Genomic DNA, 70033 nt, shown 5'->3' with positions numbered 1-70033 from the left:
TATTTGCAAATGAGGATATGGAGTGGGGGGCACTGGATTAGGGTGGGCCCTAATCCAATGTGACTGGTGTCCTTATAAGAAGAGGAAAATTTGAACAGACAGAGGGAAGATGGCCATGTGATGCCAGAGGCAGAGAATTAGAGTTAGGGTGCTATGAGCCAAGGAGTGTGTGGGGACACCAGAAGCTGGAAAAAACAAGGAAGGATCCTCCCCTAGTTGGCAGCATGGCCCTGCCAATGCCCTGATTTCAAACTTCCAGCCTCCAGAACAGTGAGAGAATAAATTTATATTGTTATAAATCACCTAATTTGTGATACTTGATTACCACTGCCCTAGGAAACTAATACAGATGGAGCGGAGTAGTTTGTAAAATAGGGAGGGGAAAAGATTTCTTGACACCATCTACACATTTGCTGGGGATATGTCAGACTAACTCCTTTTAGGACACCAGAAGGCTGTGTTGGATCATGGGGAAGGGATGGGAAGAAGACAGGCAGATAGTGCTATAGGACACTAGCTACCACAAGGGTGATAAGAATGGGTATCCTCTGGACTTCTAGGGGTACAGGATATCTGGGAGCAGACCAGGGTGAGCTGGGAGCAGAGGTGCAAGGGACCAGAAGAAACAAGGCTTCAGAAGAGCAGCTCTCTCATCAGTTTTACCCAGGGAGTAATTTTGGGTACAGGCCACACTCCTGGGTTCCCCTAAGGCACAAATTTCTACTCTTCTCACACCAACAACTCTTTTTTGAGATGGGGTCTTGCCCTGTCACCTAGGCCGGAGTGCAGTGGTGCCATCATAGCTCACTGCAGCCTTGAACTCCACAACTCAAGGGATCCTCCCACCTCAGCCTCTTGAGTAGTTGGGACTACAAGCATGCGCTACCACGCCCAGCTAATTTTTTTATTTTTTATTTTTGTAGAGACTGGGTCTCTCTATGTTGTCCAGGCTGGTCTCAAACCCCTGAGCTCAAGTGGTCCTTCTACCTTGGCCTCCCAAAGTGTTGGGACTACAGGCGTGAGCCATGCAATGGGCCTATACTTTTTAGATTCCATACAAAGGAATACTATTCTGGACATTTCATATAAATGAATAATTTAATATATGACCTTTTGTGTCTGGTTTTGTTAATGGATGGTACCATGTAGTTCCTGGCTCTTGGTGTCCCAAACAAAGAACTGGACGTGACACAGATAGCATAGCAAAGCAGCAAAAATTTGTTATGCTTAGTAACACTCCCAGAGAGGAGAGAGCAGGCTGACCAGCGAGTCCCAGTTTGTTACATTTCATGGCCTTTTATATGTTTTTTTTTTCTTCCACTTGCTCAACCTTACTTTATCTCTTGACCAAATTGCTTATCTTTACTTTTATTTTTTTGTGACCAAATTGCTACTGCAAGTCCTTATTTTTCTTATCTTGCATGTTTCAACTCATTGCTTACTCCCTTATGTACATACTGCTTATTCCCTTATTTTGTGTATTCTACTTCTGCTATTTTGCATGTTTTGCTTTTGCTACTGATTAAGCTAGCTTACGTCCAAGGATCCGCTTCACCCCCAGCTTACTCTGCTATTCTCCTGCCTCAGTTTCTTCCAACTTGCACAATGTTTTCAAGTTTCATCTATGTTGTAGCTTGTATCAGAATTTCATTCGTGTCCAAGTAATATTCTGTTGTATGGATATACCATATTTTATTATCCATTCATCAATTGATGGACATTTGGGTTAGTTTTCACCCTATTATGAATAAAGCTGATATGAATATTTGTGTACATGTTTTTGTGTAGATACATGTTTTCAGTTCTCTTGGGTCTATAACTAGGAGTAGAACTGCTGGGTTATATGGTATCTCTGTGTTTAATATTTTGAGGAATTGCCAAACTGTTTTCCAGAGTGGCTGCATCATTCTGTAATTCTACCAGCAATATAGAAAGGTTCCAATTTCCCCACGTCCTGTCAACACTTGTTATTGTCTTTACTTTTTTAAATTTTAGCCAGCCTGGTGGTTGTTAAGTAGTATCTCATTGTGGATTTCATTTGTATTTCCCTAATGACTAATGATGTTGAACATCTTTTTATCAGTATATTGGCTATTTGTAAGCCCCTTTGGAGAAATGTCTATTCAAATCCTTCACCCAGTTGTAGCTGGGCATGGTCGCGGGCACCTGTAATCCCACCTACTTGAGAGACTGAGACAGGAGAATTGCTTGAACCTGGGAGGCAGAAGCTGCAGTGAGCCGAGATCACCCCACTGCACTCCAGCCTGGGTGATGAAAAAAAAAAAAAAAGTGGCTGGGCACAATGGCTCACGCCTGTAATCCCAGCACTTTGGGAGGCCGAAGTGAGTGGATCGCCAGAGGTCAGGAGTTCAAGACCACCCTGGCCAACATAGTGAAACCCCGTCTCTACTAAATATACAAAAAATTAGCTGGGCATGGTGGTGGGCACCTGTAATCCCAGCTGCAAGGGAGGCTGAGGCAGGAGAACTGCTTGAACCTGGGAGGTGGAGGTTGCAGTGAGCCGAGATTGTGCCATTGTACTCCAGCCTGGGCAACAAGAGCAAAACTCCATCTCAAAAAAAAAAAAAAATTCTGTGCTTATTTTCAAATCAGGTTATATGTCTTTTTATTTTTCAGTTGTAGAAGTTCTTTATATATTCTGGATACAACTCCCTTATCAGATACATGATTTGCAAATACTTCTCCCATTCGATAGGTCCCCTTGCTTTTAAATGTTATCGTGACTAAGTATAAAATTCTAGTTTGCTAGTTATTTACTTTTTTTTTTTTTTGAAACAGGGTTTTCGCCCTGTTGCCCAGGCTGAATTGTAGTTGTGTGATCTCAGCTCACTGCAACCTCTGCCTCCCAGGTTCAAGCAATCCTCCCACCTCAGCCTCCCAGGTAGCTGGGACTATAGGCATGCTCCACCATGCCTGGCTAATTTTTTTTTTTTTTGGTAGAGAAGGGGTTTCATCATGTTGCCCAGGCTGTTCTCAAACTCCTGGGCTCAAACAAGCTGCCTGCTTCAGCCTCCCAAAGTGCTGGGATTACAGGTGTGAGCTCCCATGCCCGACCTGTTATTTACTCTTATACATTGAAAAATATTATTCCTTTGTCATCTAGCTTCCTTGATGATAGAAGTTGAGGGTTTCATGTCATTCATTGCTTCTGGACAATTCTCAGCCACTATCTCTTAGAATATTGCCTCTCCCTATTCTATTTTCTCCTTTCAGTACTTCAATTGGATGCATGTTCATCTTACTCAGTCTGGTCTTCATGTCTCTTAATATTTCCTTCATATTTTCCAAGTTGTTGTCCCTCTCTGCTTCATTCTGTGTAACTTTTTAGATCTTGTGGGGGAGGCAGTTTGGCTTGTTTTCATTTTTGTATTTTTTTTAGTTCACTAATTCTGTCTTCCATCCTATCTAATCTGCTGTTTAACTTGCTCATTGAGTTTTTAATTTTGATTATCATGGCTTTCAGTTTTAGATATTCTATTGATTTATTTTTTCAAATGTCTCTCATCTGTTTTGATAGTATATGGCCCCTTTGTCATGTTTTCAGTTTATTTTTATTTTTCTGTAAATATTTTTTAAATTCTTATTTTTTACTTTATACCTAATAATTCTGTTATAGAAAAATAGAAAGGATATTATGCAGCTGTTGCTTGGGTATGCTGGCATTTGCTCATGTAGGCTTGTTGCTGCGTGATTTATTTTTTGCGTTTGAGCTTTACTTGTCCAAACTTTTTGTGTGGGAATCATACGTAGCCTGGGTTAACTGTAGCTCCTCTAGAGAAGCTTTGTGCAAAGCTTCTTCAAGGAACTAACAATCTACCGCTAATGTTTGTTCATGTTTGATCTTGTGTTTGCCCAGACCAGGCACAGTATGCATTCTGTTTGCAAATACACCTGAAGCCCAGGATTGCAAATTCTCAGTGGAAATGTTTTTTCAGGTCCAGAATTATGACTGAAGCAGATACATTTTCCCTTTCTCCTCCTCCTTTTGCTGATGGCCAGATTTCTCCTGGTCCACTCCTCCTTGAGAGCAAAGCGCTTGAGGGCCCCAGCTTTATGCCAGGCTTTGGTTATCAACGTTACTCAACAGCCGCCCCCCTCCCCCAACCCGCAGCCACAGCTTCAGGGTTCTCATTTCTTTGCTTTGTTTGTTTGTTTGTTGTCCCTGTAGCTTTCCCTTCCTCCTCCGCCCTCAAGCTCTGCTATGCATTTAAAGGAATGTTTGTCATGCTTTAGGTGTTTGGTATTGGGAATACTGTCTGATTATCTAGTTCCTATACTGCCTGAAATTGAATCCAGGGGGAAATAGTACAGATACACAAGCAGATAATTTCTAGTGTTCTCAGCCCCCCTGGAGCCCGTTATGGATCCATGTGCTTCAGAAGATAAGTTAACCAGACAAGATCAGGCGTTCAGGGTGGTATGGCTGTAGACAGAAGATGAGTTAATCAGATAATGGAATTCCTATGCTATTAGATAATTGATGTATGACCTTTCTGGGTAAATTAGAACCTTGACCCAATCAGAATGCATTAGTTGTGTTTTTTTTTATGTTTTAAAATTTTTATTTATTGAGACAGGGTCTCAGTGTTGCCCGGTCAGGTCTTGAACTTCTGAGCTCAAGTGATTCTCCAGCCTTGGCCTCCCAAAGTGTTGGGATTACAGGTGTGCGTCACCACACCCAGCTGTACTTATTTATTTATTTATTTATTTATTTATTTTATGTACTTACTTACTTTTAGAGACAGGGTAGGTATCTCTCTTTTGCCCAGGCTGGAGTGCAGTGGTGCAATCATAACTTGCTGCACCCTCAACCTCCTGGGCTCAAGTGATCCTCCTGAGTCAGTGCCCTGCCCCACTCCCAGTAGCTGGAACTACAGGTACGTACCACTGTGCCCAGCTAATTAAATTTTTTGTTTGTAGAGACAGGGTCTCGCTTGGTTGCACAAGCTGGTCTCAAACTCCTAGCCTCAAGTGTTCCTCCCACTTCAGCCTCCCAAAGCACTGGGATTACAGGTGTGAACCGCTACAGCAGCCTAGATAGAATGCATGATTTTTAAGAGGGATTATATAGGTTGGCTGTGTCGCCACCCAAGTCTTATCTTGAATTGTAGTTCCCATAATCCCCATGTGTCCTGGGATGGACCTGGTGGGAGGTAACTGAATCATGGGGCAGTTACGCCCATGCTGCTGTTCTCGAGATAGTGAGTGAGTTCTCATGAGATCTGATGGTTTTCTTACGGGCTTCTCCCGCCCTTTGCTCTGCACTTCTTGCTGCCACCATGTGAAGAAGGATGTGTTTGCTTCCCCTTCCACCATGATTGTAAGTTTCCTGAGGCATCCGCAGCCATGAAGAACTGTGAGTCAATTAAACCTCTTTATAAATTACCCAGTCTCCAGCCATTCTTTACAGCTCTTTATAGCGGTGTGAGAATGACTAACAAGGGGTTTGAAGATGGGTAATCAGTACCAAATCTTGCAAATGGCCAGGAGGAGGGATGTTAGTGACAAAGGTTTGTTTTTCTGAGACCCTTCAATCAATAACCCTCATGCTTAATTTTCCTACATGGAGCTTTAGGGGAAGCCATGAGGAATATGGTTTCTGACACATAGTAAGTGTTCAGTAAATATTTGCTGACCAGATATAGTGGAAGTGCCTTATCTTCTGGTCTGTTTGGTCTCAGCTGCAGAAGCGAGATGATGAAGGGAACGTCATCGTTTGGGAAGCATCACAATAAGATACACAAGTTGTGCCACCACTATGGCTCTAAGGCCTACCACCTCCAGAAGACGACCTGTGGCAAATGTGGCTACCCTGCCAAACACAAGAGGAAGTATAACTGGGTGCCAAGGCTAAACAGTGAAATACCACCAGGACTGGTTGAATGAGACACCTAAAAATTGTTTGCCGCAGATTGAGGCCAGATTCTGAAAAGGAACAACACCTAAACCCAAGAGGGCAGCTGTTGCAGCATCCAGTTCATCTTAAGAATTTCAATGATTAGTCATGTGATAAATGTTCTAGTTTAAAAAAAAAATAAATAAATAGTTGCTGACCGAATGTTGAATGCATAACTGAGTCATTGTGTCACAAGACAACTCCCTAATTTTCTGCAGTAAGCTTCCCTCTCTGTTAATGTGACAATCCCCAACCCACAGTTAGAGAATAAGTTTGTAAAAACATTAATATTATGCCTTTGGGAGGCTGAGGTGGGCAGATTGCTTGAGCCTAGGAGTTTGAGACCAGCCTGGGCAACATGGCAAAGGCAAAACCCTGTCTCTATTAAAAAAAAATACAAAAATTAGCCAGGCATGGTGGTGTGTACCTATAGTCCCAGCTACTCAGGAGGCTGAGGTGGGAAAATAACCTGAGCCCAGGAAGTCCAGGCTACAGTGAGCCATGATTGTGCCACTGTCCTCCAGCCTGGGTGACAGGAGTGAGACCCTGACACACACACACACACACACACACACACACACAAACCAAAAGCCAAAACAAAATATTGATACAAATGAGAGTGCATGAGTATGTTGGGGTGATGTATGACAGCCATTTCAGATTAATTGAAGAAAGCTTCCTGTGCAAAGCGGACTTGGAGTTGAATGGTGAAGGGTGGGCTGCTCCAACACTTACATACGAATTGGGAACAGTAATATCTATGGGGTACTTACTATGCCCCAGCACTATACTAAGTTCTCTCCGTCTGTCAGAGCATTTAATCCACCCAACAACCCTTAGAGGTGGGCACTATTATGATCCTATTTTGCAGATGAGGGATCCAGACACATAGAAATTAAGTAACTTGCTACTAAGTGATGGAGCTGGAATTCAAACCCAGGCAGTGTAGCTGCGTGTTTGTGTGCCCCGTTATCATGCCATATGGTTCTGCTTCGGCCTCTGTTCCTATATACAAAGCTACATTTTGTTCCACGGAGCACCATGTCATGGGAAGCCTCTGAGCCTTGCTTGTACTGTTCTCAGAACTTGAAATGACCCCTTCTTTGTCTGTTGAGCTCTTATTCATCTTTTCTGCCTCCACTGAGATTTTTGGTGCCTCCAGAATTTGACTCTAGTTTGGGCAAGGGCAACAAGGACAAAGAGGAAGGAAAGAATCTATAATTAGAAAAGATCAGTAGACTCTGATTTTTATTATATAAAGGGAACAAAGAGACATCCAGGTTGGCTACTGGCCTGTGGCTCCAGGGGACCAAGATGCAACCTCTTGTGTGTGGACAGAGACGGGGATTGATTAAGGCATGGTTAGGAGTTTTAGGAAATGCTATTTGCATCCTAGTTCCCAGCTTGTATCTAATTAGGACTGTTTTATCCAGAAAAGAAACAGAAATGGTGGCAGGAAGCACGCTCTAGTCTATTCAATATAGTGCGGGCAGCAATACAAAACCTGCCCGCCCAAACATACTTTGTGTGAAATCCCCACCCGTTGGGATTAAGTGTTGTCCTATAAGGCACATTTTAAAGCCATGTACTGAGCTCCTATTCTGTGCCAGGCACCATCTAAGAGCGTTCCATGTTTTGTCTCATTTAATTTTTGCAGTAATCCTAAAAAAAGTTCCATCATAGTTATTAGCCATTTTACAAATGAGGAAACTGGCCTCTGAGAAAAAGAACTCACCTAGAATAACAGAGCCCCCCAAAATGGTAGAATCAGGACAAGTCCAAGTTAGGATGCTAGAATCTGTGCTTTTAACTATTTCTCACACTCCCTCTCATTGTTACGCCTCCTGTGTGTGTATATACCCTTGCCCCCTGCCTCTTGAGAGTGGAAGAGAGCCCTCATGGGGAAAAGTCCTTCCTCTTAGCAGTAAGTAATTGCTTTACTAGTAAAGTCTAGAGCCAGGGAAGTAATGCAAATGCTGGGATAATACTGTTTGTCCCAGGAGGAGGGGAAGATCTTAGCAGGCACCTTGACCTGCAAGGGTTGAGCAGCAGTTTAGGGCAGCCTCCAGGGTAGCCAGACCTCCCAACTCGGGGAGGAAGTGAGCGGGCCAGTTCTACCACTGGCCAGAGCAGTGCTCTCCCCGTGGGGCTGACTCAGCTGGAAACCACCCTGGGCCGCCCATAACGGGAAGGAGGGGTCTTGTCCTCACCTTTACCCTGCAACTGAGACATCGAGGCAGGGAGAGGCTGGGTGGACACAGGAACTAGAATCCCTGCTTGTGGGGTGGGGGCGGGAGCTGGGGCGGGTGGGCTCCTTTGCCAGGGATTGTGATTTGGGGCTACCAAGTATGCCCCGTCCCATAGCCAAGAACAGTCTCCCAGTCATCTCAGAAGCTACCCTCAGGTCCTAGCTGGAGGGTCTGTGGGTGCCTCTGGGGTCTTGTAGATTGTTCTCCGAGTGGAGGGGCCTCCAAAAGGGGTGGTCCCAGAACTCAGGGAGGCAACCACTCCCCCTTCCTGAAGGTGGCCACATCACGACCTGTGGCTGCTGCTGGTGGGACCCAGGGCTCCCTGAGGAGGAGCGCCAAGTACCCCCAACACTGGACAGAATTGTAAACCCCCTTAGGATGGTAGAGCCCAGTTCAGTTCCCCCGGGGCCTGAGAGGAGTCTTTGTGCAGTCTGACTGCCATATGCAGGTGCCTTCCTGTACCCTGTAGGGACCTATAGGTGCAACAGGGAAATAGGTGAAAGGTGCCTCTCCAGGTAGGTCTCCACCCTCACCCATGAGATCAGCAACCTGGGCTAAGCAGGGCAGGCCAAGTGACTGAGTCTTCCCAAAAGCTGGGAAAGGAATAAGTCTTGCTCTGGTCACAAGCAGGTCAAGGACTGAATGGTGAGCTGAAAGGCTTATTGGAAGCAGTGTCTCTTTGGGACAAGTGGAGTTTCTATTCTGATGAATTTTGCTTATAATAACTTGTAAAGATGGTGTTGAGGTTGGTGTTTTATATTAGGTCACTCAAGGTGGGGACGGGGTGGGCATCAGTCCTGGTCTGGGCCATCATACCTGGATGTCATGCCACCACGTGGACATTAGATGACAAGCATGTTGAGAATGGATTTCTAGCCCCATCCACCCCAACCTCCTGTCTTGCACAATCTGTGGGCTCCAAAGGGCTCCAAAGCTCAGTAAATAGTTTTTAAGTGAAAACTTTTGGCTAAATTTTGGACTTAAAAAAAGTGATCCTGGCCAGGTGCTGTGGCTCACGCCTATAATCCCAACCACTTTCTGAGGCTGAGACAGGTGGATCACTTGAGGTCAGGAGTTCGAGACCAGCCTGGCCAACATGGTGAAACCCCATCTCTCCTAAAAATACAAAAATTAGTTGGGTGTGGTGGCGGATGCCAGTAATCCCAGCTACTTGGGAGGCTGAGGCAGGACAATCGTTCGAACCCAAGAGGCAGAGGTTGCAGTGAGCCGAGATCACGCCACTGTACTCCAGCCTGTGACAGAGCAAGACTCTGTCTCAAAAAAAAAGTGGTCCTAACCATGCCCCCTACTTGTGTCGAGGTGTACCCAAGTCCCACACACCATGCTGCTTCATCCCTGGACTTTTTTTCCTGTGCTGTTCTGTTTTCTCTACTTGGAATGGTTGCACCTCCTTCGTGGTCCTAACTCCTCCTCATCCTTTAAGTTTTGGTCTAGACACATGGCACTTGACACTTTGCCAATGCTCTGAGTCTTAGTTCAGTGTCCCTCCTCTGTGCTCCCATAATTCCTTCCTGGATTAGCATATATTACATGGGATTTGTAATCACCTGTTTCCTAGCGTTGGTCCTTCATTAGATTAAAAGCCTTGAGGGCAGTGACTGGGTCTCGTTCATGCCCATGCCCCTGTGCCTAACACATAGTGGATGCTCACTAGATATTTATGGGATGAATGTGTTAGGGACACTGCTTCTTCTATTTCCTCCTCAGTAGCTGACCTAGAGTTCAACCATCTGGTGAGTGAGACATAAGATTTACCTCTTGTAGAGAGAGGTGTATTTTATAAAAGCCTTCAAGCCCAAAGAAATAATATCTGAAGATGAAAGCCAGCTGGGTACAGTAGCTCACACCTTATTTAATCAGACAAGGTGTTGTGATTGTATGTATATATGTATGTATGCATGTAAGTCTATCTGTATTAACAGTGTGCTTGAGGCTGAGGACGGCATATAGGCAGTCTGGTGGTTGCATGTGTGTGTGTGTTTCACACCTACATGCACACTTGTGTCCCCTCACGTCTTCAGGTCTGTCATGGAAGTGAGGAGGGGAGAAAGGGAGAGAATAAACTCTTAACAGAGTACCTGTTCTAAATCAGACACTTGATGATTTTTAGCTTGTTTAATCTTCACAACAACCCTGTAGTGTAATTTTGCCATCCCAGTTTTACAGATGAAGAAACTGAGATTCGGGGATGTTATGTAATTTGCCAAAGGACCACTTGTGGTCCTGACAGTAGTGTTTAATTTATGTCTGCTCTGTCATTTCCTGATTGACCCCTAACTCAATGCTGAGGGTTTGGCATCCAGGACAGGACACAGAAGAAAATCACTGATTAAGCCCAGTTCAAAGAAATGGTTAAACATTCGGGCTCGGGTCAGACTGATCAAATCCTACTTCTGCCCCTTTGTCATGTGGCCTTGGCATTAGGAAGGTGCCCTTTGTGTGTCAGTGCCTTTAAAAAAAAATGCCACAAATTTACCTTCCAGTAAATTGTTAGGTCCAAACAACTGAATAAGTATTTATGTCCAAACAACTGAATAAGTATTTATGTCCTTGGCTATTTAAAAAGATAATGCACATAAGGCCGGGCGCGGTGGCTCAAGCCTGTAATCCCAGCACTTTGGGAGGCCGAAACGGGCGGATCACGAAGTCAGGAGATCGAGACCATCCTGGCTAACTCGGTGAAACCCCGTCTCTACTAAAAAATACAAAAAACTAGCCGGGCGAGGTGGCGGGCGCCTGTAGTCCCAGCTACTTGGGAGGCTGAGGCAGGAGAATGGTGTGAACCCGGGAGGCGGAGCTTGCAGTGAGCCGAGATCTGGCCACTGCACTCCAGCCTGGGCGACAGAGCAAGACTCCGTCTCAAAAAAAAAAAAAAAAAAAAAAAAGATAATGCACATAATTAGAAAAAAAAATTGTTTCTTGCTTAAATTACCAGTTACTTACTAATGGGATAGCTATGCCTATTGGGTACTGTACTACTTCCCCAATGTTGGAATCAGATTGACCACCACCACATTGACACCCTATTCCATGCCAATTTTCAGGCTGAAAAATCCAGTTTGCAAAGATATTATGTCATTAGGAGGAATGTAGCGCCATCTACTGTAGAAATGGTGAACTACCATAAGCTAGCACAATAGTTCCCTTGGTGCCCCATCTCGGCTCACTGCAACCTCCGCCTCCCAGGTTCAAGCGATTCTCCTGCTTCACCCTCCCGAGTAGCTGGGATTACAGGCACCTGCCACCATACCTGGCTAATTTCTTTTCTGTATTTTTAGTAGAGACAGGGTTTCACCATGTTGGCCAGGCTGGTCTCGAACTCCTGACCTCAAGTGATCCACCCGCTTTGGCCTCCCAAAGTGCTGGGATTACAGGCGTGAGCCCCCACACCTGGACTTTCCCTGATATTTTTCAGATATCATGTGGAATCTCTGTGAATCCATTGTGGAGACTTGGAACGCCTTAGTGAACAGTTTGGGAATTGTGGTATTAGGGGCTAAGGTCAGTTGGGCAATTTACCTATCCTATCAGCACATGGCTGGTATACCTAGCTGATGGGATTTGTGAGGAGGTTTAAATGAGAAGGTTTTTATAAAGCCCCCACACATGGCACTTGGTGCTGTACATTAGAAACATCTGGAGGAGCTAATAAACCCACAGATGTCTGGAACTCCACCCACGGATTCAATGTAATTAGTTGAGGAGAGGCCCAGATAGCAGAGTTAGTTAAGAACCCCAGGAGATTTTAGTGTGCAGCAAGGTTGAGAATCACTGACCTACCACAAAGTAAATAGGATATTGCGAAAATAAAAGTAATATTTTTATTATGGTTAGGCAGAAAGAATGCAAACCCCATATCCAAAGGCCTGGGTTCTAGAACTTCTTTCCCATTTACTGGCTGTGCACTCTTGGGCAAGCCACTTACTGTCTCTTAACCTTTATTCTTCCATGTACAAGGAGGATAATCATTTGTGTCTCGTCTTAAGTCACAGGATTATGATGACATGTGAAATTAGTGTAAAACTGTTTCCCCCTGCCGAGACGGATTCTTGCTCTGTCCGCCCAGGCTGGAGTGCAGTGGCCCGATCTCAGCTCACTGCAACCTCCACCTCCCGAGTTCAAGCAATTCTTCTGCCTCAGCCTCCTGAGTAGCTGGGATTACAGACACCCGCCAAGTCAGGTTAATTTTTATATTTTTAGTAGAGACGGGGTTTCACCATGGTAGCCAGGCTGGTCTCGAACTCCTGACCTCATGATCTGCCTGTTTTGACCTCCCAAAGTGCTGAGATTACAGGCGTGCGCCACCAAGCCCAGGTGAAACTGTTCTTTAAAATGGTTAGCACTATACCAATGTAAGGCAATGTTGAGGAGTAGATGCTGCCTCTTTCCTCAAACAGAGATCCACAAAGGCTTCTGAAAACCCAAGACACTTGAAGACCATTGTCCTCTAGCAGTCTGAGCGCCATGGAGAGACCCACAGCCGTGAAGACAAAGGGGTGGCACGGTTCTGCCAGTGCCCCATTCCAGTGAATGAAGGCAAAGAGCCTGCCTGAGCAAGGAGTCACTGCAGTACTGGAGAGTCCCAGAAGGGGGCAGTCTTGTCTCAGCACCCCCGACATGGATTCAAGTGCAGCCATCCAAGCCAATTTGCTTTGAAAAAGTTTACATGACTGTTTACAGATTTAACTTATTTTTATTAGCCACTGTATCATGGTACACAAAGTAATTACAAACTCAAGATTAAAATTAGGGCCGTGTTGTAAAAACTAAAAAAATTAAAGCTTTTTTTTTTTGAGATGGAGTCTTGCTCTGTCGCCCAGGCTGGAGTGCAATGGCACAATCTCGGCTCACTGCAACCTCCGCCTCCCGGGTTCAAGCGATTCTCCTGCCCCAGCCTCCTGAGTAGCTGGGATTACAGCCGCGCCTGTCACCACACCCGGCTAATGTTTTTTTGTTTTTTGTTTTACAGGGAGTCTCGCTCTGTCGCCCAGGCTGGAGTGCAGTGGCGTGATCTCGGCTCACTGCAAGCTCCGCCTCCCGGGTTCACGCCATTCTCCTGGCTCAGCCTCCCGAGTAGCTGGGACTACAGGCACCCGCCACCATGCCCGGCTAATTGTATTTTTTAGTAGAGACGAGGTTTCACCGTGTTAGCCAGGATGGTCTGGATCTCCTGACCTCGTGATCCGCCTGCCTCGGCCTCCCAAAGTGCTGGGATTACAGGCGTGAGCCACCGCGCCCAGCCTAATTTTTGTATTTTTTTTTAGTAGAGACAGGGTTTCACCATATTGGTCAGGCTGGTCTAGAACTCGTGACCTCAGTTGATCCGCCCGCCTCGGCCTCCCAAAGTGCTGTGATTACAGGCCTGAGCCACTGCGCCTAGCCTAAAGCTAAGTTTTAATTTGCTTAAGGTTCTTTGGTAAGAGAGTTTAGCAAAAAAAATTTCTCTAGATTTCTTCTTTTTAAGCACCATTTTTACTTTGATTATGACATCTGTATTCATACTAGGTTTATATTTCATCCATGCAAGTTAGGTGTGCACATGTAATGAAAACAATAACAATGCAATCATTCCAATAGTTAGGAGATAAAATACTAGTTTTAGTGAATTAACAATAATACTTCATCCTTTCACTCTGAACACAGCCCGAGGTCAAATGAAAGCAAGTCGCAGGCTGCCAGAGCTCATCTTTGCAGAATGTGTATGAAAATGCTCAGGGTGGCTGTTTGGCTTCAACTATCATAGTAATAATAGCTTTATGAAGCAACTGCTATGTGCCAGGTGTTTACTTAATATTAATAAACTGCTGTTCCTCATAGCATGTTAACAGAAGTCACTATCATCCTCATTTTCCAGAGGAAGAAACAACCCAGAATGCCTGTCCATGGTCACATAGCTAATATGGAAGGAACTAAGGGTTTCAGCCAGGCTTCTGTCTGCCAAGCTCATGGACATTCACCACATCACTCAGCTAGTCCCAATAACTTTCGCCAAGGGACTCTCTGGGGTCTACTCCAAAGCCTCAGGCGGGACTATGGAGGAATATCTTTTCCCACAGCTCCCTGCTCCATCCCACATGATCTGTCCTACAGCATGATGAACCTGAGGTCCGGGGGGTATCTGCCACCTACTCTCAGAAGTGGAATTAGGGCATGGCTGGAATTAGAATATGAATCCAAGGAATGGAGTAAGGGGCATTAGAGTTGGATTTCCAGCCTGTTTGTTGCTGGACTTAATGGGAACTATGTTTATAAACCATGTGGGCTCTTCCTGAATCTAGAAGAAAGGACAGCTGATGGGCCTGTGTAGTTGCTGGGCCTCTGCATTCAACCAAGGCTTTCTGTGGCACCTGTGAAGAGGTTGTTGAAGATCCTGGATGGGATTAATCTTTGTAATAATGCAACTCTTTATGGTTGGGCACCGTGGCTCAGGCCTGTAATCCCAGCACTTTGGGAGACTGAGGCGGGTGGATCACAAGGTCAGGAGTTCCAAGACCAGCCTGGCCAATATGGTGAAACCCCGTCTCTACTAAAAAGACAAAAATTAGCTGGGCATGGTGGCAGGTGCCTGTAGTCCCAGCGACTCGGGAGGCTGAGGCAGAAGAATCACTTGAACCTGGGAGGTGGAGGTTGCAGTGAGCCGAGATTGTGCCACTGCACTCCAGCCTGGGTGACAGAGCAAGACTCTGTCTCAAAATAATAATAATAATAATAATAATAATAATAATAATAATGCAACCCTTTATAAGCACCCTTTTCACTTAGTGTTGCCCTGCATCTTCTAAATCATCAACAGCAATTAGTAATACACATGGTACAAATTAAAGCTGTTCACCAAATTTTTCCTCCTCTCTGCCTTCTGGCCATTTGATAGGATTGTATTCCTTGGTCCATGTGATTGTATTCCCTGGTCACTTGTGATTGGGTGTGGCCATGGACTACAGTAGTTGTGGCCAATGGGATTAAGTGGAAGTGATGGTATTACTGCTGGCCGGGAGCATTTTATTGACTTTGTGAGACCTTCAGAGCTCTCGTCCCCTCTGCCACAGCTAAAGGCACGGTTCCAGATAGTGATTGCTCCATCAGCCTGGGTTTTAGAGTAGCCCCATCTGACCCACAATGGACATGCAGAGTAAATGAGAAATAAATTTTTGTTATTTATGCCAGTGAGAGTTAGGTTTTTGCTGTTCTTACTGCAACATAACCTAGGCTATCCAACTGGTAGAGTGGATTTACTAGCTACCTGGCACTGTGCTCTGAGTTAAGGTGGAGTAAATGAATCATTTAAGGAGCAGTAGGTATGGTAGAAAGAGAATGGATTGGCCGAGCTCAGTGGCTCATGCCTGTAATCCCAGCACTTTGGGAGGCCGAGGTGGGTAGATCACTTGAGGTCAGGAGTTCCAGACCAGACTGGCCAACATGGTGAAACCCCATCTCTACTAAAAATACGAAAATTAGCTGGGTGTGGTGGTAGGTGCCTGTAATCCCAGCTACTCAGGAGGCTGAGGCAGGAGAATCACTTCAACCTGGGAGGCAGAGGTTGCAGTGAGCCGAGATGGCGCCATCGCACTCCAGTCTAGGCAACAAGAGTGAAACTTCGTCTCAAAAAAGAAAGAAAGAAAGAAAGAAAGAGAATGGATTTTGGAGATAAAAATTTAAAATTAAATAGCAGCTCTACCACTGGCTATATATGTATGATTTGAAGCAAATTTTATAACCACATCTATCAGAATGGTGAAAAGAAAAAAAAAAAACTGACCATACCAAATGCTGAGAAGGGCACAGAGAACTGGAACTGGGGATGCAAAATAGTATGGCTAATTTGCAAAAACAATTTAGCACTTCCTTATAAAATTAAAGATACAACATAGCATATGCCCTATCAATTCTACTCTGATTTAACCAAGATAAGTGAAAACTTCATTGACATGAAAACCTGTATGTGAATGTCTTGGTGGTTTTATTTATAATTGCCCAAAACTGAAAACACCCCAAGTGTCCTTGAACTGGCAAGTGGATAAACAGCCTGTGGTACGTCCATGTAATGAACCACCACTCAGCAATCAAAAGGAAGGCACTGTGGATAGAGAAAACCGTATGGGTGAACTGCAAGTGCATTATGCTAAGTGAAAGCAGGCAGGCACAAAGAGCTCCATATTGTATGATTCCATTTATAGGACAATCTGGAAAAGAACAAATTATAGGAGCTCGGGGTGCCAAGGATTAGGGGTATTGGGTTGGGGGAAGGATGGCAGAACAGTTGATGACAAAGGAGGAGTGTAAAGTAATGGGAACTGTTTCATGCCTTGCTTGTGTCGGTGGTTACACAACTTTATATCGTCAAAACTCAGAACCACCAAAAAGTGAATTTTACTGTTTGTAAATAAAAAATTTTAAGGGAATTAAAAGCCAGATATAAAAGGCCACATATTGTTGGATTCCATTTATATGAAAAGTCCAGAATAGACAAATCCATAGAGACAAAAAGTAGATTACTGGTTGCCAGGGGATGGGGGAAGGGAAGAATAGGGAGTGACTGTTAATTAGGTATAGGGTTTCTTTTTTTGGTGATGAGAATGTTCTGGAATTAGATGGTGGTGATAGTGAATAAACTAAAATCCACTGAATTGTACACTTTAAATGGTGAATTTTATGGTATGTGAATTATAGCTCAGTTTTTGTAAGTGTATTTTATTATTATTATTATTGAGATGGAGCCTCCCCACATTACCCAGGCTGGTCTTGACCTCCTGGGCTCAAGTGACCCTCCCACCTTCAGCCTTCCAAAGTGCTGGGATTATAGGGGTGAGCCACCACGCCCAGCTGTATGTGAATTTTTAAAAACCGGCTGGGCATAGTGGCTGTAATCTCAGCACTTTGGGAGGCCAAGACCATCATTTGAGGTCAGGAGTTTGAGATTGGCCTGGCCAACATGGCGAAACCCCATCTCTACTAAAAATACAAAAATTAGCTGGGCATAGTGGTGTGTACCTGTAGTCCTAGCTACTTGGGAGGCTGAGGCATGAGAATCACTTGAACCTGCGAGATGGAGGTTGCAATGAGCCAAGATCACACCACTGTACTCCAGCCTGGGTGACACAGAGAGACTTTTGTCTCAAACAAACAAAAAACAGACCAGGCACAGTGGCTTATGCCTGTAATCCCAGCATTTTGGGAGGCTGAGGCAGGTGGATCACTTGAGGTCAGGAGTTCGAGACCAGCCTGACCAACATGGGTGAAACTCCATCTCTACAAAAAATACAAAAAATTAGCCAGGCATGGTGGCATACACCTGTAATCCCAGCTACTTGGGAGGCAAAGTCAGGAGAATCACTTGAACCTGGGAGGCAGAGGTTGCATTGAGCTAGTATTATGCCGCTGCATTGCATATGCGTATGCCACTGCATTATAGGGGTGAGCCACCACACCCAGCTGTATGTGACACAGCCTGGGTGACAGAGCCAGACTCCGTCTAAAAAAAAAGAAAATTAAATTAAATAAATGCAAGAATAAAAAACCTTTCTTGGCCAATTTCCTCAGCTGTAAAATTAATATTCCTATTCCATAGGATCATAGTTTGGGGTGGATGTAATGTGGTAAATGGTATAACACAGTGTTCATTGTGGATACATAGTGAATGGCTCGCTATGTCCCAGGATTCCAGTGCTGGCTTAGTTGCTCTGTGTGGCCTTGGAAAACCACTTCACTTCACTGAGCCTCACGTTTCTGACTTGTAAAATGAAAGAGTTGGAATAGGTAAACTCTCACATCCCTCCCAATCTGGCAAGGACCTCTGTAGTACTCCTTGATGATGAAAACACTAAACATTATGACTTGGCTGGTTGCAGTACCTAAAATCCCAGCACTTTGGGAGGCCGACGCAGGTGGATCATGAGGTCAGGAGTTCGAGACCAGCCTGGCCAACATGGTGAAACCCTGTCTCCCCTAAAAATACAAAAATTAGCTGGGCCTGGTGGGGGGCGCCTGTAATCCCAGCTACTCAGGAGGCTAAGGCAGGAGAATCGTATGAACCCGGGAGGCAGAGTTGCAGTGAGCCGAGATCGTGCCATTGCACTCCAGCCTGAGTGACAGAGCAAGACTGTGTCTCAAAAAAAAAAAAAAAAAAAAAAAAGAATGACTTGTGTTTGTGCAGTTGTTGACATGTTTCAAAGCACTTTTAGGTAACTTACTTCACTGATTACCTCACCTAGCATTTAATATATTCTACTGCAATGACAATCTTCGGGAAAAGAGGTGTAAATCACTAGGAAACTGAGGCCGAGATGTGACAGGGTCAGGGCCAGGGCAGGGGAAGCTGACACACTTGTGCAGAGGGGCCCTGCAGAGAGAGCTGCTGCAGAATCCTCCATCTGCTCATGAGGCCTCCTTCCTCCCACCCGCCAATGCCAGGATAGGTGCCAGGCCTGGCTCCCATGCCAGCACTTAGGGACACAGTGGCATAGTAGCTATGCATGCAGTGGGCTTGTCACACATATCCCAACCCAGACCCTCCCCTGCTGGCTCAGGATGCTAGGGGCCACACACACCTGCTCTGTTGCAGGTCAGTGGTGACAGAAGCTTTCTAAACATCTTCCTAAATCTGCTCTCAGCCTGAGGAGAATTCTTTTTGATATTGTTGGCTGGAAATTAAACAGGACAGTATCTCACAGCATGTCAAGACTACAGGCCAGGTGCAGTGGCTCACGCCTGTAATCCCAGCACTTTGGGAGGCCAAGGTAGGCAGATTGCTTGACCCCAGGAGTTCAAGACCAGCCTGGGCAACATAGTGGGACTGTGTCTCTACAAAAAAAAAAAAAAGTTTTTTAAATTGCTGGGAATGGTGGTGTGTCCCTGTAGCCCCAGCTACTTGTGAGACTGAGGTAGGAGGATCACTTGAGCCCAGGAGGTTGAGGCTGCAGTGAGCTGTGTTCGTGCCATTGCATGCCAGCCTGGGCAATAGATGGAGATTCTGTCTCAAAATAAAACAAAAACAAAAACAAAAAAGACTGTAGATATGAAGTCCTTTTCTCTTTTTTCAGTGTATGCAGGGAGAGGAAGCCCTAGGGCATCCATTCTACCTCTCTGTCTCTCTCACACACACACCACACACACATACACACACATACACCACACACACACACACACACACACACACACACACACACTTTCAGCCCTGCTTGGAAGGTAGGGCAGGATTATGTCAAGGGTTCCACAGCCCTGATGTGGGATAAAGTGAAAAACCACATGGGACTTGTAATGGAAGGGTGACAAGGAGCAGTGAAGAGTGCTTCTTGTGCTCCCAGCGAGATCTCACATGGCCTGGGGTCATCAGGCCCACCTCTGTACCTTCAAGGGGGTAGAGGTGTTGCCTGCCCTCCCCGCTTCACAGGTGGCTCTGGGCTGAGCTGCAGAGGCACCTGAGTGGGGCGGGGGATGGGGGAAGGCAGTGCTGTGGATACAGCTCCTGGCTGCAGGTAATTAATTAGATGGGGCTGGAGGCCTAGGGCGGGAGGGCCTGGGGATCAGCCAAGAGACCCAGGTGTCCAGGCAGGAAACCCTGGGCACCCACTCACACTCACAGCCACCCTGAGGACTGAGGGGTGGAAACAGGAGCACAGGGAATTCCTCTCCAGGCATTGGCTCCTGGGAGTGAGTAGGTCAGGCAGGAGGGAGATAGAACAGCTGTGGGAACCAATAAGGTCTCAAGGCCTGGAAGTAGGGTGGGGAGGTGTCACTTCCAGATGTGCCCTTGGACGGATCAGGCAAGTGGCAGGCTATTACTGGGGATAGAGGGAGGCTTGGGGGAGTGAGGTAGGCCTGTGACTACCTGCCATGTGGCTGAGACCCTACCCTTCTCCTCCCTCCCTCCCACATTGAGAAGGAAGCCCCGGTCCACCTCCCTGGCCCCTGCCCTCTGTTCTAAAACACAGCAGCCTGCTTGCACCCTATGACCTGCCAAGAGGCAGGGACTTAGGCTACAGGGAGGGAGGGTGGGGCTCTTTTTGAACTTGGGGCCCAATTGCCCTCCTGAACATGGACCAGAACAACTTCTGACCCATTTGCACCCTTCAGACTGAAAATCACCCACAGCAGCACCTCCAGGCCAGGCAATGCAGGGACCAGGATGGGGGCCTGCCCTGGTGCCACGCATGAGCACCAGCACCCTGCATCCCTCTGCTTTCAAGCCCTGGGCTGGAGGCAGGAGTGGGCTGGGGTGAAAGCCAGGGTTTGTTGTGGTTCTGATAATGTCAGGGCCTCTCAGGCAAGAGAAATGTGCAGTCTGCACATTGCTTACATTTTTCTTATGAGGCCAGGCTAGGAAATGGTTGAAAATGAAAGCGAGGGAGGGTAAGCACACTATCCTTAAAGACACACTCTTGGTGCCCCCTGTTTCCCTGGGGGTGAGGGAAAGGGCGTCTTGGTGGGGATCCAGTGCATTCTTGGTGGGGACCCAGTGAAGTCTTGGTGGGGATCCAGTGCAGAAGCAGCTGTGGGCATGGGTGGGAGGAATTGCCATGGTCTCGGCCTAGATGTTTCCTGGATCAGACACCTCCACCACTGCACTGGCTCTTTATGACCTCAACTTCATCCTCACTGGAGATTGAAAAGCATGCATAGCTGGATGAAACACAGCCAGGCTTTCGGATTACAGTGGTCCTCCTTATCCTCAGAGCATACATTGCAAGACCTCCAGTGGATGCCTGAAACCTCAGATAGTATTGAACCCTACATATACTGTGTTATTTCCATCTAATATCCGGGACGGCTTCTAAGTGACTAAAGCAGATAGCAATAGCGTGGATACGCTGAGCAAAGGGATAATTACACCTCCCTGGCAGGTGCAGTGGGATGGCATGAGATTTCATCCTACTACTCAGAATGGCATACAATTTAATTTTTAAAAATTAAATTAAATTTTCTTTTTAGAGATAATGTCTCACTATGTTGCCCAGGCTGGTGTCGAACTCCTGGACTCGAGTGGTCCTCCTTCCTCAGCCTCCCAAAGTGCTGGGATTACCAGAGTGAACCACCATGCCCAGTAATGGCTTGCAACATAAAGCTTATGACTTTTCTTTTTTTTCTGAAATTTTCCATTTAATATTTTTGAATCTCAGTTGACCGTGGGTAACTGAACCTCAGAAAGTGAAACTGAGGATAAGTGAGGACTTCTGTATTTCAGCCCTAGAGGCAGGGGCTGCTGGGATGAGGAGGGGTGAGGGAGAAGAGTCATAGCACCGGTGCCTGGGTCCCTGCTTGCTCTCATGAACCCCCATCCCCCTGACATGGGTGGCTGGCAGGGGTGGGAAGACAGACCCAGGTTTGGGGCTCTACCTCCTGCATGGCTCTTCCCAGCTGCACCTTCTCCACTGACTTCACCCAGCTCCTCAATGTCCGTCCGGCCAGGAGTCGGGACAGCCGCTGGCAATCCACTTCTTTCATTCCCCAAATCCTATCCTCTTCTGGCCTAAAACACCTCCAGTCACTTGTTCTTTTCTTCTGCCCTTCATTCTCTTTTCCACCCTTTTCTTTACCCCGGGGTCTCTAAGTGTTACCTTGGGGTCCCTAAATGTAGAATGGAGAGGAGGGACCCCTGGAAGTCAAAACAGACTCTCAGGAACTGAGGTTGTATAAAAGTTCCCTAGGGACCTTGACTGCTCCCTCCTTCTCAGATGCACATGGGCCTTTGCTCTTCTGTCTCCTCTGAATGTCTGAATGGGAAGTTCCCAGTTACCCCTTCACTCCACCCAGTGAGGTTTCTCCCTATTGCTCCTGCTCTGGCAATGCTGAACACCCATCTGCTTCCTCTTCTCCTTCCCCCCACTCTCCCACGCTTGCTGGCGTCTCCATTCACAGTGACTGTGCCTCACCGGCCAGAAGCTGTTCTGTGGCTTCTGCACCAGCAGATTCTCTTCTTAACTGGTATTCCATACTGTGTGTCTGTGCTCTTCGGAACATGATTCCATTTTCTACCTGCCTCTATTTTTTGCTTGAGAGTGTGTGTGTGTGTGTGTGTGTGTGTGTGTGTGTTTGTGTGCTGGAGTTTCTACAGGGTGTCCTTTCTTTTTTTTTTTTTTTTTTTTTTTTTTTTTTTTGAGACGGAGTCTTGCTCTGTTGCCCAGGCTGGACTGCAGTGGCCGGATCTCAGCTCACTGCAAGCTCCGCCTCCCGGGTTTACGCCATTCTCCTGCCTCAGCCTCCCGAGTAGCTGGGACTACAGGCGCTCACCACCTCGCCCGGCTAGATTTTTGTATTTTTTAGTAGAGACGGGGTTTCACCGTGTTAGCCAGGATGGTCTCGATCTCCTGACCTCGTGATCCGCCCGTCTCGGCCTCCCAAAGTGCTGGGATTACAGGCTTGAGCCACCGCGCCCGACCAGGGTGTCCTTTCAAATAAACAGACACTGAGGTTCCAGAGTAGGACTGCTGGATTTGGGGTAGAAGAAAGCCTTTGTTTGGGCAATGCCCCTGAAGGTTTCATTTGGCTCCTGGTAGCTGATATCAGCACAGGGTGGGCTCAAAGCTCAGGTGAAGTAGATTACACTGGCAAAAGGTCTGGGCCTGGGCAACAGGTGGACTGGCCTCTAGCTCTAGCTCAGAGACAATCACAGGATCCTCTCTCAAGCTTTCTGTGACTTGGTTTCCTCATCTGTCATGTGGAGATAATGTCACCTGCTGACCCACCCCCTAGGCTGTGCAGTGGAGAGAATGCTCCATCCAGGACGGCCTGCTCACTGCTCCCAGAAACCTCCCAGCTCACTCCCCTCCAGCACTCTGCCCATATTCCCTCCTTGGACTGTTCTCTCTAGGCCCTCTCCCTTCCTAAATCCTAGCTCTTCTTCAAACACAGTCCAATCCTTTCTCCTCTATAAAACCTTCCCTGACTACTCCAGTTGGTAGTGTTGGGTTTCTTCTTTCAACTTCTATAACACTCAGAGTTGGCACTACTCAATGAGCATGTAATTCTTATGTGAGGATTTCTCAACCTCAGCACTATTGGCATTTTGAGCTAGATCATTCTTTGTTGTAGGGTGTCACCCAGTGCATTGTAGGATGTTCAGCAGCACCATTAGATGCCGGTAGCACCCCTCCAGTTGTGACAACCAAAAATGTCTTCAGACACGGCCAAATAAATCCTGGGGGAAAAATGACCCCAGCTGAGAATCATTACTTTATATTGTTACTTAGTTATTTAGCTTTTTGTTTGTTTTTGAGATGGCGTCTCACTCTGTCACCCAGGCTGGAGTGCAGTGGTACAATCTTGGCTCACTGCAGCCTCCACCTCCCGGGTTCAAGTGATTCTCCTGCCTCAGCCTCCTGAGTAGCTGGGACTACAGGCGCCTGCCACAATGCCTTTTTTTTTTTTTTTTTTTTTAATTTATAGTACAGACAGGGTTTCACTATGTTGGCCAGGCTGGTCTCGAACTGCTAACCTCAAGTGATCTTCCCTCTTCGGCTTCCTAAAGTGTTGGAATTACAGGTGTGAGCCACCACACCCAGCCTGTTATTTAGCTTTTAATGTTTCATTTGCCTGGCCAGATTTCTTTGTATGCCCTCATGTGTCTAGCACACTATACATGTCATGCCCCAAGATTATCTGTTGAACAAATCAAAATACTCTTTTCAAGCATTAAAAGTGCAAGTAGAAAATTAGCTGGGCATGGTGGTGCACACCTGTAGTCCTAGCAACTCAGGAGGCTGAGGCAGAGGCGACTGGTTGAGCCCAGGAGTTTGAGGCTGCAGTGAGCTATGATCGTGCCTCTGAACTCCATCCAGCCTCAGTGACAGAGCGAGGTCATATCTGAAAAGAGAAAAAAAAAAAAAAAAGGCCAGGCGTGGTGGCTCACACTTGTAATCCCAGCACTTTGGGAGGTCAAGCTAGGTGGATCACCTGAGGTAGGAAGTTTGAGACCAGCCTGACCAACGTAGAGAAACCCTGTCTCTACTAAAAATAAAAAATTAGCCAGGTGTGGTGGCTTATGCCTGTAATCCCAGCTACTCACGAGGCTGAAGCAGGAGAATCACTTGAACCCGGGAAGCAGAGGTTGTGATAAGCCAAGATGGTGCCATTGCACTCCAGCCTGGGCAACAAGAGCAAAGCTCTACTAAAAAAAAAATGCAAGTAGAAGTTATCACAGCTACCTTAGGCCTAAGTTATACTATATGAGATGGAGACATTCATATTTGTTTCTAAAACATTAGCTCACTGTCTTCCCATAATCAGATTGTGGGGAACAATTGTTAGCAAGGAATTTTGCTATGTCTACTGCAGAAATTCTGTTACAATAAGTGTAACATACAACAAAAATATTTCCAAGCTAAAACCCACCTATTTCAAGTGATATTTACTCAGATTGAACTCTGAATCACAAAATAATTGGAACCATCCTTGGAAGTCCACTGCAATGGGCTATGATTTGTTTTAGATTCTCTGCTAATGTGTTACGTTCAGTACACTGGAAGAGGAGAGTTAGTAAGAAGGTATTTAAAAGAATGATTAGTGTGTCTACCTGCCCAGGAAATCTCTCTTGTTTTCTCTCCGGTTTGGGCTATCTCCCTCCTTTTGACCGTAAGAGCCCTTTGTGCCCTCTTTTGGCACTGCCTGGGCAGTAGAAGTTGTTAGAAAAGACTCAAGAGTTGGAGTAAACAGGCCGGGGGTCTTACCTGGCCTCCACCAATCATCGTTGTCTGACTGTGGAAAAGCTCCTTAAGCTTCCTGAGCTTCAGTTTCCTTGCCTGAGAAATAGACACAAATAATGAAATACAGTGAGGATTAATGAGGAAAGTATGCCAAGTGCCTCTCCTCGTGTCTGACACATACCTACTCAATTGACATTGGTCTTCTTTCTACCATTAGTGTTGGTCTCATAGCTATCCTTGCTTTTTCCATCCCCCTCATTCTTTGCACTCCTCTAACACCTAGCACAGTGCCTTGCCCATAGTGGGAGCTCCATACAGGAGCATTTTTGATAAAAGGACTCAGCTCTTGACTCCAGGAAGTCTGGAAGGTGAGGGAATGTAGACAGACTAGCACTTGGACTGACCTGACCATCACCCGCTCAATCTTGTAGCCCATGTTAATTGATTTTTTTTTTTGACGGACAGGGTCTCACTCTGTCGCCCAGGCTGGAGTGCAGTGGTGCAGTCTCAGCTCACTACAGCCTCAACCTCCTGGCCTCAAGTGATCCTGCCGCCTCAGGCTCCTGAGTAGCTGGGACCACAGGGTGTGCCACCATGCCCAGCAAATTTTCGTATTTTTTGTAGAGATGGGGTTTTGCTGTGTTGCCCAGGCTGGTCTTGAACTCCTGAGCTCAAGTGATTCTCCCACCTTGGCCTCACACAGTGCTGGGATTACAGGCTTGAGCCACCATGCCCGGCCAGGATTCTAATCCTATAAGTATATTTGACTCGTATATATTTTTTCCAGCCAGAAGGAACTTTCTACATTATTTAATCCAATAATCTCGTTTCTCAGATTAGGAAACTGAGACCCAGTAAGGATACATAGCTCCTTCATGTACAAAAGATTAAAACAGTCTATTGTCCTCATGCCTTTAGAAGATTAAATAGTTTGCTTTAGTTCCAATTTTTTGTTTTTGTTTTTGTTTTTTTTTAGACAGAGTCTCATTCTGTCACCCAGGCTGCAGTGCAGTGGTGCCATCTTGGCTCACTGCTGCCTCCACTTCCCATGTTCAAGCAATCCTCCACCTTAGCCTCCTGAGTAGCTGGGATTACAGGTGTGCGCCACTATGCCTGGCTAATTTTTGTATTTGTAGTAGAGATGGGGTTTAACCATGTTGGCCAGGCTGGTTTCGAACTCCTGACCTCATGTGATTCGCTTGCCTTGGCCTCCCAAAGAACTGGGATTACAGGCGTGAGCCACTGCACTGGTCTAGTTCTAGTTTTGTCTAGTAGTTCCTTTAGACCAGAACCTCTCAGTCTCAGCACTATTGATATTTGGGGTCAAATAATTATTTATTGTGAAGAGTCATTGTAGGATATTTAGCAGCATCCCTGGCCTCTACCCACTAGATGCCATGAATACACCCTTTCTCCCCTTAGTCATAACAATAAACAATGCCTGTAAACATTGCCAAATGTCCCACAGAGAACTACTGGCTTAGACATTACTGTAGGTAAAATCCCTTCATATGAAATGCTGAGGCCCTCAGGTTATTCCATCACAACATGATTGCTTTAATGAATAGTTTGCTAGCAAATCTCATTTGTAGCCAACGAGCTCTGGAGATAAGGCTGAGCTGTTCTGTATTGAGTGCCGGGTCTCAGCTACTACTTGAGTACTCTCATTACGTATGTGTGTTCATTTATGTGTTATATTCTGCCTACCTCCAGGAGCTTTTAAAGTGGTCCCAAAGCATTTCTTTCTCAGAACATCTGGCCCTGTCTGTGTGTTGCCTGGGTGTCTGGGCTGTGTGGAGGGGTGTCCTTCTCTGCCAGAGCCCTTCCCACATTGTCTTCTAGTTGCCTGCTTGTCTCCCAGCCTCCTGGACTTAAAGGCCCATGACAGTAAAAACAATGACCATCTTGCTCAGCATTATACTCCCAGCATCTAGATGGCACTTGAGAGGTACCCAATAAACATTTGTTGAATGGCTATATAATAGAAATCATGTATTGTATTTAGCCAGGGGTCAAAAGTATACAAGTTAGCTACAGCTTACTTAGCTTACAATAATCGTTGCTTGTGTTTATTAAGAGCCTACTATGTACCAAGAACTTTTCATGTGTTATATTGTTAATCACGAAACAACCTTATAGACAGTATTAGCCCCATTTGAAAGATGGGAAACTGTGGCTCAGAGAGAGTTCATGACTTGGGTAATTACATAGTAACCCAGATTTGGACCAAGGCCCACCTAACTGCAGAATCTAGCCCTAGTCTGCTTTGATATATGAGGGGTCTTCAAAAAGTTCATGGAAAATGCATATTATGAAAAAATCTATGCCTGGACTTCAATTTTTCTTGCACCAAAATACACTCATACTAACTTTTTATAATGTGTCTGAACAGGATCTAGTTTGAGGTACTAAAAAGGGTAAGACATCAGTTTGAAAAGCGCTCCTATCAAAGCAAAGGAATTCTGCTAAAATTGAAGCAAGAACAAACATTAAATATATGATGAAGTTTAGGTGGAAGAATGATGAAATTACTGATGCTTTATACAAAGTTTATGGGGACAATGTCCCAGCGAAATCAGCAGTTTACAAATGGATAACTTGTTTTAAGAAGGGTTAAGATGTTGAAGATGAAACCCAAAGCAGCAAACCATCTACATCAATTTTCAAAGAAAAAATTAATCTTGTTTGTGCCACAACTGAAGAGGCTGATGATTAATAGGAAAAACAGTAGCCAACATCATAGATATCTCAATTGATTCAGTTTACACAATTCTGACTGAAAAAAAAATTAAAATTGAGCAAACTTTCCACTCAATGGGTGCCAAAACTGTTCCCCAATGGCAGGTAAGGGATGTGGAAAATCTATTTTTCTCCCACCTAAGTTGAAGTCTGTTGACTAGGCAAAGGGAGATGGATAGTATCTTCCACCTATCTTGCCCTAGCTTGGGAGGTCTGTGCCCAAAGCAGTCACAGAGAAGAGCAGAGCTTTTAATGGAAATTTTAAAACCATGGGCTCAAGATGCTGAAGTATTTCTTTGAAGACTTGTAACAACAGATGAAACATAGCTTTCGCATTACAATCCTGAAGACAAAGCACAATCAAAGCAATGGCTACTAAGAGGTGGAAGTGGGTCCGGTCACAGCAAAAGTGGACTGGTCAAGAGCAAAGATCGTGGCAACAGTTAATTGAGATGCACAAGGCATTTTTCTTGCTGACTTTCTGAAGGGCCAAAGAATGATAACATCTGCTTATTGTGAGAGTGTTTTGAGAAAGTCAGCCAAACCTTTAGCAGAAAAATGCCTGGGAGAAAGCTTCAACAGAGAGGGCCCTTCTCCATCACGGTGCTCTTGCTCACTCCTCTCGTCAAACAAGGGAAATTTTTCGAGTGTTAATGGGAAATCATTAGGCATCCACCTTACAGTCCTAATTTGGCTCCTTCTGACTTGGTTTTGTTTCCTAATCTCAACAAAAATCTTGGCTGGGCGCAGTGGCTCACGCCTTTAATCCTAGCACTTTGGGAGGCTGAGGTGGGTGGATTGCCTGAGGTCAGGAGTTCTCGACTAGCCTGGCCAACATGGCAAAACCCTGTCTCTACTAAAAGTACAAAACTAGCTGGGCATTGTGGCCCACACCCGTAATCCCAGCTACTTGGAAGGCTGAGGCACGAAAATCTCTTGAACCCGGGAGGTGGGGGTTGCAGTGAGCCAAAATCGCACCATTGCTCTCCAGCCTGCCTGGGTGACAGAGTGAGACTCTGTCTCAAAAAAAAAAAAAAAAAAGAAAAAGAAAAGAAAAAAAAATCTTTAAAGGGCTCCCATTTTTTTCAATTAATAATGTAAAAAAGACTGCATTGCCATGCTTAAATTCCAAAGACTTTAAGTTCTTTAGAGGATGGACTAAATGGCTGGTATCATGGCTTACAAATGTCTCTTGAATTTGATGGATCTTATGTTGAAAAATAGTTTATTTTTTCTTCTTATCTTTTAATTCCATTTTTCCATGAATTTTTGTTTGTTTGAGACAGTCTTGCTCTGTCGCCCCTTTTTTTTTCAGTACATTGCCTTCGTGTGACATTGTTCATTGTGTTGTAATGCATTTAATTATGTTACAGTTATTGTTCATGTCATTCTTACTGTCCCGGTAACTTTATTTGGATTTGGGTTTTCTCCGCAGTTTAACATGTTTACTGACAATCCTTTAAAGTTTAGGCTATAGCTAGTTCTAAGTTTCATGTGTTGAGTAATTGATCAGTTTTGACTAGTTTCTCCTTCAGAGTCTTTTTAAACACATATGGCTACCTTATCTACGTATTTCCAAACAGAAACCTTTGGCTTTAGGGTAGTCTTTTTTAAATGGTGAGTCCAAAATTAATTTATTGGGCCCCTCACCAAAAAAGGAGACAGAATACAAAGTACCAGAGGACACTGAATAGAATCAACGAATTAATTCTAGTTTTTGGTGTTGTTGAGACAATCTCACTCTGTCATCCAGGCTGGAGTGCAGTGACCCGATCTCACTTCACTGCAAACCTCAGCCTCCCGGGTTCAAGCTATTCTCATGCCTCAGCCTCCTGAGTAGCTGGGACTACGGGCATGCACCAACATGCCTGACTTTTTTTTTTTTTTTTTTTTTTGAGACGGAGTCTCACTCTGTCACCAGGCTGGAGTGCAGTGTGCAATCTCGGCTCACTGCAACCTCCGCCTCCCAGCTTCAAGTGATTCTCCTGCCTCAGCCTCCCGAGTAGCTGGGACTACAGGTGCGCACCACCACACCCAGCTAATTTTTGTGTTTTTAGTAGGAACAAGGTTTCACCATGTTACCCAGGATGGTCTCTGTTAAGTGATGGTCACGAGGTCTCTTGATCTCATGATCCATCCGCCTCAGCCTCCCAAAGTGCTGGGATTACAGGCCTGAGCCACCGCGCCCAGCCTAATTTTGTATTTTTTAATAGAGATGGAGTTTCGCCATGTTGGCCAGGCTGGGGTCTGGAACTCCTGACCTCAGGTGATCTGACCGCCTCAGCCTCCCAAAGTGTTAGGATTACAGGCGTGAGCCACTGCGCCCAACCTAAATTTTAAAAAATTAAAAAAAAAAAAAATCCTGATTCTGGGGAGTGGGTGTGTATGTGCATAGGAAGAAGCACGATGAAGGATAAAGTCCAAGATCTTACAGTTGCATAAATTCAGCTTCCTTTGTGAAATAGTTGCTGAAAGTCTGACCCCAATACATCTTAGTACGCCTCAATCACGCAGTGTTTACCATTTGTTCCCTCAGACTTGTCAGACTTTTTTAAAAGTCCAGATGCTTCCCGACTTAAAGATGGGGCTACTTCTGGATAAATCCATCTGTGATGTTGAAAAATCATAAGTCGACCATTGTAAGTCAAGGACCATCTGTATATGGCATGAGAATTATCAGCTGTATATTTTCATCTACTTTGTCTCCTGAAGTAAATTGCCTGAGGGCAAGGACTCTTACATTTCTTTGTCATTTTTGCTAGGTGCTCAATCACTGTTCACAATGATAACAGTAGGAAAAAGTGCGCCTTCTAGTAAGTGGATAAACAAGTTTGAGTACACTGCTCTGCCCCACTTCCTTGTTATAGGGTAACATAACAAGGCAAAGTACCTCCACAACGAGGTAAGACTAGGTCCTGTTCCTGAAGGAGCCCGCAACCTTGTCTGTTCTGTTCGTTCCCTGGCAGATTACAGGCTGTGGAAATCCCTCTCCCCGCTCTCTAACGTGGAGTCGGCTGAGCACGACTCTGTCGCCCCAGCGCGGGAGGCCTGCGGCCGGCGGGTAGGAGGCGCTCCAGGGGACCTGGCATCGTCAGTGTGCAGCAAAGGAGCGGACCCGCGACGCAAGGAGAAGCCCTGCCTCCAGAGCCCCGCTCCTTTCCTCTTCTGGTTTTCCTCGGAAAGGGCCAGGAGACACTGGAAGGTCCGGACAGCAGCGAAGGGACGGGTCCTTTCCAGTCCCACCCATGTACGGACACCTCTCCCCCTCATCCCCCGATATACCCTCGCTGAATCCGGGATGGGAGAGACGAACCGAGTCTAGGCATCTGCGTAGCAGCGCCGGGGAGAGCGGGGAGCCCAGGGCGGAGCCCAGACGACTCCCGGATTCCCCTGCCCCGCCCCCGGCACGAGGCCCCGCCCCGGCGGGCCCGCCCCTCCTCGGGACCCGACCGGGCTGCGCTCACTGCCCAGCCGGGGCCCCGGGAGCCTCCAGGCGGAGAGGCTCCCGCCCGCCCTGAGCTGCGGCCTCCGCATGGAGGGGCCACTCACTCCGCCACCGCTGCAGGGAGGCGGAGCCGCCGCTGTTCCGGAGCCCGGAGCCCGGCAACACCCGGGACACGAGACGGCGGCGCAGCGGTACAGCGCCCGACTGCTGCAGGCCGGCTACGAGCCTGAGAGGTGACGCCCAGGGCAGAGCACACGGGGCGCATCCGGGGCGGGCGGCCGAGGAGGGCGCGGCGGCTCCGGGAACCCGGCGACGCTGCGGGGGAGGGGAGGGGCAAGCCCCACAAACCTTTCTCCTCTTACCGCCTCAGCCTCTAACTTCCCGAAACGCCACGCTCCTGGCTTTGGTTGGGGTATGCAGACGGGCACTGTGCGAAGGATTAGGTGCTTCGTTGCACAGGGGAGCAGAGGAGAGGGAACAGGTCGTAAAAACCTTCCCTAAAATCTTAGCCTTAGATTGGACCTCGCTACACACCCGACGACACCCCTTTCAGGTGGCTTCAACTCTTGGGGTTCAAACAGTGCTGGTTGGAGTCCTGTCCGACTTGGCTTACCCCTCCTTAGCTGTTTCATCCTAGAACTATCTTCAGTGGTCTTACTGGCAGGTGTTAGTGTCCAGATGGATCGCCTTCGCAGGGCTAGGTGAGGACACTCTCCCCTCCTTCACCATACACTGAGATCTGATGAGGCTGCCAGTGCAGCTCACCTCAAGGTCTCTCCGAAGACTCAGGCCCCCATGCTGGGGTCTGTAGGGGAATGAGGGACACTGGAGGAAGAGTAGGGTAGTGAGCTGGGCCCCAGGGGGACTGGCTGAAAAGGAGACAGCAGCTAATCTCTGGATTGTATCGCAGCTTGAAATGCAACCCCACTGTCCTTCCGGTCCAGAGGATTTGGACTTCTTTCTCTGCCCATCTGCTGGTGTTCAGCAGCTTGGGGAGGTGACCTGGCAGCTGGGTTTGGCGGGGGTGGTCTGGGGGAATTAGCCTGGCAGCTCTGCCCAGGGGCTGGTCGCTTATGTAAGAACTTTTAACGGCTTAAGGGGCTCCTAGGCAGTGGGGCTGCTGAGTTAGGCCCCTCCTGTGCCGGCAGTCTGCCTCTCTAGAATTGACTCAGGCTTAGGCAACCCCCAGTCTTTCTCCTATCCTAGAAATCCAGCTCCTGGAGTTCAGGGCACAGGGTGATGGGGAGGGGCCACAGGGACTGAAGGAACCAGTTGGGGCTTGACAGAGGCAGTGCTTGGTTAGAGCAGGGGTTGCAAACATATTGTTTCAGAGCTCAGGCTGGAGCCATGTGAGTGCATCCTTTCTCCAGATTGCACTTTTGCATCAAGGGGCCATCCCTACTCCCACCCCCAACCCGACCCGCACCCCGCACTTGGGCTCAGAGAGCCTGTGTAAACCTGAACCCCAGCCAGGTGGTGTAGTGAGATTCAAAACCTGCTGGCCAGACCTCCACCTGCCTTCGCCAACCTGGAGTTGTGGGAAGAGGACAGGATTCCGTGAGCAGTCCTGGGTTTGAATCCAGTCTTATTGCTCTCTGGCTTGAACTTGGACAGGCTATGCCGCCGTCCCAGCTCAACAGTGCTAATGTTATTACCTTTTCTCCCCTTCCCCCATCTTCCCCTCAAGAGTGTTTTGAAATCTTATTCCTTCCAACAGCCCCAGGCCTGATAGAGTCCTTGGGGCTCCCTGCCTGGACCTTAGTACCCAGCTGGGCACTGTTGCCCTGCTACCCTGAGGAAGGGACTTGGACCTGCCTTCCTATCCCCACAGCTGCTAGGTGGGGGTCTCAGGGGACAACAGCCCTTCCTCGGCTTTGGAGGCCCACTGGTTGCCTCGGTGTCTCCTCCCCATGGAGGAAGCAGCTGGGGAAGATCAGGAAGAGGGTGGAGGAGAGTGGGGGTTGAGGGTGGATTAGCGGAGTCTCTGGAAAAGCACAGCCTAACCCAGGGCTGAGCCCCAGCAGCTTAGAGTGATGAGGAGCCCAACACAGGTCAAAGCAGGAGGCACATAGGGGAGCAGGAGAGGGGAGTGGGGCCATGAAGTCTGTAATCACTGGGAAGGTGACCCTCCCCATGCCTCAGCCAGGCAGCCTCCTCCCTTGGGTCCCAGAGTTCTAAGAAGGCTGGGGCAGATGTCACAATCAGGTCACCTGAGATGGTCAAATCCAGCTGCTCTCCTGGGCCCCAGCTCTGGTTGAATCCTGAATAGTACTCTAGCCATTCCTGACCCGTACTGTAGGGGACAGTGACCCAGAGCAGGTCCCTTAGTGACCCAGTGACCCAGAGAGACCACTGGGCCGGTCTCTGCTCTGTGCCGGTCTCTGCTCTGTGCTGTAGTTGACATGATAGCTCTGTTCTTCTGTGGCCAGAAAGGCACCCCAGAGCAGCTCTGAATGGTCAGGCACTTTCTCTGGCTGTTCTCACTGCTCTCCTCAGGACTCTCCCCTGGTCCCCCATGTGGCCTGGGCTCCCCACATGAGCCCGTGAATGCTGAAGGTTCAGAGGTGCTTCCCAGGCATCGCTGGCAAGCTGGCCCCAGCCTCCGCTCTGCACACAGATGGAACAGTCTGTGTTTTCCTGGCAGGGTCCCGGGGGCATCAATGGGGGAGGTTGGGCATCCCAGGGAACCTTGTGGCTTGGAGGCCAAGCCTCCCCTGGGCTTAGTTTCCATCACACTGCTGAGAGGTAAACAAACCCAGCCTCCCAGGGCCACAGCCAGCCACCATGCCAGGGAGGGGATTGTGTCCCACGCCACCTTATTCTCTTCTCCCCAAGTGAGCTGTGGGAGCCATAGGAGGACACAGGGAGGAGGCTGTGGAGTGTGGGTGGGGGACCCACTCTTGGTCAGCACTGGCAGTTCTGGTCCCATAAGGGAAGGATCTACCTCCTGCCACCCCACCTTTCCCCATGTGAATCAATCTGCTACCCAGTCACTGCCCGCATGTAGAAATCTGGATCTTGCTGGGCACCCAGGCCCACCAACTTCTGCTTTGGGGATTTTTCAGAAGTTCCCTAGCCCCTGTCCTTATTTGTATGTGTAAGCCAGGCTTATGATCCTCCCCCATCTTCCCACCGCAGGACCCTCCCAAATAACAAACTGCTCTCTGAGGTTAAAAGCCCTAGTACCAACACCATTTTCTCAGCTGGAGATAGGGCGGTGAGCCTTCGAAGCACTGGGTCATGAATCAGAAGCAGTACCCCTCCCTCCCTTTCCGAACTATAGATTTTGCCTCTGTCAAGGGAATGGGTACCCAACACTTGGCAATTAATAGATTGTGGAGTTAATGTGATCATTTATGAAAAGTGCTTTGTAAACTGCAGAGGGCCCCAAGGCCACCCAAAGGTCAAGGAGTGTCAGTGTGAAGAATGCCTGCTCCCTAGGAAGGATGTCGGGATGGGGCATAGCGGTCCAACCTCAAAGTCCTTAGTGCTGGGGAGCTGGGAGCCCAGAGCAGTTTCTCAGGGCTCCGGGCCTTGATCAGGGTCCGGGGAAGAGTATGGGGGATTGGGGGACGGCAGAACCGTGTTAGAGGTACCCTGAGGAGAAGGGCAAGGTGGGTGGCCCAGGCTGGGGGAGCACTCAGGGGTGGGGGGGGATGGGGCCTCTGCTGGGGGTCCTGGGAGGATGGACGTGTAGAGGCGGAGGGGGCGTGTCCCGGCCTGACCTGGTCCTCTTCCCTGCGGCCCCCACACCTCCTCCCCGGTCCGGGCTGGCGGGGTCGCGGGGCCACTGCAGGCGGCTGGGGGCGTGCGCGCGGCGGCGGCGGGGCCCTTTGTGCGGCGCGGGCGGAGGCGGCGGTCTCCGCGGGAGGGGCGAGAAGGGCGGGAGGGGCGGGAGGAGAGGGCGGTGCCCTGGCCCGCCCCGCCGCTGCCGCAGCCCCCGCCCCCGGCCCGCCCGGCCCGCGGCAGCAGCGTGGCCGCGGTGCGGCGTCAGCAGTAGCAGCAGCAGCAGCAGCGGCGGCGGCAGCGGCGGCGGGTGGCCGCGCGGGTGTTTATGTCGGGTCGCGGGGTCTCGCGGCAGCATGGCGGACTACCTGATCAGCGGCGGCACCGGCTACGTGCCCGAGGACGGGCTCACCGCGCAGCAGCTCTTCGCCAGCGCCGACGGCCTCACCTACAAGTAAGCGCGGGGGCTCGTACCCCTAGGTGCGCGCACCCACGCGCCGCGACCCCCGGGCCGGCCCTGCACGTGCGCGGCTCCCCCGGCGTTCCTGGCCCGTTGCGAGTGCCTGCTGTGGGCGCTGGGGGCTGGGCACGGGAAGGAAGGAGGCCCGCGCCGGAGCAGACGGACGTGGCACGGCGACACCGCGGCCCTCAGAGCCCTGACCCGTTTCTGGCCAAATCCGGGCTCGGCCTGCCCCCTTCCTCCTCTCAGGGGCATGAAGGGGCCCTGGGGCGTGTGGGAACTGGAGATGTGGGCGTTATGGGGAGACTTTTCCTGGCCGCTGGTCCAGGACTCCCCCTCCCAGCCTCACCACGAGGGCAGAGGGTCCCTGGCACCAAGCTTAAGCAGCTGCTTCCGCGTGGCCCCAGGAGAGGCACAGCCAGGTGATTGGGGTGACTTATTTTCCAACTGTCCAGTCCAGCGCTTTTTCCAGTTGTGTCCCTTCCTTGCCACAGGTTGGTACTGGTGCCCCTCCCAAGGGGAGAATTATTCTGTGACTGCCACCCCTAAGCCCACCCTACAGGGGGTTTTGGAGGAGGACACAGACCTACCCGTCTGCCTCTGGCTTCCTTTGCCGTGGGCCCTAGGCCAGTTGTCCTGCCTGCTGCAGGCCTGGCACTACCTCTGCCTCCTGGCTGCAGGACTATGCCCCTGCCAGGAAGAGGCATCAGAAGGGGCAGAGTGGGGATGCTGGCCAGTCAAGAGCATCCCTGCCTTGTCTCCTGCCAGCCCTGCCCTGGCTTGTAAGCACTCTTGCTTGGCCAGCAGTTTCCCTAAACACCAGGATACCCAGTCACTCCTGTGGAGTGTCTCCTCCTGCCTGCCCATAGGCGACGGGTATATAGAATACCTAGAAAATACTAAGAGGCCCAGACTCCAGCATTTCTTCTGTGGCCTCCTTGCTATACAGAAGAAGGGCTGCCAAAGTCTGGGAGCAGCCAAAATTCTTTGTTTCTTTGGTGGTCTTTGGTGATGAGATTGAGAGCCTACCTTTGATACAGTTGTCACTGAAGTCTTCTAGGAGAACTCCCTAGGGGAACGCCTAGGAGTTTCTCTAGGCCTTAGGGCAGATTAATGACCCACTCCCCCTCCACCCTGTGGCTTTTCCTTCCTGCCCTAGGATGCCTGCTGCTTTGCTTAGCTCGGTTCAGAGTGTTCCTGAAGTGTGGGATATTTGCTTTTGGGTGTGTCTCTCAAGACCTGCTGTGATTTTAGCAGGTTGGGGCCCCTGAGCTGTGGCCCTGCACCTAGATGTACCCATGCAGGTCTACACTCACCTTCTGGGGTTTGCTGTGACTGTGGCCCACCCTAGTGCCTTGCTTTGGCTGGGGCCCCAGTGTCCTGGTCCCACCTCTAAGGCCTCTTTCCTCCCCTTTCCCATCCCAGCCATTTCTGTTCTGCTCTGTCAGAACATGCCCTGCACTCAGCCCCCTGGGGTCTCTCCATGCTGTTCCGAGCCCTGTGTGACTCAGCAGCCCAGGCACCGGGGCGTGCAGCGTGTCCTGTGCTGGGTCATGTTCATGCTGTGTTGCACCACAAAATTGTTCTCAGGTTTGTTCCCTGTGTTTACTTATTTTCTCTCCCCATCAAGATTGAGAAGTTTTCAAAGTCAGGCACTGTCTGCTGTGTGTGGCGATATGGGAACTTCTGTGTTGCTTGACAAACTCTGAGACCTAAAGGCAATGGATATTTTGGGCCTATTGCCTTGATGGCACCCCAGCAGACCTTCCACTATCTTTGGCTCTAGCTCTTGGGGCTGGAGTCTGCCAGACTCTAGTGGGGGGCACGAGGTGGGAACTGCCCTGATGGGGCAGTAGGGATGGGGGGGCTCTAGCCTCTGCTCCCCTAGGCTTTTCTATACACCCCTGCTGCCTCCACTGGCATGGCAGGCTCCGCCCCTTTGGGGCTGCCCTCCCCACTAGTAATACTCACTTCTCTGTCTTCACAGCGACTTCCTGATTCTCCCAGGATTCATTGACTTCATAGCTGATGAGGTGGTGAGTACCTCTTCCTTTGACAAGGGGAGGGGGCTGTGTGTGTGGTGGAAGAGGCTGACTTCTTGCTCAGGAGCAGGGCATGGAGAGACTTTTCTTGGGAATGGGTGGATAGGATATAGCCCCCCCCCCCGCTTTTTTTTGAGACAGAGTCTTGCTCTGTCACCCAGGCTGGAGTGCAGTGGTGTGATCTCATCTCACTACAGCCTCCACCTCCCAGATTTAAGTGATTCTCCTGCCTCAGCCTCCTGAGTAGCTGGGATTACAGGCACGTGCCAAAATCCCCCGATAATTTTTGTATTTTTAGTGGAGATGGGGTTTTGCCATGTTGGCCAGGCTGGTCTCAAACTCCTGAGCTCAAGTGATCCGCCCGCCTCAGCCTCCCAAGATGCTGCGATTACAGGGGTGATTCCACCCAGCTGGAATGGGTGTATATAGCCTTTATTGTTGCCAGAGAAACTGGCAGAGATCAAAAGGTTATACCTGATGGGGCAGAGGCAGCTATGGGGACACAGGAGTGTCCTGAGTGAGGCCCGGCCCGGGGCTGGGTGGCTCTCTGTCAGTGACAGAACCTATGGGCAGGTTCAGAAGAGGCCTGGGAAGGGGCTGGCTTGGGAGCGGGAAGGGGTGGGTTTGGGAGTGGCTTCCTTATTGTAGAGACCATAAGGATTGGATTTTGTCTGGAATGCTGAACAAGGACATGATAGAAGCCAGTAAAATTATAGAGATTTGAAAACGATAGACAGACTTGTTCACTGATCCACAAAGTACAAGAACTGGCAAGAGGGTTTGAAAGAGTTGCATTTTGGATAAATACAAGGAAACACAGTGTCTTGCTTTCCCAGAGGGGCTCATCAATGAGCCGAATCAATGAACAATTAACATATGATAAACTCAGAGAAGCCAAGGTGGGTAGTGATGATGGTGTAAGTCATTTCAAGAAAAAGTACTGTGACTCTATGATGAATTCATATACATTAAAAAACCCATTTCTTTTCTGTTGCTATTATTATTGCTATTTATTCTGGTCTGATTCTCATGAAAGGCCAGAGGGCCTGAGTGTGCCTAGATCAATTACATGTGAGGGAAGTTCATGTCCAGCCTGTGTGTAGCCAGAGCTGAACCAGACAGATTTTCCGGGGGAAATTCAAATGATTCTGGTTGTTTCCCTTATGACAACAACCAGGAAGCCTTCTTGGTGCAGCTGTTCAGTTTAACAGAGTTTACTGAGCACTGTGGCTTTGTGTCAGACCCTGGGCTGGCTGCTAGGAAGAGAGGGATTGAAAAGACCCCTACTCCAGCTGGGTGCGGTGGCTCACACCTATAATCCCAGCACTTTGAGAGGCTGAGGCAGGAGGATCTCCTGAGATCAGGAGTTTGAGACCAGCCTGGCCAACATGGTGAAACCCCATCTCTGCTAAAAATGCAAAAATTAGCTGGGTGTTGTGGCAGGCATCTGTAATCCCAGCTACCTAGGAGGCTGAGGCAGGAAAATCACTTGAACCTGGGAGGAGGAGGTTGCAGTGAGTCGAGATTGCACCACTGTACTCCAGCCTGGGTGACAGAGTGAGACTCCGTCTCAGAAAATAAAGAAAGAAAGAAAAGACATCTGCCTGGCTGGCAAGGGTCTCCCTGTCCTGTGGCTTCTGTCAGGAAGGCTGTGGCCCTTCTGTGGCATGATGAAAGAGGAGAAGATGGTGTTTTCTAGATCATGGGGCCAGAGGTCTGAACCAGGGTTAGTGATGGGTTTCAGGGACTTTGAATCTAAAAAAATTACATAGCGGGGCCGGGCGCGGTGGCTCAAGCCTGTAATCCCAGCACTTTGGAAGGCCAAGACGGGCGGATCACGTGATCAGGAGATCGAGACCATCCTGGCTAACACGGTGAAACCCCGTCTCTGCTAAAAAATACAAAAAACAAAAACTAGCTGGGTGAGGTGGCAGGCGCCTGTAGTCCCAGCTACTCGGGAGGCTGAGGCAGGAGAATGGTGTAAACCCGGGAGGCAGAGCTTGCAGTGAGCCAAGATCGCGCCACTGCACTCCAGCCTGGGCAACAGAGCGAGACTCCGTCTCAAAAAAAAAAAAAAAAAAAAAAAAAAAAAATTACAAAGCAAAGTCTGCTCAAATGTCCTGGGGGCTGGGATCCACTACTGTTGGCCTGACCCTCAGAGGGGTATGTGCTCTGGCCTTTCCTCCATGGGCAGGTGGCTTTTAAATGCACACTTGCAATCCTGACCGCTCTCCTGAGCTCCAGACCGTTAGTTGCTTGCTTTCCTGGATGCCTAAAAGACTCTTTTCCATGCCTCCCCTGACCTCAGCCCTTGTCACCCAGAATCCATTCTCCACCTCAGAGCCTGAGTGACCTTTTTGAAACATAAATCAGATCATTTCTCTGTCGAGACCAGGGGCTTCTGTCCGAATCGAATTTGAGCTTCTCTCCATGGTCTTCATGGCCATACATGCTGCCCCTGCCTTCTTCCCGCCTCTTCCTTCCCTCTACTCCCCTGGCCGCCTTTTTCTTTCTTAAATGTGCCTCCAAAAGAATTGGATTCTGAGGCGGGTTTGCACCCAGCCCTCTCAGCCGAGTGACAGCCCTTCTGACTTCTACTTGATCAGCTCCCACCCGTCACCTCCCAGGAAAGAGGCTTTCCCCAGTCACCTTGTTGCTGGTGGTCGCTTGCCTTCTTGTTTTTCTCTACAGCCTTCATCGTGACGGAAGTCATCTTGAGCATGTGTCCTGTGTCTGTCATTTTTCTTTCCAAGTAGAACATAAGATTTGTTAGATGAGCAGGGAACCTTGTTCACTGCCATGTCCCCAGGGACTGTCCTGGTGCTGGTGCATGTAGGAGCTCAGTGAGTGTTTGTCCAGTGGATGATAAACTTCACATGGGCTGTGCCTCCATCCTCAGGACCTGACCTCAGCCCTGACCCGGAAGATCACGCTGAAGACGCCGCTGATCTCCTCCCCCATGGACACTGTGACAGAGGCTGACATGGCCATTGCGATGGCTGTGAGTTACGCACCTGCATGGGGACTCCCGGGCACAGGAACTGAGCATGGTGGGCTGTGCTGAGGGGCAGGGCCGGGGAGGGATGGGCCCTCACTCTGACCACACTTCCCTTCCATGTCAGCTGATGGGAGGTATTGGTTTCATTCACCACAACTGCACCCCAGAGTTCCAGGCCAACGAGGTGCGGAAGGTCAAGGCAAGTACCAGGCCTGTCCCCAGCAAGATGCCACCTGGCAGTCCCCACCTCAGAGGCCCTCCCAGCCTCCCCTGCCAGCCGTGTACTGCTGCACTCCCTGGGTGTCCTTCCTCTCAGTGGAGCTGTGGGGCCGAGCCCTCATTTTCCCACTGGCTCCTCATCCCACTGAGGGTCCTGGCTTCTCTGTGGCACAGCCGCATCCTCTGTTCCCTGTGGCCAGCTCAGACATCATCCCTGGCTTTCTTCCAGCCTTTTCCTCCCCCTATCTCTGCCTGCAGAAGTTTGAACAGGGCTTCATCACGGACCCCGTGGTGCTGAGCCCCTCGCATACTGTGGGCGATGTGCTGGAGGCCAAGATGCGGCATGGCTTCTCTGGCATCCCCATCACCGAGACAGGCACCATGGGCAGCAAGCTGGTGGGCATCGTCACCTCCCGAGACATCGACTTTCTTGCTGAGAAGGACCACACCACCCTCCTTAGTGAGGTACCTGCAGGGCAGGGGAAGCAGGGCTGGGTGCAGAGAGGACCCTCACGCTGGGGCCTCAGACTGGTGCCTGTGACCAGGGACCAGAGGGAGGCCTGGCTCCTTCTCTCTCACCTGCCAACCTGCAGGCAAATGTTCCTGGCCCCACAGGTGATGACGCCAAGGATTGAGCTGGTGGTGGCTCCAGCAGGTGTGACGTTGAAAGAGGCAAATGAGATCCTGCAGCGTAGCAAGAAAGGTACCAGGGAGCTACTTGAAAACTCAACCCCCAGCCTGACTCCCTGTCCACAGTCCCATTGTTCTTTCACAGCCTCGCAGGTTATCCCAGCAACGAGACTGGACCCTGGGGAAGGTCTGAATAACCTCAGGCAGGCCAGACCACAATTCCTGCCATCCTTCTCTTAGCTTAGGGAAGCTTGTCCCTAATGCAGCATCTTCACAGTATGTTTCCCAAAACTAGTCCTATGAGATGCTCATCCCAAAAAAAGCCTCTGTGGTCTTAAAAGCTTGAGCAGTAACTCCTTTCTCTATCCCCTATCTTACATAAAGAATTGCACATTCACTTATTAAAGGCTCTCAGAAGTCCTGTAGTTAAATTTATTTGACACTGGAGCTGCTGCTTCTATATTTGCTAGCTAGAAACAACTTTAGCTTTTTTTTTTTTTTTTTTTTTTGAGACAGAGTCTCACTTTGTCACCCAGGCTGGAGTGCAGTGGCACCATCTCAGCTCACTGCAACCCTTGCCTCCTGGGTTCAAGCGATTCTCATGCCTCAGCCTTCTGAGTAGCTAGGATTACAGATGTGTGCTACTACACTAGCTTATTTATTTATTTATTTGTTTGCTTGTATTTTTAGTAGAGATGGGGTTTCATCATGTTGGCCAGGCTGGTCTTGAACTCCTGGCCTCAAGCGATCTGCTCTCCTTGGCCTCCCAAAGTGCTGGGATTACAGGCGTGAGCCACTGTGCCTGGCTACAACTTTGGCTAGCTATTTATTTATTTATTTGTTTTTGAGATGGAGTCTTGCTCTCTCATCCAGGCTAGAGTGTAGTGGTGTGATCTCGGCTTACTGTAATCTCCACCTTCTGGGTTCAAGCAATTCTCCTGCCTCAGCCTCCTGAGTAGTTGGGACAATAGGCGCACACCAACACACCCAGCTAATTTTTTTGTATTTTAAGTAGAGATGGTGTTTCACCATATTGGCCAGGCTGTTCTTGAACTCCTGGCCTCAAGGGATCCACCTGCTTCAGCCTCCCAAAGTGAGGAAGCTGTGAGCCACCACGCCCGGCCAACCTTGGCTCCTTAGAAAAAAAAAAGGAAAAATTAAATATTCACCAGGTCCCTGTTGGCTATACTGGGAAATGCTTCCCTGGTCCATAGTGGAGGGTTCTTTGGTGTTTGTATTGAACAGGGCACATACTTCTCCCTGCAGGACAGCATCACTCCTGGCTAGGAGATTTCGGCCACTGTGGCCCAGCAGGTGAAAGGCTGCCAGCGCTCAGGGGCTGCCCATCCCAGTCCATGGGGATGCCCATCCACAGACCCTCAGGAACCTGCTGGGCTGAGAGGTTTCTTTGCTCCCTGTTCCTTGGGAAGCGGTCTAGGTCCCTAAGAACACTTCCTGGGGGGTGCTGTCACCTAGTGGCTGGCTGGGGTACTTCAGTGGAATCTCTGGCGTTGCCCACTTTCATCTTCACCCTCCTGAACATCTCTCAAACTTCTCCCCACCAAGCCTGCTTCGTTTCACCCCTGCATTCCTTGTCAGGGAAGCTGCCTATCGTCAATGATCGTGATGAGCTGGTGGCCATCATCGCCCGCACTGATCTGAAGAAGAACCGAGACTACCCTCTGGCCTCCAAGGATTCCCACAAGCAGCTGCTCTGCGGGGCAGCTGTGGGCACCCGTGAGGATGACAAATACCGCCTGGACCTGCTCACCCAGGCGGGCGTCGACGTCATAGTCTTGGTGAGGCCCCTGCCTAGGTTGTGGGGGAGGTGTTTGGGTGGTTCAGCAGAGTGGAGGTCTATGAGGACCCAGGTTCACCTCTGATTAAACCTGTGCCCCTCCCTTGCTACTCTTCCTCTCTGCTTCCGAGTGCTTGCTGGTGTCAGAATTAGGAGGGTGGCAGCAGGATCGCCTGAGCTCAGGGGTTCAAGGTCATAGTGTGCTAGGATCGTGCCACTGCACTCCAGCCCTGGGGACAGAACAAGACCCTATCTCAAAAAGCAAACAATGGTTTGTGTCATCTGAGATACAAAGAAAGAAAACAAACAAGTTAAAATTTTCCAATGGCACAGCCATAAGAAAGAATGAAATCCTGTCCTTTGCAGCAGCATGGACAGAGCTAGAAACCATTATCCTTAGTGAACTAACTCCAAAGCAGAAAACCAAATACTGCAGGCCCTCGCTTATAAGTAGGAGCTAAACAGTGGGTACACGTGTTCATAAAGATGGAAATAATAGATGCTGGGGACTCCAACATGGGAGAGGATGGGAGGGGAACAAAAAATTGCCTATCAGACACAGTTTTCGATATGTGGGTATTAGGTATACTTGAAGCCCAATTCTCACCAGTATGCAGTATGCCCATTTAAGCAACAAACACGTATACCCACTGAATCTTTAAAAAAAAATAAAATAGACAAATTGCTGCAAGCAACAATTGCAAATCAAGACCCCCCACCCCCAATAAAGGGAGGTAGAATAAGGATAAAGGCTTATTGATTCCTTGTGAGTGATCTGGACCATACATCTAGATTTATCTGTATTCTATGACTAGGAGGAAGAGAAATTAGGAGGGTCGCTGGCACCCTCTCAACAGCTCACAACAGACTGCAAACAAAGGCCCTCTGAGGGCCTTCTTGGCTGATAAGTTGACCCTAGTAATGTAGCTCATGTTCACTGAGAACCGCCTGTTTGCCAGCCACTGCGTCAAGACCTTTATGTATATCAGCCCCTTGAGGGACAATTGCCATTCCATTTTCAGATGAAGAACAGGCTTAAATAAGTTAAGTCATTTCATTTGGTTAGTGAGTTGGTGGGAACAGGATACAGCTCCAGGCAGTGTCTCCTTGCTTTAAGGCTCAGTCTGTACAACGGATAGGAAAGGCCTTATCTACTCTAAGACTGCATTAGTGGTGGTTAACCTTTCAGGGAAGCAGTCCCCTTTGAGAATTGACTGAGAGTTGTCAAGTGAATTTCCAGAAAAACAAAAGCAAAAACAAAAAAAACAGAAGGAAAGAGCATTCTCGTAACAGTTTTCACAGGATTTGAGGGGTTCATCTGCTCAGGCTCTCCCTCCTGCCTTGAGAGTCCTCAGCTGTCTAAGCACAAGCTCTTCCTTTCTCACAGGACTCGTCCCAAGGGAATTCGGTGTATCAGATCGCCATGGTGCATTACATCAAACAGAAGTACCCCCACCTCCAGGTGATTGGGGGGAACGGTGAGTGCGGGATTGCCTCTCAGCCCCCTGCTCCTGCCCCTCCACTGAGAAACCTTTTTCTGTCCTTCAGCATCCCTAGGTGATGGTATGGCTCCTGGCATGGGTGGCACGAAGCATGATGGGCTTTGGTCACCATAGGGAGGTTGGGGGTGCTAGACTGGGGTCCCAAGAAGCCGTTGGGCAGGCAAGGGCATCCCATCCTCACATTGTTCCTCTGCCCCATTCCCACCCCCAGTGGTGACAGCAGCCCAGGCCAAGAACCTGATTGATGCTGGTGTGGACGGGCTGCGCGTGGGCATGGGCTGCGGCTCCATCTGCATCACCCAGGAAGGTGGGTGTCAGGAGGTGAGCGAGTGCCCGCTGGCCGGGGGGCCTCGCCTTTGTTCCCCAGATGCATATCAAGTACTCTCTCTGCCAGGCCCCGTTCTGCCATGGTGGGCTCCGGGATGACCCAGGCATGGGCCGCACCCCGTCGGGCCCACTGACTTAAGGGAAGGCAGATATAAGCAGGGCGCAAGAGCTCCAGCCTGCTTCTCAGAGTGTGGTCAAGGAGGCTCCGCCTGGGGCTTGGGGCCTGGGGTTGGTGTGACTGTCCAAGGGGCTTGTTGGAACCTCAGGGTTTGGATTTGATTTGTGACAAGGCAGATATTTAAGACACAGAGACAACGTGTCCCTGAATATATAAGGATATATTATACACCCACTTCACCATGTGGATGGGGAGTGGGGAGTTCCACCCAATTACAAAGCCCTTCTGCAGGGTGGGTTTCTGAACATGAAGTGGGAAAGGGGGACCCTGACATGTGTCCCCCATGTGGTTATTGAGGAGGTACTCCCTGGAGGCTGGTGTCTGACTTGTGGGGTGGCTGCCTGGAAGACTGGGGTCCTAGCTTGGCCTGAGGAGATGTACCCGGCCCCTCCTGTGAGGGCCATTTCTCCACAACACTGAGTGACGCATTTGGCCTTTCCTGGCCCAAACAGCTCTCCCTTTTGGTCTTCAGAGCCTCTGCTATTTAGGTTTGTGCCCTTCGCCTTAGCTGGCTACCATGGTGAAATGAGGGCCCTCTCTCACCCACTTAACAAATATTCATTAGGCACCTACTTGTCTCAGGTACTGTTCAAAGCCTTGAGGTAGAGTAGGGACAAAACAAATGAGAGGCGCCATCTCTGGTTTATCCAGCTTTGCGTCCGTCCCGAGATAGGTGCTGGTCCTTACAGTCCCCATCTAAAACCTAACACTGAAGGACCGTGGACACTTAGACTTGAAGAAATGCAAACCAGTATCCCAAAGGGGACCATAGTACCTAACCCTGGTAACAGTTTTTGCAAACGAAAGCCTTGAGGGGGAACTTGTACCTTGAGAGCAGGTAAGGCTGTGGCCACCCGTCTGGGGACATTGGGCTCTGAAGGCCACTTCTGATGCCCCATCAGAATCCCCTGTCATGCTCTTAGGGGTGGGGTGGCCAAGATCCCTGGAGTGACACTCATCCTGGTGGTATTTGCCAGCACCTGTGTTATGCCTCAGAAACACCATCCAGCTCCCTTTTCCTGACTAGAGGTAGTGCACAGGAGGAAGAGCTGACCTGGCCCCGTGCCTGGCCCCAGAGTTGCTGTTGACTCTTCTCTGCCTTGTGCACCCCACCCTCCCCCAGTGATGGCCTGTGGTCGGCCCCAGGGCACTGCTGTGTACAAGGTGGCTGAGTATGCCCGGCGCTTTGGTGTGCCCATCATAGCCGATGGCGGCATCCAGACCGTGGGGCACGTGGTCAAGGCCCTGGCCCTTGGAGCCTCCACAGGTGAGGGGAAAATGTGCTGGGGATTGGGCAGGCGAGGGCTGGAAGCCAGGTGGGGCACTTGTGGGCTGGAGGCACTAATCCCTTGCCCACTGTAGTGATGATGGGCTCCCTGCTGGCTGCCACCACGGAGGCCCCTGGCGAGTACTTCTTCTCAGACGGGGTGCGGCTCAAGAAGTACCGGGGCATGGGCTCACTGGATGCCATGGAGAAGAGCAGCAGCAGCCAGAAACGATACTTCAGGTTCCCTGACCCTGGGCCCCACCTGGGCAGATCAGCCCACAACCCTTCAGGGCCCGCTCATGCCACTGACTTCCCCAGATGGCAGCCAGTCCTCATATGGTGGTTCTGGAAACTGAGGCACAGGGCATAAGTAGCAGACACAGGATCTGTCCCTGGGCCACCTGACTCAGAGCCCAGCGAGGGGTGGCTTGGGGGACCTTCCCGGGCGGTATCCCCTTTGTGCCCTTAAGAGGTGGGGTGGGGTCCTTTGAGCTTCAAGCTGCTGGGCTCAGTCTTTCACCTTCCACGCAGCGAGGGGGATAAGGTGAAGATCGCACAGGGTGTCTCGGGCTCCATCCAGGACAAAGGGTCCATTCAGAAATTCGTGCCCTACCTCATAGCGGGCATCCAACACGGCTGCCAGGATATCGGGGCCCGCAGCCTGTCTGTCCTTCGGTGAGTGCTGAGACTGGGGCAGCTCCTGCTTCCTTTCTCTCGCTCTTCTCCACCCGTGGTGGCCCTGACCCGCTCCACCTATGTGCTTCCTAGGTCCATGATGTACTCAGGAGAGCTCAAGTTTGAGAAGCGGACCATGTCGGCGCAGATCGAGGGTGGCGTCCATGGCCTGCACTCGTAAGTGTGGTGGCCTCCTCGCTGTCACCTGCAGGCAGTGGGTTGGGCAGGTGGGGCCAGGGTTGTGAGGCCAAGCTGAGGTCAAGGGACCCCATGGACCACCTGCAGCAGGGACAGATGCTGCTGCAGGATGGCCCCACACCCTCTCCTCCAGGGCCCAGCCACCCTGTTCCTCATCCTTTAGCCCCCATGCAAGCAGGCCCTCCCCTTCCCTCGGGCCTCTTCCGAGCAGGGCACAGGAGGTGTGGCCACTCACTGTACCTGGACTCCCAGCCCTTGCTTGCTCAGGAAGCTTGGTGGCTGGTGGCAGGGGCTGGTGGTGGCACCAGGCAGCCAGGCAGAAGATGCGGGTGTGACCCCTCTGGCAGGGACAAGGGCAGAGAGACAGATGCCAGGGCCAGCGCTGGGGCAACCGTGGGTGGGGGCAGTGCTCGTTGGCAGCAGTTCCGTTGGCAGCAGTAGTTGCAGGCATGCGCCCCACCCTGGTCAGGAGCCCTGTCCCCAGGCATCAGCGGGCGTCTAACCTGTGTCTCTTTCCGCCCCACCCTTCCGTAGCTATACCTTTCTGCCGTGTAAGTAAACGCGCTGCCCGGGCCAAGCGTAGAGTAGAGCAGGGGCAGTCTGGGTGGGACCTGGGCTGGAGGTGGGGGTGGGTATTGGGTGGGAGTGGGAGGGTGCTGGGGTGTAGCCATGAGATGTGGACCCTGGGTTTGGGCCCCCCGGCCCCCTAACTCCAACACCATCGTGGAGGAAACCAGCAATGTCCCCTCATCCAGCTGAAACACAGATCCCTTTCTGGCTGGAGAGACGCCTGTGACCTCAGGCCTAAGGCTGCCCATCTTAGACTGGACCCAGTGACCACAAGCAGCCTAGGCCACTGTGCCTGCTGGGCTGGGGCTAGGTGTGGACACAGGCAGCAGAGGTTTGGCCCCAGGTTGGAGCTTGCTCCATGATGGGCCGTGCCTGCCTGAGCTGTCCCTCCACCCTGGGCACTAAGGACAGTCCACTCAGATGTGGCGATGGCCCAAAGGAGCATGGCCATCTCTGGACCCAGCATGGTTCTTCAGGGAACGCTGGCCTAGGGCAGGACAGAGGCCCAAGGCCTGCTCCAGGCCCTCCTCCTGCCCGCTACGGCTGAGATCCCAGGGCTCCTCAGCTCTCTGCTCTCTCCCGCATCTGGGGGCCCTGGGGAAACGGTTTTGGGAGGGAGCAGGGTCCACACACCCACTCTTGTTCCCCCTCTTGCCTTGTCCCCACAGTTACGAGAAGCGGCTGTACTGAGGACAGCGGTGGAGGCCGAGGTGGTGGAGGGGGCGCACCCCAATGTCCACTTTCGGGCACAGCCTCCCTCCATAACTGAGTGATCCACAGATTTGCACTACGGGTTCCCCAGCTCCTTTCCAGGGAGAGAGGAGGGGAGGTCCTGAGGGGGCTGCTGCCCCTCACTCGGCATCCCCTGCAGTCAGGACTGCTCCCTGGGCCAGGCTGCCCTGGGAGCCCCCCTGAGCCCAGCCAGCCGGGCTCTCAGGCCCTGCGCCTGCCTCAGGTCTTTCTTGCTGCAGCCTGCTCCAGCCCGGCCCCTACCCCAGGGGCAGGTGGCCCCTCCTGGCTTCTCCTGTAGGGCACCTCCCTGCCCCCAGCCCCCCAGGAAATGGTGCTCTCCTGGCCCTGCCTCTGGCCCTTCCTGGGCCGCTGCCCCCTCAGCCATGTGGCACTTCTGAGCTCCTGACCTAGGCCAAGGGGAGGTCTCTGCCCCCTTCCCCGGGCCTGGGCTACCCTTGGGTCCTGCTCCTCAGGCCACTCCCCTGTCCCTGGCCCTGGGGAGGCGGCTGCCCTGGTCATGGCCGCCTGCCTGTCATTCCTGACTCACCACCGTCCCCAGGTGAACCATTCCTCCCCTCTCCTCAGCTGCAGTTGAAGGCTTTAACTTTGCACACTTTGGGATCACAGTTGCGTCATTGTGTGTTAAATACTCGGAATAAATCAAGCAGGTCTCAACGCCTCCACCATCTTGTCTGTATGCCCTGTCCATTGGGTGACTGGAGCCCCATCAGAGTTGGGCTGGGGGGTGTGGCACCAGGCCCTGCTTCCCCAGGAAGGTACGAGGGCGTTGTGATACTGGGGGTGGGGTGGGGGCGTGTTGGCGCAGGTGGGCCCCATGTCAGGAGGTCTCCTAGGCTTGTGCCACACTGGCAAGTTCACCTGCTGCAAGCTGCTCAGCAACTCTTGCAGCCAGGCAGCATTGTGGAGGGTCATCACGGCTGTAGAATTCCAGCATCGGGGCCTCACCTGGCTGCCGAAATCATGCCACATGGTGCAGCCAGGGCACAGGTGGCAGTACAGCATAGCCAGGGCCTGTGGTCTCATCTGCCAAAACATACCTATAGGTACAAAGCAGAGTGGGTCAGCTCCCACTGTTCATATGTGCTTCAGGAGCTGCCTCCCAGCCTCAGTTCCCACTAGTGCAGACAGTACTGTCACATGGGCTGCTGAATACCCCTAGAGTTGAGAGGTTTTGGAACATTCGTATTGCCTTCCTGTGCCTCTGTTTTTGGGCAGTGGGCACAAAGCTGTCCATCGAAGGTACAGACACCACTCCATACAGCCATCACTCAAGTGGGCAGAGGCAGGGAAGATGGCCAGGGGGTCCTTGGGTGGCGGGAATGAGCAGACCAAGGAGAAGATCTGGATACACTCCTATGGCTAAGGAGGGGCCCCTCAGCTCCCTGCTGCCATGCTGTACCAATACCTGCCCTCTCCCAGACCCCTTCTGCCAGAGAGCTATTTGCTCAGGGGCCAGCCTTTCACTGCATCATTTTTTAGCTTTGTGCTTCTAGGGACAAGAAAGAGCTAGACAGCAGGACTATCAGGTGGGCTCAGAGCTGGTTCAGCATCTGCTCCAGGAGTTCTTGCAAAGTGAATGGGTCATTGACAGTCCTGGGAGGCCTTGTGCCCTGGAGTCTGGCTTTGATGAGCACCTGAGTCAGAGGTAACACAGCAGGGAGGGAGGACGATGCCCAGGTCCCAGGGGATGGTTGAAGATGAGAGGGGATGGACCAAAACAGGGCCAAGTTTCGTGGTTTGTCTTGTGCATTGGTTTACAAAAATCATGCAGGACCAGCTTGACCAGCCATTGAGATCGGAAAGATCTAAGCGTTTTCAGATAAATGCCAAGTCACTCTGAATCAAGAGCGTGAGTGGTTCAAAGGGAGAGGTTCCGTTTTGAACTAAACCTAGTTGGTTAATAGAGCTGACCAATAGGATGAATTACCTTGTAAGTCAGTGATCTCCCCCTTAAGGTATGGTAGCATTAGTATGGCCCTTCGAGAGGAGGTTTTAGCACGTTGGCCCTGGAAATTTGGTGCATGTCAGAATCACCTGGAGAGCTAATAACAAGTCCTAGGCTTGCCGTAGTAGGATGGGGTCTGGGCCTCTGGGTTGCTACTCAGCCCCTCAATTCTGATACATTCTAAAGTTAGAGGATTACTGTTTTAGAGGAATTCCATGCATCTAGTTATATGGTCTGAGACTTGTCACAGCACACGTCCTAAGAAAAGCAGATGACACAGCACCCACCCCCAGGCTTCATTGCAAGGATTATGTGAGAACAAGAGGAAGGTTACAGGTGCTCAGTACATGAGTCTTTTTTTTTTTTTTTTTTGAGACAAAATCTCACTCTGTCACCCAGGCTGGAGTGCAGTGGCATAATCTAGGTGCCCACCACCACGCCCAGCTAATTTTTATATTTTTAGTGGAGATAGGGTTTCACCATGTTGGCCAGGCTGGTCTTGAACTCCTGACCTCAGGTGATCCGCCTGCCTCGGCTTCCCAAAGTGCTGGGATTACAGGCGTGAGTAAATGAGTCTTATTGTGTCCTATGGGCTCTCCCTTTGACTGGGTGATAAACGCATGTAAGTCTGGACCCAGGCAACACACTTACTCTGGGTTGCAAATTCAGCCACAGTGCAGGAGGCTCAGGTGGGACAAACGGAGAGAGACTCTGGGTAGGAAGGCCACAGCAGGTGGATATTCAGAGGCAGCTCAGAGCCACATTTGGGAGAAATGCAGATCAGAGATGCCTTGGTCAGCAGTACTACTTGCCCCCCTGAGGTCCAACCAGGTTTGCGCAGCACACGTGCCCCCTCATCCCTCCTTGACACACACCCAGTACCATGTGGTCCAGGCTGCTCACCACCAGGTTGTCGAAGATGTGGCCCCACAGGCGCTGAAGCATGCTGCTGTGGTGCCCCAGGTCCCAGCTCGTGGGCAGTGGCATCTGCGTAAAGGTGTACCCACCCAGGGAGAGGGCACACTGCCAGCGTGCAGCCAGCCAGTGCCCCAGGATCCCTGCAGCAACATCAGCATTCAGGCAGCCCGCACCAGGCCGCCACAAAAGAAATGGCTCAGTGCACTCTCCCAGCCAGCACATCAAAGCTGCAGGCCAGGTGGAGCTGCAGGGACTTAGCCTAGGCAGCCAGCCTCGCCCCCAGCCAGGGCTGGAACAAGAGCAACAGGTAGAGCCAGGGGACTGGGAGGCCCGGGCTTCAGTGCAGGTGTGTGGAGCAGGAGAGTCAAGTTACCCTCACGGGGGGGGTAGCAGTGGGGCCATCTCTGGTGTACCCTGGGGGACCAAGAGGAGGAGGAGTGGGTGGCCCTAGCCGTCTCCCAGGCTCCAAGGACTGAGAACAGGGCCCTTAGATGGCATGGCCCCATCATTCAGGGGGGACTGGACTAGTCCTCTGAGGCTCCTTTCAGCTTCTGTGGCTCCAGTGCCAGTCAGGAAGTGGGCAGTCAGCCGGAGGCGAGGCAGGGGCAGTGCCCCAGCTGTGAGCCACTCAGCTCCCCTCAGTCTTTCCCTCCACCCCTCTCCTCACATCCAGAGTCAGGGCTGGAGCGGAAGAGAGGACCCAACCATTGGGGTGTGGTGGGTTGGCGGAGGTAGCTCCTCCCTCTCCCCTTCATTAGAGCTTTTTATTCTTTCAGGATCCCTTCTGGCTTGTAAGGGTCCAATTCCACCCTCAGCCTCTCTGACCCTACTATAGCCTGACACTCAGACTCAGCTAACCAGGAGGTTGCAAGGCCAACCCTGCCCACCTCACCTTACCCCTGAAGCCTTCCTGCCTCCTGCTGAGGAGAGTTTGGAGGCAGGGAACCTGGGCAGAGGGCAGCTGACCAGGTGGGAGCCTCCAGCCGCGTGCAGCCTCTTCTAGGCAAGAGTACCCAGCCCCACCTCTCACACCTATTGTCTTCAGAGCAGGGCTTCTCACCTGCAGGGTTCAGGCATCACCATCGCCAGCCTCCTCCTTGCTTACCCTTCTGGCTTAGCTCAGGAGGGAAAACAGGTGGGATCAGGGACCCAGGAGACCTGGTCCCCAGCCTCCTGCTCCACCTGCTCTTAAGCCCATTGACAACATCAGCTTCCGGGCTGAGAGCCAGGGTGTCGGCTCCCAAATCAGCTTCACCCCCCACCACTACCCCAGCCCAGCTAGAGTTGGAGAGGGGACATCTGGATAGCAAGATGTGGTATTAGCCTGGAACAGGTAAAGAGCAGCCTTTCGCTCACTCTGTGCCTCAGTTTCTCTATTTGTGATCCTAAAAGGGAAAGAGGTACACCCTCACCCCCAGGCATCCCAACTTCAGATATTTCACTTCCCCCTTCACCTTTCAGGGCAGGCTGATCTCAGGGTGGCCAAGCCCAGGGGCTGCCTTGGGCGGGTATTGAACTCAGGAGTCCTGGTCTCATAGCAGGCACCTTTCTGCTTCTCCCTCTTCTGCCAGTGGGCAGGATGATCTGAGGCTCCAAGGGGTTCACCTGGCAACTGTCAGGTGGGTAGGAAGGTTCTCCCAGAGAAGAAAAGGGGACTCGGGTCTAGAAGCAGTGGGAGCTGAGCGGTTCCCCAGGAGGGGATGTTGCACCAGGACCTTGCGGTGACCCACATGTCACTCTCCTACCTCAACTTTAACCTTTTCATTTCCATGGCCCCCTCCCTGTGGAAAGGCAGATAGTGGGAAACAAGTTTCCAAGAAGATTGCAAGCCTCGGGAAAGCAACTAGGGGAGAGACTTTCTTGGACCTCAGGCTACCAGGAGTCCTGCTTCCCTGTCCTCTTCCTTTATGTGTAGAGAAGGACATCGCTCCCACCCTCCACAGCGCTTCCAACTCCTTCCCATGCCTCTAATCTCTGGGAAAGTCTGGGGGCAAAAGGAGCAAAGAGCTTTTATGTGATGCTGTGGGGGAGAATGGGCAGGGGAAGAGGAGTGTTCCCTGTTCCAGGCTGTGGGACTCCAGGTCTGGGCGCTTCAGAAGCAGTGTGGCACTGTGTCCGGCAGATGGCGCCGAGACCCATCGACCGGTGGGACCCCAGGGAACCCGGAGTGGGGCAGTTTCCTAGGCAACAAGCAGCCCTTCTTTTCAAAGCCCGGCCTTTGGCAACCATTCCCTGGTTACCTGCATCCGTAGTAAAATTTGGCTTCCGAAGGACAGGCGGGGTTTGGGGGTAAACTAATTTCATCTCCCAGAAAGGAAAGAGGCTGGCTAGGTGGGGAGAGGAACCTAAAAGACCTGTTTTCTGCCGCCATTCATTACTATGCTGTAAAGGTGCATCTTATCCTCTGCAACCTATAGCAGTAATGCCTGTTCCTTTATGATGGATGGGACGACGAGGCTAGGAGAGAGGAAGTGACTTGCCCAAGTTGCCAGCAGGTAGGGCCTGGGCCTGCCTGGATGTCCTTGGGTCCATTCCATTCTTTCTCCCAGCAGCTGTGAAGTGTCCAAGCCCTGTGAGGGCGCTGGTGGAGAGGCTTGCCAGGAAGCCAGGAGCTGCAGGAGTGGCTGGAGAGAGGCAAGAATAAATCCAGCCCCTTCCAGCTGAGCTCTTTCCTTGCTTGACCTGGTGTGGGGAGACCTCTCTGCTCAGGGTCTCCCCTGACCTCATGGTGGGGCCTTCTCCTGGCAAAGGACCACAGAGGGACAGGGAATAGCAGTTCAGACTGGAGGTCATATGGCCCCTCTGCGGTTTCAGGACAGGAGAGCTTGCCAAGGAGGACACAAAGCTGGAAACCAGGACTACCTGGGGAGAGGAGATGCAGGAAAGGATTCTGTTCCAGGGACTGTTCAGAGGAGAAAACTGACTTCAAGTAGGTCAAGGGACGTATTTGGAGGATTCAAATCCAGTTCAATTACCTGCTCTCCATTCCCTCGAGCTCTCATCTCCCTGCCTACTCCACATCTCACACTGACCGTAACCAATGCTGAATTTCTAACTCCCTGTAGTAGTCTGGGTTCTCCAGACTACTGGGTTCTCCAGAGAAACAGAACCAATCATACAATATTTTTCTAAAAAGAAAAATGTGTGTGTTTGTGGAGAGACAGAGAGAGAGAGACAGACTATTATAAAGAATTGGCTCACATCATTGTGGAGGCTGACAAGTCCCAAGACCTGCAGTTGCCAAGCTGGAGACCCAGGAGAGCCAATGGTGTAGTGCCAGTTCGAGTCCAAAGGCCTGAGAACCAGGAGAGCTGATGGTGTAAGTCCAGAGTCCAAAGGCAGGAGAAGACTGACGTCCCGGCTCGAAGACAGGCAGAGAGAGGAGATTTTCTCTTACTCAGCCTTTTTTGTTCTATTCAAGCCTTCAATGGATTGGATGAGGGCCACCCACACTGGGGAGGGCTGTCTGCTTTATTCAATCAGTTGATTCAAATGTAAATCTCATCCAGAAACACCCTCCCAGACACACTCAGAAATATATTTAAACAAATACCTGGGCACTCTGTGGTCCAGTCAAGTTGACACATATAATTAACATCACACTCCCTGCCACCCTCCCAGACCTGGTCCTCCTTACATTTACCCTATCTTAAAAACTAACAAATTCATTCCCCTGGTTGCTCAGATAAACAAAACAAAACAAAAACCCTTGGAGTCATTCTTGACTATACTTTCTCTCACTATTTATTTATTTATTTATTTATTTATTTATTTATTTATGAGACAGGGTCTTGCTCTGTCTCCCAGGCTGGAGGGTAGTGGCACAATCATAGCTCACTGCAACCTCAACCTCCTAGGATTAAGCAATCCTCCTACCTCTGCCTCCTGAGTAGCTGGGGCTACAGACACACACTGCCACTCCTAGCTAATTTTTTATTTTTTATTTTTGTAGAGACGAAATCTCACTTTGTTGCCCAGGCTAGTCTTGAACTCCTGACCTCAAGTTATCCTCCCATCTTGGCCTCCCAAAGTGCTGGGATTACAGGCATGAGCCATCATGCTTGGCACACACTTCATATTTAATCCATTGGCAAATCCCATTAGCACTACCTTCAGTTTAACCACTTCCTCCAGTCTCTTCCGCAACAATGCTGCTCAAACCATCACCATCTTCCATCTGGGTTACTGCAAAGGGCTCCAATTTTCCTAGCCCCCACTGTTGCCTCCTTCCAGAATTTTCTCAATACACAGCAGCCAAGGTGATTATTCTAAAATGTAAATGAGAGCAGGTAGTTCCTCTGCTTAAAACACTCCACTGGTTTCTCTAGGGTCAAAGAGGAAGTCAGTCTTTGCTGGGGCCCACAGGTCCTTCATGATCAGGCCTCCACTGTCTCAGGCTTTCTCTTGCTTGTCCCCTACCCATACTGTCCTGGTCATGCTAGCCTCCTTGCTGTCTTCCAGTGCCAGTGCCCTCCTCTTCACCCCAGGCCCCGTGGCTCACTCCCTCACTTTCTTTGGGTCTGTGCTCAAGAGCATCGTGTTAGACCTTCCCTGAACCCCCTTGCCACCCCCGACACACTGTCACTCTCTGACCCCATCCCTGCCCATCCTGCTTCATTGTTCTCTATAACACATCACAAACATACTCTCTCTTTGTATGCATAGTGTCTGGGCTGTGTGGTGTGTGGCTCCTGCCTGTAATCCCAGCAATTTAAGAAGCCTAAAGCAGGAGGATGGCTTGAGCCCAGGAGTTCGAGACCAGCCTGGGCAATGCAGTGAGACTCAGTCTCTACAAAAAATAAATAAATAAAATAGGCAGGTATGGTGATGCCAGCCACTCAGAAGGCTGAGGCAGGGGAATCCCTTGAGCTCAGGGGTTCAAGACTGCAGTGAGCTGTGATTATGCCTCTGCAGCCTGGGCAATAGAGCCAGACCCTGCCTCTAAAACATAAATAAATATATGCAGAGTGTTTGTTTTCCCTGATATGTTTTTATCCCCTAAAGCGCTGTCACCCATAAATACTTGCTAAATGCTGAATGAATGCATAAAACATATATTCATCATCCATTCTGCATCAGGAAATATACAGCAAGGTTGAGGATACAAAGATATCGAGAGGAAACGTGCTCCCTTGAGGAACCAGGCAGCTGGCAGGGGAGACCAACCTTCTTTTGTATTTGTGGGTAATACAGTGTATACAGGATAACACAAAGATGGCACTTGGAGGGATGACTGTATGCTGGACACTGTGTTAACATGCGTGGTGCCATTTAATACAGCCCTGGGAAGTGGGGACTACAATCATCCTCGTTTCCAGGGGAGAAAACAGGCTCAGAGGGGCATAGTAATTTGCCTAAGGTCACCCAGCTTCTCAGCCATGAGCTGAGGTTGTGACCCAGCCTCACTCTTTCTATTTCTATTTTTATTTTTTTGAGAGAGGGTCTCACTCTATCACCCGGGCTGGAGTGTGGTAGCATAATTACGGCTCACTGCAGCCTTGACCTCCCAGGCTCAAGCGATCCTCTCTCCTCAGCCTCTTGATTAGCTGGGACTACAGGCGCATGCCACTACATCTACTAATTTTTTCTTTGTATTTTGTGTAGAGATGGGGTTTCACCATGTTGCCCAGGCTGGTCTCGAACTCCTGGCCTCAATGATCCTCCTGCCTCAGCCTTCCAAAATGCTGGGACTATAGGCATGAGCCATCACCCAGCCCACAGCCTCAATCTCTAGCCCCAAAGTCCCTGCTCCTCCCACTCTCCCGGGGGAGGGCAGAATAGGCTGGGGATGGAGAAAGGAAAGAGAAGAGTAGGGTGGAGGTTCTTCCTATCAGTAGGAGAGAGGTAGAGAAGGACTGAGCTGGCACGGGGCCCTGGGCGACAGGGAATTGTGCCAGCCCCACCAGCCTCCTCCCTCCCCTCATGTGTGCTCTGCAGCCCCGGGGCTGAGTGGGCTCCCTCTCTGGCATCGAACTTCTTTGTCACACCCCTACCCTTGCCTCAGGACTGGCTACACAGGCATCCCTTTCTGGTCCAGTCAGGCATATAACCCCAGGCTGACAGGCATCCGGGTGCCAGGGCAGCTTCAGCTGGCCAAGGGTGAGGTCATAGGCTGAGCACTCAGGGCCTGGCCCCTCCTCCCTCTCATTGCAGGCTCAGCCCTTGCCCTGCCCTTCTGCAAAATTCCCCTCTGACCTCCCTTCTGCCCCACAGCTTCCCCGCAGCAGGCTCTGGCTTCTACCTGGCAAAGCCTATCGTATTAGTTTCCTTTGGCTGCTGTAACAAATCACTACACACTTAGCAGCTGAAAGCAACAGAAATGTACAATCTTACTGTTTTGGAGGCCAGAAGTCTGCAGTGGGTCCTCAGGGCTGCGTTCCTCCTGGAGGCTCTAGGGGAGAACCCATTCCCTTGCTTTTGCTGACTTCTAGCGGCTGCCCCTTCCTCCATCTTCAGAATCAGCTATGTAATATCTTTAAATGTCCCTGTCTTTCTACCCTGCTTCCATTTTCACACCTGCGCTGATTCTGACACCCTTGTCTCCCTTATAAAGACCCTTGTGGTTATATTGGGCCCATCTGATAAACTCTGATAATCTCCTCATCTCAAAACTTCCCATTTAATCACATCTGCAGAGTTCCTTTTGGCATGTAAGGTAACACATTCACGGGTCCTGGATTATGGACATCTTTGTGGGGGGCCACACCTAGCTAGGATGGTGACCTCCTCCCTAACCAGAGGGAGTAGTTCTCAACACGTTACCATGATCTCATGCTATCCTTGTGGGGCAGCATGGATCCCCACAGTACAGACGGCAAGCCTCGCTGACTCCAAAGCCTGTGGCCTTGTTGCAATCTCAAGGTTGCCTCCAAGATTGGAAATAAATCCCTCCCTCCTGGAGCTCCCCCATGGCCCCTCTGCTTTGGCTGGCGTCCCGTTGGGTTTGCATCTTGGTCTGGCCTACAAGCTCCCTGAGGCAGAGGGGCCCTGGCATGGAGATTGGAGGAGGAGGCACTCAGACACCGTCAGAGTGGAAGCAGAGAGGATTTTGCCGGCTGCGGGACGAGTGGGCTCTGGAGGATCTATTCTTCCCCTGCCATATTTGCAACATTGTGTGTCTGTCCATTTTTCTGGCAGAGGGAGCAGAACTTCCACCAGATTTTCAGTGGAAGCTCCACCTCCAAGGATCAAGAAACCCTGTTCTGGGCTGCCCCTGATCCCCCCTTTCCTGGGCTGCCTTCTCTGAGTCTGCCTGTCACCAGGGCTCACTCAGCACCAGGGGACGATGCTGGGGACAGTGGAGAGGGAGTGGGATGAGAGACTGCTCCACGCTGCCCCCACTCCGCACCTGCTGTGAATTCCAGAAGGCCACTCAGACCTGTCTGGCCAGAAGGCAGGGGAGCTTTCTGGGTCACCATAAGCCAAGGCAGCCGAACGTGTGCAGGGACATGGGTGGGGATGGCAGTGCAACCCTGCTGTCTCCTCTAGATTGCTCACATCTGTCTGCGAGGCAGGCGGCCCTGTGCTGAAATGCAGATTTCAGGGGTAGGGGGCAAAAGTCTACTTTTCTTTCTTTCTTTTTCTTTTTTTGAGATGGAGTCTTGCTCTGTCACCCAGGCTGGAGTGCAGTGGCACGATCTTAGCTCACTGTAACTTCGCCTCCCAGGTGCAAGTGATTCTCCTGCCTCGGCCTCTCAAGTAGCTGGAATTACAGGCACTTGCCACCACACCTGGCTAATTTTTGTATTTTTGGTAGAGACGAGGGTTTCACCATGTGGGCCAGGCTGGTCTTGAACTCTTGACCTCAAGTGATCCACCGTGGCCTCCCATAGTGCCGGGATTACAGGCGTGAGCCACCGCGCCCAGCCAAGAGTCTGCTTTTCTAACAAGCATCCGGTGCTGCTGGTCCATGGCCACACTTTGAATACGAAGACCCAGAGGACCTGGGCCTACTTCTGTCCCTTTCTCCTCTGCATTCATTCAATGATTCGAATCTTTGGAGCTCCCACAATATGTTATTCTCCACCCTCCCCCCACCAGCTTCACCCCCTGGCACTGACTGTGAGGGCCTGGTGGGGGGCAGGGGGAGCTGCTGCCCACTCTCCTTTCCCTGGCGGGGTCTGGTCCCTCGGGGACCGGGCATGACCTTGCTCAGGGTGCCAGGATGAAGCGAGCGCTCCTCCACTGGGCTTCCCCGTCACCTCCCATGCTTCTGCCAGCCCTGCGTCTCTGTGATCTCCACCCTCCCAGCTTTTCCTGCTCTTGGCCCTCGTAGACATGACTTCACTCTCCTATCAACCAGCAGCGACCCCACCTGGAAGAAGGAGGGTGGAGTGGCCTTCGCAGCTTTGCCAAAGCAGAACTGGAACACAGCTCTCTCCATTCCCAGGGAAGGTTGATCCAGGCACTTTATTCGGATTTCAGAATTTGGGATGGAGTTCGATGAATGGCTTACTACACCTTGTAAAACAGGAAGTGCGTTTTGAGCAATCTGCTCCGATAGCCAGAGGCACTAGTATTTCAGGTATGTCCCCTTCACCCAAGCCCTCATTCCTAGGCAGGTCTTACAAAGGGTTCCGCCAGCGCCCTCTACAGGCCACACAATCAGGGCTCCGCTTGTGGTGGGGTGGGGAGCACAGAAACGTGCAGACCACAAGATGTTTGCACGCACAGCCTGCACTCCAGAGATTCAGCCGCCCATCCACTGCCCAGGAGAGGGCCAGGGGGCCAGGGGAGAGAGAAAAGGAATGGAGGGCATCGGAAGGGCTCCTCTCTTCTCCCCCAGCAGCCCCAGGCACAGAGCATGTCCCCACCAGCCCCTGCCCCCAGCCTCCCTGCCCAGACAGGCCCTCTCACAGATCAGGGAGAGAAGTGGCCCCAGCACCAACATTGCCATTTAGCAATACTGCCACTTACATCACGAAGACCTCAGATCTCAGAGGAGACAGGGAGGAGAGCTGAGGTGAGGAGCCAGAGACTGCTATGAGGTGCCTCTCCAACTCTTGGCTGCATGGAGTGGAGAGGCCTGCAGAGGTGAGCTGGGGGCCTGTATTGGGGCTTCAGAGGGAGCATAAGGTGTCTTCCTTCGTGCATGAAAACCCTGACTAGGCCTCATGTGGGTGCTGACCTGGTGGCTTTGTTGTGGTCCTCCCCCCGCCACAGGCCCCTCAGCTGCTCTTCTGTTCTCTGAGGACCTGAGGGATCATGACCTGGGAGGGGAGGGGGTTACAGGCAGGAGGTCTCCACTCCCCTGATGCAAGAAACAGCTGAGTTCGCCTGGCATCTGTGGAAAGCCTTCAGGTTGTCAAAAACCAAAGCCTCACTGAGGTTTGTTCCTACTTTGGTGTTGGTGCAGGAGAAGGGGCTTGGATCCGAGCCCCCAGTGCTGACATCGACCTACCACCCCATCCCCCTTACCCTGTGCCTGGGTGGTCCAGGGGTCTTCGGCAGGGTGGGAGGGGCAGGAGTGGGGGACTGTGCTCTAAGTGGGCAAGTTGTGTGCCTTTTCACAGTGACAGGAGAACCAGGACAGTCTGCCCTGGGGCCTACTTTGCCCTACAAAACAGATCAGTCCTGCAGATGGTGCATAGCTCCTCCTAGCTGCCAGCCTCCTCACCTCTTTACCTGCTAGTGAGAGTGCACCTGCACCTGTGGTCCAGCCCCTGGCAAGACTCCTCTTCTGGCCGCTTGCATCTCTTCCTTGCCCCCCGGCCCTGTCCTGGTGTCCCCCACTACCAATCTCTCCTGTTCACTGACCCAGACTTCTCCACCTCCTCCACTGCACCCAGCGGCTTCATCTTTCACTCCTTGGAACCCTAGTGCTGTAGTAAGAATAGTAGCAAACACTCACAAAGTATATCTATGTGCCGGTCACTGTTTAAAGCCCTCTGTGTATACTGACTTATTTAATGGTGGCAGTAACTCTAGGACAGAGAGACAATTATTATCCCAATTTTGCAAATGAGAAATCTGTTATGTTGGGAAACAGTAAGGTTGAGTTAAGCCTAAGGACTGAAGAAAGAAGGAGATAGAGACCAGCAAAGCAGGCCTTTGGGAGCAGTCATCCTTGTCCAAAGATGAAAAGACTTGTTTTTTGTAATTACAAAGTAATGTGTGCAGCAGACTTCCCTGGCCCTTGCCCTACCTACTACTGATCCCCAAGAGCTAAAGGCACAAAGGGATGAAAAACAGGCACCCAGGGCTGGGCACAGTGGCTCACGCCTATAATCCCAGCACTTGGGGAGGCTGAGGCAGGCCGATCACTTGAGGTCAGGAGTTTGAGACCAGCCTGGCCAACATGGTGAAACCCCGTCTCTACTAAAAACACAAAAATTATCTGGGCCTGGTGGCATGTGCCTGTTGTCCCAGCTACTCACAAGGCTGAGGCACGAGAACTGCTTGAACTCGGGAGGCAGAGGTTGCAGTAATCAGAGATCCTATCACTGCACTCTAGCCTGGGTGACAGAGGGAGACTCTGTCTCAAAAAAAAAAAAAAAAAAAAAAAAAGAAAAGAAAAAAATCAGGCACCCACTGGAGGGCCCTTCTGCTGGCCTGTTCCTACTCTCTAGTCCTAGGATCCAGGGCAGGAGGGGAGAAGGCCAGGGACCAGAGCCAGGAGGGCTCCTGGGTTCCAGGCTCTATTCCTCAAGCCGCCCCCCTCACCATTCTGCTTCTTGTTCACCTCCAGTTTTCTTCATTTCTCTTGGGAGAGAGCTGGGCCTGGCCCTGTGGGTGCTAGGAAAGGTGTTCTGGCCTGCCTGGGAGGGGACAGCCCCGCAGAGTTGGGCTGAGGTGCCCTCATTCCAGGCCTGTCTTTTCTTGACATCCCTCTCATGGTCCTTCCCCTCTGCCTTCCCTTTGCTCTGACTCCCAGACCCAAAACAAATTCTACTTTCCGGTGCTTGGTGCCTCAGTACCATGCTGTTCCTGGTCCACTGTCCTCTCCCAGAAGGGATTCAGCCCTAGGAGTATCCCTAGAATGTGGCCTCACTCTCTGCCCCTAGAGAAGGAGAGAAAAGCTCAGAGTATGGTTGAAAGAGGGAGAGAGAGCAAACGGCTGAGCTCAGAGAGGCCAGACGAGGAAGTGGCTGTTGGAAAGATGTTAGCCATGGCCACTGGGAGGGGGTGAGGGAGATCAGAGTCTGGGACCCAGAAAGATGACAGGGCCCTTAGATGACAGAGGCATTCTGGGTGTTGAGATATACACCTGGGTGATTGTTTTGTACTGATTCTAAATATCACTCTTTAAATTGTGATTGCAATATAATCTATGGGCCAGATACAGTGGCTCATGCCTGTAATCCCAGTACTTTGGGAGACCAAGGTGGGAGGATTGCTTGAGGCCAGTTTAAAACCAGCCTGGGTAACATAGGGCTAACTTTAAAAAAAAGTAGCCAGGTGTGGTGGCACACACTTGTAGTTATAGCTACTCATGAGGCTGAGGCAGGAGAATCCCTTGAGCCCAGGAGTTCCAGGTTGCAGTGAGCTATGATCATGCAACTATACTCCAGCCTGGGCAATTGAGTGAGACCCTGTCTCTTAAAAAAAAAAAAAAAAAAAAAAAAAGTAGTCTATGGACAAGCCATGACTAGGAGAAAATATTTGTAAAGGATATAGCTGATAAAGGACTGTATTGAAAATATTTTTTCTTTCTTTCCTTCCTTACCTTCTCTTCTCTTGTCTTCTCTTCTGTCTTTCTTTCTTTCTTTTTTTTTTTTTGAGACAGAGTCTTGCTTTGTTGCCCAGGCTAGAGTGCAGCGGTGCAACTTGGGCTCACTGCAACCTCTGCCTCCCAGGTTCAAGTGATTCTTCTGCCTCACCCTCCTGAGTAGCTGGGATTACAGGCACCTGTGACCATGCCCGGCTAATGTTTGTATTTTTAGTAGAGATGGGATTTCACCATGTTGGCCATGCTGGTCTCGAACTCCTGACCTCAAGTGATCTGCCCGCCTTGGCCTCCCCAAGTGCTGGTATTACAGGCATGAGCCACTGTGCCTGGCCAAGAACCCTTAACACTCAATAATAAGAAAAAGAACAATGTGATTTAAACATGGGCAAAAGAGCTGGAAGGATAGCCCAGCAAAGAAGATATACAGACAGAAAATAAGCATATGAAAGATTCTAAACATCATATGTTGTTAGGAAATGGCAAATTAAAACAACAGTGAGAAACTACTACATACCCATTGGAATGGCAAAAATCGAAAACAGCAAATGCTGGCAAGGATGTAGAGCAACAGGAACGCTTATTCATTGCTGGTGGGAACGCAACAGGGTACAGCCACTTTGGAAGAGAGTTTGGCAGCTCCTTATAAAACTAAATACACTGTTGCCACATGATGCAGTAATTGTGTTCCTCGGCATACCCCAATGAATTGAAAACTGTCCACAGAAAAACTTGCACAAGGATGTTTATAGCAGCTGTATCCATAATTGAAAACTTGGGAAGTAACCAAGATGTCCTTCTTGGTTACGGATAAATAAACTGTGGTACATCCAGGCGATGGAATATTATTCAGTGCTAAAAAGAGGTAGAGTGGGCATGGTGGTGCATGCCTGTAATCCTATGGGAGGCCGAGGCAAGCAGATTACTTGAGCTCAGAAGTTTAAGACCAGCTTGGGCAACACGGTGAAACCTTGTCTCTACAAAAAGAAATACAAAAATCAGCCAGCATGGTAGCATGCACTGGTAGTCCCAGCTACTCAGAGGCTGAGGTGGGAGGATCACTGGATCACTTGAGCCTGAGAGGCAGAGGTTGCAGTGAGCCAATATCACACTACTGCACTCCAGCTTCGGCCTGCGTGACAGAGTGAGACCCTGTCTCCAAAAAAAATAAATAAATAAAATAAAAGGGAGCTATCAAGCCATGAAAATACATCATGGAGGAAACGTAAATGAATATGACTGAGCCAATCTGAAAACATGCTGTGTGATTCCAACTATATGACATTCTGGAAAGGGCAAAACTATGGAGACAGTAAAAGGATCATTGGTTGCCAAGGGTTAGAAGGGAGGAAGGAATGAGTCGGTGGAACATGGAGAATATTTAGGGCAGTGAAATTTTTTTTTTTTTTTTTTTGAGGCGGAGTCTCGCTCTGCCGCCCAGGCTGGAGTGCAGTGGCCGGATCTCAGCTCACTGCAAGCTCCGCCTCCCGGGTTCACGCCATTCTCCTGCCTCAGCCTCCCGAGCAGCTGGGACTACAGGCGCCCGCCACCTCGCCCGGCTAGTTTTCTGTCTTTTTTAGTAGAGACGGGGTTTCACCGTGTTAGCCAGGATGGTCTCGATCTCCTGACCTCGTGATCCGCCCGTCTCGGCCTCCCAAAGTGCTGGGATTACAGGCTTGAGCCACCGCGCCCGGCCAGGGCAGTGAAATTGTGCTGTATGGTACTATCATGATGGATACGTGTCATTATACGTTTGTCCAGACCCACAGACTGTACAGTCCTGGAGACATCCCTTATATAAACTGTGGATTTTGGGTGATAACAATGTGTCAATGTAGTTCACTTATTGTCACAAATGTACCATTCTGGTGAGGGATGTTGATAATGGGGGAAGCTGTGCTGTGTGGGCAGAGAGCTTATGGGAAATGTCTGTACTTTCCACTCAATTTTGTTGTGAACCTAAAACTGCTGTAAAAATGTAAAGTCTATTAAAAAATTTTTTTTTGAGATGGAGTCTTGCTCTGTTGCCCAGGCTGGAGTGCAGTGGCACAATCTTGACTCACTGCAACCTCCGTCCCTGGGGTTCAAGCGATTATCCTGCCTCAGCCTCCCGAGTAGCTGGGATTATAGGTGCCCACCACCACTCCTGGCCAATTTTTGTATTTTTAGTAGAGGCGGGGTTTCACCATGTTGGCCAGGCCAGTCTCGAACTCCTGACCTCAGGTGATCTACCCACCTCTGCCTCCCAAAGTGCTGGGCTTACAGGCAAGAGCCACTGCACCTGGCCTATTAATAATTTTTTAAAGTATTGAGTAAAAAAGGAAACAGAATGAGGTCAATTACCCAATGCCATTCGTGTAAATTAAAAGCATAAATACAAATAAAATAGTATTCCATGTCAAAAAAAAATCTATGTTCAGGCCAGACAATTAGGAATACACAGAAAAATAAATGTAATAATTGTGATGCTATTGTATATATGCTTTTATGTCCTGCTTTTTTTCTTTTTTGCAGGCTTAGTATTTCAGTTCCACCTGGCTTGAAAAACTAACGTATATATAACATTATAACATAATTATTTTTCATTTTATTACAATCTTTAACACTTTATTTATTATTATTATTATTATGTTTGAGACAGAGTCTTGCTCTGTCGACCAGGCTGGAGTGCAGTGGTGCAATCTCGGCTCACTGCAACCTCCGCCTCCCAGATTCACGCCATTCCCCTGCCTCAGCCTCCCAAGTAGCTGAGACTACAGGTGCCTGCCACCATGCCTGGCTAATTTTTGTTGTATTTTTTAGTAGAGACAGGGTTTCACCGTGTTAGCCAGGATGGTCTCGATCTCTTGACCTCATGATCTGCCTGCCTTGGCCTCCCAAAGAGCTGGGATTACAGGTGTGAGCCACTGCGCCTGGCCTAACATTTTATTTTTAACAGTTGCATACTGTTGTTCCATAATTTATTTAGCCATTTCCCTATTTTTTTTTTTTAATTGAGATGGAGTCTGGCTCTGTCGCCCAGGCTGGAGTGCAATGATGCGATCTTGGCTCACTGCAACCTCCGCCTCCCGGGTTCAAGTGATTCTCCTGCCTCAGTCTCCTGAGTAGCTGGGACTACAGGTGTGCACCACCACGCCCAGCTAATTGTTTTGTATTTTTAGTATAGATGGGGTTTTGCCATGTTGGCCAGGCTGGTCTTGAACTCCTGACCTCAGGTGATCCACCCACCTTCGCCTCCCAAAGTGCTGGGATTACAGGCGTGAGCTACCACACCTGGCTGCTATTTCCCTATTGTTAAGACCGTGTGGTCGTGTCCAATGTTTTGTTGTTATAAATAATGCTGTTGAGAATATCCTTAAGCTTTTGTTGTTGTTGTTTGTTTGTTTGTTGTTTGAGACAGGATCTGGTTCTGTCTCCAGGCTGAAGTGCAGTGGTGCGATCATGGCTCACTGCAGCCTTAACTTCCTGGCCTCAAGCAGTCCTCCTGCCTCGGCCTCCTGAGTAGCTGGGACCACAGACATGTACCACCACGCCCAGCTAATTTTTGTATTTTTTGTAGAGATGGAGTTTCACCATGTTGGCCAGGCTAGTCTCAAACTCCTGAGCTCAAGCAATCCACCCACCTCAGCCTCCCAAAGTGCTGGGATTACAGGCTGAAAGGAAAATGTCTTTTGGTAGAGAGATTGACTATTGTTGTTGTTTTGGTTAGAAATGGTTGACTAAAAATAGTTCTATTTTGAACATGACAGGTTTGAAGTATCTCTTAGATAGCCAAGCAGAGATGTCAGGTAGGTGGTTAGGTAAGATTCGTCTGCAGGTTAGAGGTCAGAGTTGGCATTTCCTAGATAGATGGGATTACCTACGAAAAACTGTAGATGGAAGAGGCAGAGCAACAAAAGAGGAGAGCCAAGAAAATGCAGTGTCTCTGAAGGCAAGAGAGTGAGTCCTCAAGAAGAAAGAGTAAATTATTGTGATGGTTAATTTTAGGTATCAACTTGACTGGGCTCAAGGGTGCCCAGATAGCTGGTAAAATATTATTTCTGTGTGTGTCTGTGAGGGTATTTCAGGAAGAGATTAGCAGTTGAATCAGAAGACTGAGTAGAGTTTACCCCCACCAATGAGAATAGCCATCATCCAATTGTTTGAGAGGTTGAAGAGAACAAAAAGTCAGAGGAAAGATGAATTTTCTCTCTGCTTGAGCTGGGCATCCGTCTCCTCATGCCCTTGGACATTGGTGCTCCTGTTTCTCCAGGACTTGAACCGGGACTTACACCATTGGTTCCCCCAGTTCTCAGCCTTCAGGTTTGGACTAGAACTATACCACCAGCTTTCCTGGGCCTTCAGCCTACAGACAGCAGATTGTGGGACTTCTCAGCTTCCCTAATTGCATAAGCCAATCTGTCATAATAAATCTCTTCCTACATACCTACACATATCCTTTTGGTTCTGTTTCTCTGGAGAACCTTGACAAATGCAGTGATCAGTGAGATCTACTGTTTCAACAAGGTCAAGGAAGAAGACCCAGCTCCACTGGACATAGCGGGCTAAAAGTCAGAATGACTTGGCAAGAGCTATTCAGTAAAGCAGCAAGATGGATGCCAGACTGGAGTACGGGGTGAGAATGTGGAGACAATACATGCAGACAACTGTGCTGGGAAGAGCAGGGAAATGGGGTGGGAACCCGATTAGTGCTGCTTCCCATTTCTTTGAACTTCCTGGTGATTCTTATGCCAGTATCGCAGTTTTTGTTTGTTTGTTCATTTACCACAGAATCATTGTAGCTTTGTAAGTATAGTTTAACATGTATGTAAATGAATAAATACAAACCGTCCAAGGGAGCAAGTTTCTGCCATGCATCCCACTTGCTACTCTTCTTTTTCAAAAGGGTTTATTTTCCCCCATTATTCTCACTAATGAGCTTTAAAATAATTATTTCAAACTTTAAAAATATATTGATAATTTATTTTATTTTATTTTATTTTATTTTATTTTATTTTATTTTATTTGAGAAGGAGTCTCACTCTGTCACCCAGGCTGGAGTACAGAGTGCAGTGGCATGATCTTGGCTCACTACAACCTCTGTCCCCCCAGGTTCAAGTGATTCTCCTGCCTCAGCCTCCCAAGTAGCTGGGATTATAAAGATTATAGGCCACAACGTCTGGCTAAATTTTGTATTTTTAGTGGAGACAAGGTTTCACCATGTTGGCCAAGCTGGTCTCAAACTCCTGACCTCAAGTGATCCGCCTGCCTCGGCCTCCCAAAGTGTTGGGATTACAGGTGTGAGCCACCGCGCCTGGCATACATTGATATTTTAATCGAAATAGTACTAAAAATAGAACTCAAGTTGGAGAGAGTAACCTTATAAAATGTTGAGGGGCTCTCTCCATAAATAAGAGTTGTTTCTCCATTTATCAAAGCCTCTTCTATCTCTCTCAATAAAGTTGTATGGTTTGCTTCACAAAAGTTCATTTTTTGATAAACATAAACTTATTTCTGTCTTTAACGCACTTTGTTTATATGGAATGGGATATTTAGCTTTAATCTAATCACAGTTTCTTCTAATAGTTTTCTGTTTCACAAAATAATTTTTTTTTTTTTTTTTGAGACAGTCTCGTTCTATTGCCCAGGCTGTAGTGCGGTGTTTCGATCTCGGCTTACTGCAACCTCTACCCCCAAGGCTGAAGTGGTCCTCCTGCCTCAGTCTATCTGGTAGCTAGGACTACAGACATGCCCAGCTAATTTATTTATTTATTTTTGAGAGGGAGTCTCACCTCCTGGGTAGCTGGGATTAGACACGTGCCACACACCCGGCTAATTTTTGTATTTTCAATAGTGAAGGGGTTTCACCATATTGGCCAGACTGGTCTCAAACTCCTGACCTCAGGTAATCCGCCTGCCTCGGCCCCCAAAGTACTAGAATTATAGGCGTGAGCCACCTCACCTGCCCAATGCCCCACTAATTTTTATATTTTTTGTAGAAACATGGTTTTGCCATAATGCAATTAGCCAGGTATGGTGGTGTGTGCCTGTAGTCCCAGCTACTTATGAGGCTTGTTTAGCCAATAATAATATTTTAACTTTTCCTTTGTTCTTTTCCAATATTTTTTCTCCTCCTCCTTCTTTTTCTCCTCCTTAGTCTTCTCCCCTCCTCCTTCTGTTCTCTTTATCCTCCTCCTTGTACGTCTGGTCTTATTGCATTGGCTACAAATTGTAAAACAAAGTTAAATGTCAATATTGACAGCAGAATCTCTATTTCTTTCTCTCTCTCTCTCTCTCTTTTTTTTTTTTTTTTTGAGACAGAGTCTTGCTCTGTCACCCAGGCTGGAGTACAGTGGCACAATCTCAGCTCATTGCAACCTCTGCCTCTCGAGTTCAAGTGATTCTCCTGCCTCAGCCTCCCGAGTAGCTGGGACTACAGGCACGCATCATCACGCCTGGCTAACTTTTGTATTTTTAGTAGAGAAAGGGTTTTGCCCTGTTGGCCAGGCTGGTCTTGAACTCCTGACCTCAAGTGATCCGCCCACCTTGGCCTCCCAAAGCTGGGATGACAGGCGTGAGCCGCTGTTCCTGGCCCTTTTTAGTTATTTTAAAATGTACAATAACTTATTGCTGACTGTAGTCACCCTGTTGTGTTATCAATACCAGATCTTATTCATTCTATCTAATTATATTTTTGTACCGTTAACCATCCCCACTTCTTCCCACCGCCACTACCATTTCCAGCCTCTGGTATCCTTCTACTCTGTATTTCCATGACTTCAATTATTTTCATTTTAGCTCCCACAAATAAGTAAGACCATGGGAAATTTGTCTTTCTGTGCCTTGCTTATTTCACTCAACATAATGACCTCCAGTTTCATCTATGTTGCTGCAAATGGCAGGATCTCATTCTTTCATGTGGCTGAATAGTACTCCATTGTGTATATGTACCACAGTTCCTTTTCTTTTTAAATTTTTCCTTAAAATTTTTTTTATCAACTTTTAAGTTCTGGGGTATATGTGCAGAATGTGCAGGTTTGTTACATAGGTAAATGTGTGCCATGGTGGTTTGCTGCAAATCAACCCATCACCCAGGTATTAAGCTCAGCACCCGTTGGCTGTTCCACCTGGTGCTCCTCCCCCCACTTCCCTGACAGGCCGCACAGTTTCTTTATCCA

At 49.8% G+C, this 70033-nt stretch overlaps 2 protein-coding genes and 1 pseudogene across 9 annotated transcripts; 2 read left to right on the top strand and 1 right to left on the bottom strand.

Annotated features, from left to right (window-relative positions):
* The first annotated feature begins 5715 nt into the window (after positions 1-5715).
* LOC112620486 lies at positions 5716-6007 on the top strand (annotated as a pseudogene).
* Positions 6008-31001: 24994 nt separating this feature from the next.
* Positions 31002-49011, top strand: IMPDH1 (inosine monophosphate dehydrogenase 1). Of its 8 annotated transcripts, XM_025379625.1 has the most exons (17): positions 31010-31238; positions 31515-31558; positions 31643-31706; positions 35087-35185; positions 37179-37227; positions 40133-40234; positions 40356-40430; positions 40709-40915; positions 41066-41153; positions 42680-42879; positions 44266-44356; positions 44592-44687; positions 46009-46152; positions 46248-46392; positions 46684-46827; positions 46921-47004; positions 48264-49011. In XM_025379625.1, exons 1-17 carry the CDS (start codon positions 31093-31095, stop codon positions 48283-48285), a joined length of 1800 nt encoding a protein of 599 aa, XP_025235410.1. In that variant the 5' UTR covers positions 31010-31092; the 3' UTR covers positions 48286-49011. The 8 variants fall into 8 exon arrangements, with proteins under 8 accessions (XP_025235411.1, XP_025235413.1, XP_025235416.1 ...); XM_025379626.1 differs by lacking the exon at positions 31515-31558 and having other exon boundaries at positions 31002-31238; positions 31629-31706; XM_025379631.1 differs by lacking the exon at positions 31515-31558 and having other exon boundaries at positions 31003-31238; positions 48264-48991.
* Positions 48942-54532, bottom strand: LOC112620785. The gene is made up of 3 exons (XM_025379634.1): positions 54413-54532; positions 53692-54073; positions 48942-49385 (listed from the first exon to the last, which is right to left on the bottom strand). Exons 2-3 carry the CDS (start codon positions 54002-54004, stop codon positions 48988-48990), a joined length of 711 nt encoding a protein of 236 aa, XP_025235419.1. The 5' UTR covers positions 54005-54073; positions 54413-54532; the 3' UTR covers positions 48942-48987.
* Between the last annotated feature and the right edge of the window lie 15501 nt (positions 54533-70033).

Source organism: Theropithecus gelada, chromosome 3 (genome assembly GCF_003255815.1).
Source record: "Theropithecus gelada isolate Dixy chromosome 3, Tgel_1.0, whole genome shotgun sequence".
Taxonomy (NCBI): domain Eukaryota; kingdom Metazoa; phylum Chordata; class Mammalia; order Primates; family Cercopithecidae; genus Theropithecus; species Theropithecus gelada.
This window is presented reverse-complemented; position numbering and strand designations above follow the sequence as displayed.

Excerpts from the sequence above, each read along its gene's own strand:
- LOC112620785 (XM_025379634.1), bottom strand. The coding sequence starts at position 54,004 with ATGACCTCCAGTCTGAACTGCTATTCCCTGTCCCTCTGTGGTCCTTTG. Across the intron at positions 49,386-53,691 it reads CCTACCTGCTGGCAACTTGG|GTATGTTTTGGCAGATGAGA; the intron begins GCAAGTCACTTC and ends TTGTACCTATAG.
- IMPDH1 (XM_025379625.1), top strand. The coding sequence starts at position 31,093 with ATGGAGGGGCCACTCACTCCGCCACCGCTGCAGGGAGGCGGAGCCGCC. Across the intron at positions 37,228-40,132 it reads ACTTCATAGCTGATGAGGTG|GACCTGACCTCAGCCCTGAC; the intron begins GTGAGTACCTCT and ends CTCCATCCTCAG. Across the intron at positions 40,431-40,708 it reads ACGAGGTGCGGAAGGTCAAG|AAGTTTGAACAGGGCTTCAT; the intron begins GCAAGTACCAGG and ends CTCTGCCTGCAG.